This window comes from Grampus griseus, assembly GCF_964374135.1.
Source record: "Grampus griseus genome assembly, chromosome: 3".
NCBI lineage: Eukaryota > Metazoa > Chordata > Mammalia > Artiodactyla > Delphinidae > Grampus > Grampus griseus.
The window spans coordinates 91,082,698-91,154,786 of NC_139019.1; the positions used below are offsets into that span (position 1 = coordinate 91,082,698).

Sequence of the window (72,089 nt, forward strand, 5' to 3'; positions counted from 1 at the left end):
CCAAGTCAGAATTGCTAGGTAACACTTATTTTTCTTCAATCAGAAAAATGTTAACAAATCTGACCTTTTAACTATGATTAATATGTGAAGAAAACACTGCCTCAGGGAATACAAAGACAATAGATGTCAATCAAAACAAAATCTCTGAGTGGGCAGAGGGAGGTCCACTGGTACAAAAATAAAGATAAAAAGCCAAGAGATGTCATCAGAGTAAGAAAAATAACTCGGCAAAAAGTCTAATTTTTTAACTAACTTTGCTCCTTACTGTTCAAGTTAACTGTTGGAAGCAAACAAAAAAAAAAGGTGAGGGAATACGTAATGAAATGTTTTTAATTTTTTAAATGTACATATGCAGTCAGACCTGAACTTTTCTAAAGACTACCACAATGTATTAAGTTTTATAGAAAAATTTAATCCTGTGGAAGGATGCTATTCACTTAGATTTGAGGAGTTTTTTGATATTAACATACAAATTACTAAAGACTTAAAAGACAAAATACCAACCCAATAAAATTTTGTTATACATCTTCATCATCTGTACTTACTAATTGATATGTAATAGAAAAATAAGGATATCCATGTTCAAAGCAGCAAGCAGTGACCACCATTCCTTTACAGCACAGGAAACTCACCTTTATATATAACCATGAAAAAGCAACTTAATTTTCAAACATCTTCATTCAAATTTCACCCATGCTAAAAGAGCTCTATTAGGTTCTCACACTTCCCCAAATGCTCATGTCTCAGGAGAGCATCACGGTTTGTAATCCTAAAACCATTCATTTGCTATTTCTGAACAAAAATTTTGAAAGCATGTAAACCATACCCCTATCTTCTGGATTACAATGGTTAAGTACAAAAACAATTCATTGAACATCTTACAAATCACTACAGTTACACATAAAAGCACCTAAGAAATTTTAAAAAATAAAAGATTCACAGTGCACTGAACCTTGGAACATATAAGGCTGGAACATAAGAACACTGAAAAAGTGGATTCGAAAGACCTGTTCTCTCAAAGACATAAAACATAATGAAGCCAACCCAACACTTTTCTCATCTAGCTTCTTAAAACGCAGCACACAGAAGTCAAGTACTGCATATTCAGCACTCTCCTTTATCACTTGATTTCTTCAAACCGTGCTAAAATTTCTCAATCGAGAAAGCTAGTTCTATGCTAAGCATGGCCTTTCTCAAGGTAACCTGAACACTGAGAAACTTAATACACAGGTTTGAGGGAATAAGTATAGCAGAAGTACATAAAACATGTACATCCAACTTACACATTTTCTGCATAGTTAAGTCACATCACACACATAAACTTTAAATCGCATCTTTTAACATTTTTTTAAATCTCAAACTGTCAAGAAAGCTAAAAGCCTCAAGTTACCGAAGTTCCATTCCAACAAGACCCTTATTTTGTTCCACCCACAGTGCATTAAATGAAGCAGCACAACAGCAATAATATTTAACCATAGTTAAACTACCATTATCGAAAAGAGATCATCTGTTGGTTCCTGAAAAGGCTCAACACCATTGGAGGCCATACTTCTGGTAACTAATCTCTTCTGCTTTAGTATCGAGAGCTGAAAGTTCCAACTTGAGGCACCAGAAAGACTGACCAAAGCACTCACTTAAAAAGGGAAAACCCCTACAAAAATCACTAAAAATTAAAGTTTCCAGATGGCAGTAAATGAGTGAAAATGATTTACCTGCCAGGCAAACAGTTTGCACTGTTTCTGTTCATAATTTAACAGAAATCTGGAATGCTGGGACCAACTAAAAATATGGCTCAAGGAGACCCAAGCAAAGCAGCTGTATTTTTGGAAAGAACAGTTAAGAGCTTCCTAATGCAATCATATAATGCATTTTTAAAAGGTCACAGAAGGATTCACAAATTTGTCACATTAAAAGACGCAGGATTGTGAGTAACCTAATTCTAAACACACTGCTATAACTGAATTATCCTGCTTAGCACCAGGAGGGTGACACTTGTATTAATAAATAGAATTTCTCCTTTAAAATCAAGCCATTGAAAAGCTAAAGCAAATTAATACCAAGTGAACTCCTTGCAATAGCACTTCTTTTGAAAGTCCCACCAGGTTAAATAGAACCCCTATTAAATAGGCTATCTATACAGAATAAAGATTTCTACAATAAAATTTACAAGCAGAGATATATTTTGTGGATACCACATGTAAAAAAGATTTTTAAAACCCACATGACAGAAGCACACGCACGCATATGCTCACACTCTCCCCGCAACCCCCAAAGAAACACCTTCAATGAGGTTAGAAGCAGCCCAAACACTAAAGCCCCTTAAAGCCCTGGTGATTGTCCTCAATTATATAGCTAAAATCCTTCTTTAAATGGGCACTGCCATCCTTATTTGGATTTAAGAATCCTAAAGGAGCAAAATACATTCCTAGGAGTGAATTATACACGTTACTTCCGTGTTCTGATCCTCCCCTAGTGAAATGCTTTATCTGTACTTGGGTACACTGCATACCCTTCCCTTTGGCTCCATCATCTAGGGGCTTCATGCTAATAAAAGTGTGTCAGTCTCTGCTACTACTGCAAATTGGAACCTAATATAACATCAGTTTCCAGAGATCAACACTGAGATGCAATGTAAAACCTAATAATGTCAGTATTCCATACATATTTACACAACTTAATACAGAATAAAGTTTCACAAGAACAAAATCATCATATGATACTAAGGGGCTGGCAGCAGGATGGTGCAGATGTGACCAAAGCAGTTTCGGGGTCCCAGCCCCCGTGCTCTCTCCCCACTACCCTCTCTCTCTCCGCGGTCTCCCAGGTTCACTGACTGCACACAGCACAATTCAAAATTAGAGCATCAACTCCCCGCCCAACCAACTCAGTCCCTCTCCAGGCTGAGGACTTTGTCCTTTAATGAAGTGCTGAGAGTTCATTTTGAACATGAACATTGTATAGCAGATGCTGACTCTAAATAAAACCTTAACAAAACTCCTAGCAGAGGAGGATTAGAAAACCTAAGTGGTTAGAAGCAGAGATAGGCACAAAATGCCACCAAAGCAGATGACCTGCAATCTTGACTTCTGTGACATTTCAGCTCTTGTATTCATTTAATAATTGTGTATTTTAAGTTTCTTTTAAAATTTTCAATATAAGGAAACTAGTAGTTATCAATACAATCACTGTAATGGGTTGATGGAGCATTCCCATTAACTTAGCTGTTAGTGATGACTCAAACACTATTTTCTTGACCAGAATACAAAATAAAAACCATAATCACACAGAAAAAAATGCCCTCATAAAAAGCAACTTAAATTCATTAGCCAAACACTGAAAAGGTACGTATGTATAAAAAGTTATAACTGCATTTACAGTGCAAACTCATGTTTCTTTCTACTCTCTCTTCTGCACATAGAACATCTCTTCAGAAACATCATTGCCTCCCTGCATTTCTTTAAAACACCTGAGAAAGGTAAGGCTCAAAGAGACACCCACTCAAATGCAACAAGTCTCTGATCTTGGAACTTCCACAACACATTTGTTGCTATCAAAGGTCCAAGATTTTCATTATAGCATTATGGTCAAACTTGAAACTCAAAAAGGCTCTGGATGAAAAGGGGAACTTGCAACGTCCATTACATGCCACAGACTGGCCCTCGGCATGTTCTAGCAACTGGTCTTCACCGGAGCAAGGTAAGTCATATACAGCATCTGCTTAAAAAACAAAATAAATAAGCTCAGTAACAGTAAGAAATCAAATCTTGCCCTTCACCTTTTGTTATAAAGGAATCCATGTGCAGTATATATTCATCTCCCCACACTCTAAATCTAACCTAAGTAGAACCACCAAGATATCTTCCTTTCCCTAAACTGGTACTCAAGTGAATTTCTAATCTATTATTGCTTATTCCAAACAAACATTCAAAATCTTAATCTCAGCCTTTATTTTAAGACCCTTAATATTCACCTGCTTTCAAAAATGGGCATACCTAGGGACTTCCCTGGTGGTGCAGTGGTTAAGAATCCGCCTGCCAATGCAGGGGATACGGGTTCGAGCCCTGGTCCAGGAAGATCCCCCACATGCCACGGAGCAACTAAGCCTGTGCGCCACAACTACTGAGCCTGCAAGCCACAACTACTGAGCCCATGTGCCACAACTACTGAAGCCAGCACACCTAGAGCTCGTGCTCCACAACAAGAGAAGCCACTGCAATGAGAAACACGTACACTGCAATGAAGAGTAGCCCCTGCTCACCACAACTAGAGAAAGCCCGTGTGCAGCAACGAAGACTCAACACAGCCAAAAATAAATTAATTTTAAAACTGGGCATACCTTTGTTTACCACCTATATTTGTATTTTGTGCCAACATAAGGGGAGCTTCTTGATAGAGATCAAAATGTAAACATTATAAAGATTATAATTACAATGTAAGATCTGTAAAGATTCCAATTCTAGAAAAATAAAGCTGGAGGTTATTAAATATTCAGTGAGTATGTCAACCTAAAGAAAAATCCAAATTTTCAAAATCATAGTACAACAGAACTCCAACTTATCAGGGCTTTTTTTTTCCCCTTAAAGTAGAACAGGGACCTGACCAGGAAAGTAGGTTTGGAATAGACACCAAAAAGTTGAGGCAGAAATAAAGTCTGATACGAGGTTTCCCAGGATAAGAACACTTTTATACTTCCTTCTCAAGACAACTCAAAATTTTATATATCTGAATCATGCCTAACTAAGTTGGATATACATTATACTGTGCCTTCTTTAATGTTCCTAAACATATGGCTTTTTAAAGATTTTGTGAAATAATTGATTTCTGAAGTTACATTACTTCAACTATCAGCCTATCATGCCCACACCACCTAAGGTGGCCAGAAAAGTCCAACTAAGAGGAATTCTACCACCATAACTTAATGATAGTTCCAACTTCTTACACTTAATTTTCCAAAACAGGGTTAAAGGATCTCTCTCTCTGTTTTTTTCCTGGACGTGCCGCAGGCACGTGTGATCTTAGTTCCCTAACCAGGGATCGAACCCACGTTCCCTGCATTGGAAGCACGGAGTCTTAACCACTGGACCACCAGGGAAGTCCCCAAAGCATCTCTTTTAATATAGCTTCTATCTTGCTTAAATCATAAACAGTAATGCAAGAAAATATAATTATAATGCTTTTCAATTCTTAAGAGTTTTCTATATGAAAGCCTTAAATCTAGATGGTAAATAAATGCTTACCTACTGCACAGAGAATTTCATACCATTCAAAACAGGACCGAAGAAAAAAATAGCCTAATGCACTTCCAAATGACATCTATTAAATCAGTATTTACAAAGAGCTTTCTACATTCCTCAACATTACTTTCCAAATCAGATCACACACCTACTCTTCATAACTGAGGGTGGAGAAGTTCCAAATGGCATTTTAATAAAAGCTATCCTTAGTACCATCTTAACAAGTTGATCATTACCTCAAGTAAGGGGGAAATGTTTCCCTTCTGAAGTTAGCACTCCCCTTACATATATGTGAGAATGAGGTTTCTCCTCACCATTTTGTTACTTGGGTCTACTCCCTGTCTAACCCTTAAGCAATTATTTATTTATTTACAATATTCATGCACAGCACCAAGGCTTCACATTCGCAAAAGAAATAGCACAGTGAAAGGGCAAATAATTTAAATAAATTTATTTTAGCCAGTTTCATATTTAGAGAACTTGACCATATATATGAACTCTCTACAGACCATGTGCAACTCTTTCAGCTTATCTATCACAGTTCGTCATGCACCACTAAAATCAAGGTTACTTCAAAACCAAACCAAATCCCAACCAGCAGAAATTTTAAAAAGAAAATGACTTGCCTGTTTCAAAAGTATCCTGAAGCTTTCGTGGATGAAGTTTTTTTTCACATTTCTATTAAAAAACACAAACACACAACATACCATCTCCAGTTATTTCAATTATAAATAAGGAGATATAGTATCAAATTTCTCAGGAAGAGAATTAAACCATATAATCACCATGCCCACCTTGCATTGGTATTTTTAATTTTATTTTTATTTTTTTAAGCCTAAAACTGTTTTTAGCTCTTGAATACACATACAATATGGAAACACCAGAAAACAAGAAAATTATTCATTAAATTTCTCAACCCAGAGATAATTACTATTAACACTCCCGTACATCTTTCCAGCTTTTTTTCTATGAAGATATGTGTGAATGTATTTTCATATAATTATGTAACAAACAGAATTATTCTATACATAGTATTCTATAACCCATTTTTTAACATCTTTATTGGAGTATAATTGCTTTACAATGGTGTGTTAGTTTCTGCTTTATAACAAAGTGAATCAGCTATACATATACATATATCCCCATATCTCCCCCCTCTTGCGTCTCCTTCCCACCCTCCCTATCCCACCCATCTAGGTGGACACAAAGCACCGAGCTGATCTCCCTGTGCTATGCGGCTGTTTCCCACTAGCTCTCTATTTTACATTTGGTAGTGTATATATGTCCATGCCACTCTCACTTCATCTCAGCTTACCCTTCCCACTCCCCGTGTCCTCAAGTCCATTCTCTACATCTGCGTCTTTATTCCTGTCCTGTTCCTAGGTTCTTCAGAACCACATTTTTTTAAGATTCCATATATATGTGTTAGCATACAGTATTTGTTTTTCTCTTTGACTTACTTCACTCTGTATAACAGACTCTAGGTCCACCCACCTCATTACAAATAACTCAATTTCGTTTCTTTTTATGGCTGAGTAATATTCCATTGTATATATGTGCCACATCTTCTTTATCCATTCATCTGTTGATGGACACTTAGGTTGCTTCCATGTCCTGGCTATTGTAAACAGAACTACAATGAACATTTTGGTACATGACTCTTTTTGAATTATTGTTTTCTCAGGGTTTATGCCCAGTAGTGGGATTGCTGGGTCATATGGTAGTTCTATTTTTAGTTTTTTAAGGAACCTCCATACTGTTCTCCATAGTGGCTGTATCAATTTACATTCCCACCAACAATGCAAGAGGGTTCCCTTTTCTCCACACCCTCTCCAGCATTTATTGTTTGTAGATTTTTTGATGATGGCCATTCTGACCGGTGTGAGATGATATCTCATTGTAGTTTTTTGCCTTTGCCCTGCAGGATTTTTTTTTTTTTAACATATTATTAGAGTATAATTGCTTTACAATGGTGTTATTAGTTTTGGCTTTATAACAAAGTGAATCAGCTATACATATGATTAGTGATGCTGAGCATCCTTTCATGTGTTTGTTGGCAATCTGTATATCTTCTTTGGAGAAATATCTGTTTAGGTCTTCTGCCTATTTTTGGATTGGATTGTTTGTTTTTTTTAATATTGAGCCACATCAGCTGCTTGTAAATTTTGGAGATTAATCCTTTGTCAGCTGCTTCATTTGCAAATATTTTCTCCCATTCTGAGGGTTGTCTTTTTGTTTTGTTTATGTTTTCCTTTGCTGTGCAAAAGCTTTTAAGTTTCATTAGGTCCCATTTGTTTATTTTTGTTTTTATTTCCATTTCTCTAGGAGGTGGGTCAAAAAGGATATAACCCACTTTTTAAATGTATATACTATGAACATATTCCTTTTTCAATAAATACAAATCTACACCATCACTTTTAATGACTACATGGTAGTCTATGGCATAGATCTACGATATTGCATTTAGTATTACCTTCTTGGATATTTAGATTATTTCCATGTTTTCATAACTAAGAGCAATGGAGTGAATATTCTTTAAATTTCTCTTCTAGGGAAACAAGGTAAGAACTTTTTCAGGCTTTCAATATAGCCAAACTACTCTCTAGGAGGCTGTACCAATTAGCAATTCTTAAGGGTTCTCAATATTCTCAACAATACATAAGTGGCTATCTTTTCATCTTTGCCAATCTAATGAGGAAAAGTGGCATCCTGTTTTATTTTACTTTCTTTGATTACACATTTATACATTTATCAGTCACTTTTAGTTCTTCCCTTATAAGCTGTTCATATACTTGTTCTCCATCATTAACTTTATTTTAAGAACTTATAAAAAATTTATTCAAGTTCTTTTAGACAAATATGAGAGTCATTTGTGAAGTTCCCCCCAAAAAATCAAGGATTTTGATTGGTATTGAATTAAATCTATGTATTAATTTGAGGAGAATTAACATTTGTATAGTACTATCATTTTAATCTGTGCAGCTTTTGTTAGGGACAGATGTTGAATGAGATTAAAAGCCTTCTGACCATCTATTAAGACTCTTCTTTGTTCTTGTCACTATTTCTACCAGAGTGGAGTACAATAATAGTAAAGGGCAAGTAGTCTAACAGTAAACTGATCTTTAACATGTGCTTGCTAGTGGAATCAATACACCCCAAGTTAAATCAACAGCACCTAGGGAATTCAAGAAAAATACTTTTGTTAAAAACTTGAAATTACTATTATCACCCACTGTTAAAGAAAGAAAAATAGGTGAAGATACAATAAGAAAATTCAACATAGAAATACCAGGACTGGGACTTCCCTGGTGGTGCAGTGGTTAAGAATCTGCCTGCCAATACAGAGGACACAGGTTCGATCCCTGGTCTGGGAAGATCCCACATGCCACGGAGCAACTAAGCCCGTGCGCCACAACTACTGAGGCCACAAGCCACAACTACTGAAGCCCGCACACCTAGAGCCCACGCTCTGCAACAAAGAAGCCACCACAATGAGCAGCCCGCACACCACAACAAACAGTAGCCCCCGCTCACTGCAACTAGAGGAAGCCTGCGTGCAGCAATGAAGACCCAACACAGCCAAAAATAAATTAATTAATTTTAAAAAATAATAAAAATAAAATAAATACATCTTTTAAAAAAAGGAAAGAAATACTGGGACTTACAGAAAAGATAAGCAAGGAGACTTACCAGTTTATGAATTATCTTCTGGAACACAGACTAAAAGAATGGAAGTAAATGCCTTAAAATGCTCACACGTATTTGTCTTTCAGCCTAGTCTAATGACTATGACACTGGCTATGAGTATTGTGTTTTATTTATTTTCGTTTTCTAAATTCTATCAACTTGAAGAAAACAAAAACACTGTGATGTTATTCCAAACTTTTAACTTCATTAAAATAATACAGACTCTATTTAGAAAAATATAGAGAGAATACTTAGGACTTGTCTAGAAAGCAGGGTTGACTACACACTGTTTCCAAAGTATTAAAATAAATCTAAATACCCACATATAGATAACCAACAAGAACCTACAGTATAGCACAGGGAACTCTACTCAATACTCTGTAATGACCTATATATGGGAACAGAATCTGAAAAAGAGCGGATATATGTATAACTGATTCACTTTGCTGTACAGCAGAAACTAACACAACATTGTAAATCAACTATACTCCAATAAAAATTAATTTGAAAAATAATAAATAGATAAATAAATACCCACATAAAAAGTAAAGATCAGTTGCACATTTGAATCAATGTGATAAACCTATAATTGAGAGTAGGCAGAGATTTTTTTAGTGGGTGAATAGTGCGCACACAGCAGGTTCATAAAAATCCTGTCAATATATCAATTCAACGTGCCTCGCCAATGCCCTTGCCCCATCTTAAAAAGCGTGAACTGCCTTCTTAGCATGAGAGCTGTTAACTCTTACCATCAAGGGATTCTGCTGCTTGCCTGGCTGGCTGTGGACCCCATTTGTTCTTTTCTTTTGATTAGGTGACTCTTGATACTGTTTTCTGCCATTTCCCCTCATACTTTGACTCTGTTTTTCCAATAAGAAGAAATAAAATGTAAACCTATAGCATAATGAAATAGGATAAAACAATATACCCCTATGAATGTATTTAGCTGGTTGAATCAGAGTTCAGCAAAGCACCCCCACCCAAAACCTTCCTTAAACACTGGAGAACCACTATCAATATATTTTCTTATAGAAGATAGTGCTTCACAAAGCAAGAGTCCTCAAAAGATATGAAACAGCAAATATAATGGTCCCTAGGAATCTTTCCACACCTCTTGCCTTATGCCATTTCTGCTCACAGACTGTGTTTACAAGCATGAGGAGTAAAAGAATAATGGGAGCAAGGAGAGGAACAACTTTGAAAACCTTATGTGACTGGCAAAGAAAACCTCTCTGTGAGGGAACACTTAGGCCCATTGACTACAGTCCTTAAAGCTGGAAACAGGCAGCCGATGTGATCACTGTTACCCTAAAATCTGCTTTAAATTATTAATAAACAAATAGGGATTTTTTAAATTAATAATCTCTTTTTATACAAAATAATAAAGACAACTGGTTTTTAAAATTTGGGCCATTATCCCTAAATTTTGACCTAAAACCTAAACATGCAGTAGTTGACATCTTGCTATTATACTGCTTTAACGAGTTAATTTTCTTAGAAAATAACTCTAAGTTTAACTTAAAACACAAAGTTTTTAAACATTAATTTGGCCTTAGAGGTCTTAAAAAGACAGCTATTTAAGAGGACTAGCTAAAACAGTGAGCAGAATAATTTTATTATTATTATAAAATGTATAAAAATACATTTATGTACATTCTATCTACCTACAGAAAAAATTAAGCAGTTCCTAAAATAGCTTGAAAACAACAAGCTAATTTAAAGAAAGAAAGGTAGGGAAATACAGCAGTCATGTTACCACAGACTTTTAATTCAATTTCATCCCATTCTTCTCGGTATTTACCTTTTATTGCGGTACCATATACATAAAATTTAGCACTTGAACCACTTTTAAATGTACAACTCAGTGGCAGTGTATAGTCACAATGTTGTGCAACCACCACCAGTATCCATCTCCAAAACTTTTTCATCATCTAAACAGAACTTTGTACCTATTAAATAATTCCATATTCCCTCCTGTCCCTCAGCCCTGGTAACCTCAAGTTAATTTCTGTCTATAAATTTGTCTATACTAGGCACCTCATGTAAGTGGAGTCATACAATATTTGTCCTTTTGTGTATGGCTTATTTCACTTAGCATGTGTTTAAGGTTCATCCATGTTGTAGCACGTACGTATCATAATTTCATTCCTTTTTTTTTTTTTAAATATTTATTTATTCATTTGGCTGCACTGGGTCTTAGCTGCAGCATGAGGGATCCAGTTCCCTGACCAGGGATCCAACCCGGGCCCCCTGCATTGGGAGCGTGGAGTCTTAACCACTGGAACACCAGGGAAGTCCCTTTCATTCCTTTTTAAGGCCAAATAATATTCCTCTATATGTTTATTTTGTTTATCCATTAATCTGCTGACAGACACATGGGTTGACACATGGGTTGTTTCCACCTTTTGGCTATCATGAATAATGCTACTGTGAACACTGGGATATAAGTTACCTGTTTAAGTCCCTGCTTTCAATTCTTTTGAGTATGAGCCTAGGAATGGAATTGCTGGGTCATATGGTAATTCTATGTTTAACTATTTGACGAACCATCCAAACTGTTTTCCACGGCAGCTGCACCATTTTACATTCCCACCTGCAATGGACACGGGTTCCAATTTCCCTACATTCTTGTCAGCACTTATTATTCTCAATTTTTTAATTACATTTTTATTACTTCGTACCTAGTGGGTATTAATAGTATCTCCTGTGGTTTTGATTTGCATTCTACTAATGATTGTGAGCATCGTTTCATGTGCTTATTGGCCATTTGTATATATTCTTTAAAGAAATGTCTATTCAAGGTGTCTACCCATTTTTTTAATTGGGTTGTTTTGTTTGTAATTGAATTGTAGGAGTTCTCCATATATCCTGGATATTAATCCATTAGATATATGATTTGCAAATTCTCCCATTCCATGGGCTGTCTCTTCTCTTTTGATAGTGATCTCTGATGCACAAAAGTTTTTAATTTTGATGAAACCAGTATATTTTTAAAAGAATGAAAATAAAAAGAGTGGTACCCAAATAGATGGCTAAAGTAATAAAGGCAGATACTACCATGGATTAGTAAGGATGTGGAACAAATGGAACTCTCATATATTTTGCTGGGGATATAAATTACCCGAGAATATTGAGTATATACTCAAGAACATAGGCATACCCACTGCTCCAACATTTCTACCCAATTCTATATACCCAAAAGAACTGTGTATGTTCCTCAAAAGACATGTACAGAAATATTCATAGCAGTATGGTTTGTAAAAGCCCCAAAGTGGAAACAACAAACATGTCCACTAAGAGTAGAATGGATAAATAAACTGTAATATAATCATACACCAGAATACAACACAGTAATGAACCTTTCACTGGTAGCATATTTACCAAAATCAGATGTTAATTCATATTACTTACTACACTGGATTAATACCAAAGCTGTAAAGGTTAAGGAGTCTCATCCCTACTTCAAATCACAAGTCAGAAACACAGGAGCCTTGGATTAACAATTCAGAACTCTACAACTGTTAATCTGTAATTCCTCAACTCAGATACATTCCAAAGTCAAATGAGCTAAAGTTATGAAAATCTTTAAATGTGTATCACTCACCTTTGCTTTTAAAAGGTCAGACATTTCAGAATGATTATTATTATATGGTTTTTGTTGCAGTGGTTGCCTGTGCTTTACCCACTGGTCACCGGGAGAACCTTCAGGAAATAATTGCTGACTGTGGCGGAATTTGGTTCGACTACACCAAGATTTAAAAAATAAAAATCAGATCAGAAAATTTTCACTTATAGTCTTTCTAACACCTGTTAGTTTATCTTACAGACTACAAATTTTACTTTATTTACTGTCTATCTCTGCCCACTGGAGTATAAGTTCCATGAGGGCAGGGGATTCTTGTTGACTCTGCCTATCACTTTACCCCCAGCACCCAGAGGAGTGCCTAGCATTCCATATTTCTTGAATGAATTAATACTCTGTTATTTTTAATCCCAAAGTTTCCTAAATTTATTGATACCACTTCCTCCCTATAAATGATTGTACTTTTAAAAATCTGGGGAGTTCCCTGGCGGTCCAGTGGTTAGGACTCTGCGCTTCCCGTGCAGGGGGCACGGGTTCGATCCCTGGTTGGGGAACTAAGATCCCGCAAGCTGTGATGCATGCCCCCCCACCCCGCAAAAAGAAACACAACTGAAGAAAATAATTCTTTCATAAATTTAGTAATAAATTCAATAAATCAATCTAGTCGAAACAAACAAATGTCAGTGGATCTTCCTTCTTAACAGGACAGACAACTCAATTCTCAATTCTTTACTAGGATGCTTAAGTATGGAATTTGATCTGGCACAGGTCAGTTACGGACCCCGGCCATGCTGGAAGAGGATCTGAAAAATTAAGCTACATTGTGCAGCAAAAAATTCAGGAGCTCAAAAACGATGGAGAAGCAAATTAAATAAAGATCCAGTCTCAAATACTTATGCAAAAGAAACCAACTGTAACAGTAGTTTGTAGTAAAGATAAGAAATCGTATTCTGTAGTACCACATACATGTGTAATACAGTCCAGAGCCACTGATCCCAAGATCCATATTATAGTAAGATTGTTTTTGAATATTTCAGAATCTGTCCCCTTTCCCATTTAAAAACTGTAATTAAATTGCAGACTCTCTACTCTTTCTTTAGACAAAACTCAGATATTTCCTCCAACACCTCAATAGATGTTATTCTATATGCTAAAAACAGACACCACCCTGCCTAAGCAACCTGAAATTTGGTTAAAGAAGTTATTTATTGTCTCATTCCATTCTCTAGGACCACAAACCCTAACACTGGCTGAAATATGTGGGAATCTTATCACACACTATGGTGGACAGATTCTCCCAAATATGAACAGTGACACAATTTCTTTTCAAACAGTGTCACTATTTCATGACTTTTTAGTAGTGATTGGATTTTTTTTAATCTTGACTACATTCCTGTCTACTTTACTCTTTTTCCTTTTTACTGCTTCCCTTATGTTTAGTAGTATATAATTTGGTGATTATAATCATAGATTCTGAAAGGCAGAAATGACCTTTCAAGGCATTTAGTCTAATCTCCTATCCTCATAAAATTCAACTAAAATGGAATATTCCCTATGTGTTTAAAAAATATTGACTGCAGATGTGTTACTCCTATTGTTTACTTTTTAAAGCTCTGGGATAAAAACAGAACACCTAAATTAGAGAAAGTATAAAAAGCAACTCTCTCTGAACCTAACAAAGGCAAAGTTCTAGCAAGCTGATTACAAATACATATACTTATTTAAGAAAATTACTTACTCAGCCTACTCTATAATTGTGATTTGGATACAATTACATTCCAACCAAGAAAATGCTCTTTGCGGTTCATGTCCATGTAATAGTCACTCTTTATAATATACAGTCTAGGCTAGGGAAAGAAAAGAAGCAAGCCCAAGCCTTCACAGTGCTATCTTTCTGAACAAATTATACATACACCAGCATCCCTCATCTCCTCTACACAAAAACAAACTTCAATCTATTCCCCCCATTCAACCATCTTCAGAAACTCAATTATTTCTAAAGTAAAGATATGAGAACAGGGAAGTAACAGTATAAATATACATACAGAGGATTTTTGTCTTTTCCTCATAGTCTATCTATCCATCTAAAAAGTTGATAAGCTCTTATGTATACCATTTTAAAATATGCCTGAAGCTCCTTTCCAAATTCCACTAACCTCTCATCAAAAACCCTTAAAATTTTTTTCAATTATTTGTGAGACCAGTAACAAAATAGTACCTACAAAAAGGAAGCCAACACCTCTACAAACTTTATAAGCAAAATGTCACTGCATTAAAAACTATCAAAAAGTCAGAATCCTACGCATATATTTCTTTACCTCAATTTTTCCACAGTGGGTTTAGCTGGTGTACTACCAGCTGAGGAAAATCCATTGTCGCTATCTGAGGAATCGCCAAATCTTCGAGAAAGCCAGTCCCTTAATGGTCTATGGAAACATTAAGAATTCAATTTTAAAACTTGGCTATGTAAAGAAACTCACTATCAGAATTTATGAAGTTTTGTATTTAAAGAAATACGAACATACCTGATAAAAGGAATGGCCATAAAAAATTTGTTTGGTGCCAAACCAAGTTTGGATTTTGGGGTCATATCATTTCTATGACAGGGCAATTTCTCAATGGAGAACCACTCAATGTTCTGAAACACAAGAAAATAATTCATTTTGTTAGTTACTTATTATCAAGGAGTTTCTAAAAGCAATTTCCTACATCATTTAATTGGGATACTGTCCAGCAATCTGAAAATACTTTTCAATTACATACCCGAATTTCTCTTCTGGTTTTCGGGTTAAATTTGGTATCTTTTGGAATTCCTGGAATGATGTACAAACGAGCAAGCTGGTCATTGATTCGAAGTTCAATGTAATCATCCTTACAAATATAATCTTTAATATCAAAACCAGTTTCTTCAAAGACCTGGAAATAACAAATTTGGATGATGATTTTCAAGTTTTGCTGTTAGACCTTCAGTTCATTAAAATTTGTTTATATCAAAGACAAAAATTTGGGACTTCCCTGGTGGAGCAGTGGTTAAGAATCTGCCTGCCAATGCAGGGGACACGGGTTCGAGCCCTGGTCCGGGAAGATTCCCACAAGCTACGGAGCAACTAAGCCCGTATGCCACAACTACTGAGCCCACATGCCACAATTAACCAAGCCGGCGCGCCTGGAGCCCGAGCTCTGCAACAAAGAGACGCCACCCCAATGAGAAGCCGGCGCACCGCAACGAAGAGTGGCCCCCACTCGCCACAACTAGAGACAAGCCCACACGCAGCAACGAAGACCCAACGCAGCCATACATACATTCATTCATTCATTTAAAAACCACTAAGGAAAAAGTCAGAATATTTCAGGGTCTAGTTCTAGCTGTGCCTCTGTTGAACTCTTCACTATGGAAAAACCTCCTTGCATACCTGAGCCTAAGTTTCTTCACCTATTCAGTGAAGGGCAACGTGGGAAATTGTGACTTACAATAATATATATTTGGTCACTGTCCCCCTTTCTGGTACAAGATCTCCTAAAACCCTTGGAATGTCTTAAGTGACGAAAGCAAGAGTGTCTTTTGTTATGTTAATTAGGTGACTTAAGAAGCCCCTGTAAGGATTGAGTAAGGACTGAAGCTGGTTGCCAGGTGATTAAGAGGGCTGGAACTTTCAGCCCCTCCTCCCCCACACCTCCAGGGATTGAGCTCAATCGCTAATGGCCAATGATTTAATCAATCATGACTATGAAATGAAGCCCCCCCCCTAAAAACCCAAAAGGAGAGTTTCTGGTTTGGTGAACACATGAAGATTTGGGCATAGCAGTGCTCTAGAAGAGAGCATGAAAGCTCCTTGCCCTTTCCCTATACCTTGCCCTATGTATTTATGTCTTCCATTTGGCTATTTCTGAGTTATATCCTTTTATTACAATAAACTGATAATCTAGTAAGAAAAACTGAATTCTGAATTCTGCGAATCACTCTAGCAAATTAATCAAACCCAAGGAGGAGCTCAGAAGCACAAATGACAACCTGGACTTGCGATTGGCATCTGAAGCAAAGGAGGGTCTTATGGGACTGAGCCCTTAACATGTGGAATGGGATGCTATCTCCAGGTAGATAGCGTCAGAATTGAGTTGAATTGTAGGACACCCAGCTGACGTCCAAAACTTGCTTGCTGGTGTAGGGAAACACCCCCTACACACACACACACACACACACACACACACACACACACACACACACACACACACACACACACACACACACACACACACACACACACACACACACACACACACACACACACACACACACACACAATGTAATTGGGTCCAGAACCCTTAAGATGTTAGAATACATCAGTGGTTCCCACTCTGTGGGAAGTCACTGGGAACTCCATATGGATTTTATTCACCGCAACCACAAATCTATATGTATACCAAGCTACAGAATGAAAAGTGTCTTACACCAGCGGCCCGTTTCGTGGAAGACAATTTTTCCACGGACCGGGGTTGCAGGGCTGGGTGGGCGCCGCTCACCTCCTGCCGTGCAGCCTGGTTCCTAACAGGCTGCTGACTGGTACCATTCCGTGGCCCAGGGGTTGGGAGCCCCCGTCTTTCACAAAGAAAACCATTTCTCAAACATGAAAACGGAATGTGATTAATACTAATATTTAAGTGGGCAGATTCCAAGAGTATAGCTACAACCACATTTGCACGTGTGTGTGTGGGGAGGTGTTGTAAATGCACTAAAAATGAGAACTAGTGAAGTGGATTAATGGTTCTAAAACTGCCTTTCCTCACCGTGCCTCAAAAGGACTGCAGGAGCGTAAATCTCAGGAATAAAATGTCACATTTAACCCTCACCTTTTCCTTCAGCCAGAGGAGCCATTCTTAATTTGATTAAAATCCCGGGCTTCTGCTTAAAATTTAAAAAGCACTGGTATCTTCTAGCCTTAAAGTTCTCCTTCAGATAACATTTGTGTTCTGTGACCAAGTCCTTCCCCACTTCACCCCCAAATGAAAAGGCTTTGGAGCTTTAGTGTCTAGTAACCAGTGTGCATCTTTTACACTGGAGTTCGTTCCTCCTCTTGCCTCTAGTTTCAGCACCTTCTAACCAATCAGTGGGACAGAACATGCACAGGCCTGAATCTCTTACAAGGTATGGGTGTGAAGGAGATATTTCTATCCATTTTTTTTTTGTCTCTTCCCTCCTTCTCTTGCCAGTACATCTGACAAGAGAAAGGTACATCTTTCTACCTTCCTCAACAAGGGCACATCTATACTTGTCTCAAACATGTGTAGACTGTAACTCCCAATTTAAGCTCCTCTACGACACCTAACTCATTTCTGTATACTACCTTTCCCTAATTTCAAGATACTAGGTGAATATACTTACTTGAAAACTGCTCTATGGTATATAGAAAAAACAGACATTATTTGTATTTCCTACTTCTAGAAATGACAGAGTGGGAACAGAAATACAGATATGCTACCAAAAAAAAAAAAAGTTTTCTTGTCCTAAACCAAAACTATACACCTTTTCCAAAATAAAATTCTTTTACCAATTGTGGATTTATTTCACAACTCATGTATGCTATCTGGAGTGAAAGTCCAGATACTTTGGTTTTCCTTTTCTTTGCAACTAAGGTCTACCCTACTCTACTGCTTCAGACATAGCTTAAAAAAAATTGTTTTAATTGTAAATCAATCAGGATGGATATTAGATTTATAACTGTAACAATTAGGACTGGTTTACCTGAAAGTTTACACATCAGTGACATAAAATTGTTTCTCTTCAGAGTTTCCATTAAGAAGGTCAAAAGGGAAGACATAAACCAGAAGACATTCACAATACACTCAAATCCAGACTATATTAAAAAGTCCTATATATCCACAGGACAAGTAAACCAACTTTTTAAAAAAATGGGTAACATGTAAGTGGGTACTTAATAAAAGAGCACATTCAAATGGCCAATAAGAATATGACAATGTGGTCAACATCATTAGACTTCAGAGATACATAAATTAGAAGCACAATGACAATTACATTCCCATGAGAATGACTAAAAATTTTTTAAATTGATATAATTAACATTATATTAACTTCAGATATACAACATAATTAACTTTTTGTATATATTGAGGAATGACCATAAAATTTTTCCCAGTTTTACTGATATAATTGATATATACCATTGCTTAACTTTAAGGTGTACAGCTTAACGGTTTGACTTGTAATGAGAACTCACTGTAATGATAACTCTTAGGATCTACTCTCTGAGCAACTTACATACGTATCATACAGCAGTGTTAACTACAGTCATCATGTTGTTCACTGCATCCCTAGTACTTATTTATCTTCTAACTCAGTTTGTGCCTTTTGACCAGCTTCCTACAATTCTCCTCTACACGCACACACCCTCTGATAACCACAAAACTGATCTCTCCCTCTATGAGTTTTGTTTTTTCAAATTCCACATGTAAGTGAGACCATACAGTACCTGTCTTTGTCTGACTTATTTCATTTTGCATAATGCTCTCAATGTCCATCCATAGCGCAAATGGCAGGATTCTTTTTTTTTTTAACAGCTGAAATATATTCCATTGTGAATATAACATACCACATATTCTTTAACCATTCATCGATGAACACTTAGGTTGTTTCCATGTCTTGGCTGTTGTAAAAAATGCTATGAACATAAGAATGCAGATACCTTTTCAAGTTAGCATTTTCATTTCCTTTGGATATATTCCCACTAGTGGAATTGCTGGATCATATGGTAGTTGTAATTTAATTTTTTGAGGATCCTCCATACAGCTTTGCATAGTGGCTGTACCAGTTTACAATCTCAGTAACAGTGAACAAGGGATCCCTTTTCTCCACATTCATCTGTCTTTTTAAGGTGGCCATTCTAACAGGCATAAGAGATATATCATTGTGGTTTTGATTTCTATTTGCCTAATAACCTAGTGATGTTGAGCATCTTTTCACATACCTCTATCTTCCATTCCATTAGCCATTCCTCTATCTTCTTTGGAAAAATGTATATTCAGGTCTTTTGCCCATTTTTTAATTGAATTATTTGTTGAGTTGTATGAGTTCTTTATACATTTTAGCTATTAACCCCTTATCAAATATATGGTTTTCGAGTATTTTCTCCCATTCCATAGGCTGTCATTCTACTTTGTTGACTGTTTCTCTTGCTGTACAGAAGCTTTTGGGTTGATGTAGTCGCACTTGCTTATTTTGGTGCTTATGCTTTTGGTGTCATAGCCAAAAAATCATTGCCAAGACCCATGTCAAGGAGTTTTTATCCTGTTTTCTTCTAGGAGTTTTATAGTTTCAGGTCTTACATTTAAATTTAAGTATTTAATCCATTTCAAGTTAACTTCTGTGAGTGGTATAAGTCAGGGATCTAGTTTCATTCTTTTACATGAGAATATCCAATTTCTCCAGCACAATTTACTGAAGAGACTTCTTTTCTCCATTCAGTTTTCTTGGCTCCCTCTTCAAATATTAGCTGACCATATACGTGTGGGTTTATTTCTGGGATCTCAGTTCTATTCCATTGATCTATATATTTGTCTGTTTTTATACCAGTGCCATACTGTTTTACTTACTATAGCTTTATAGTATAGCTTGAAATCAGGCAGTGTGATGCCTTCCACTTTGTTCTTCTTTCTCAGGATTGCTTTGGCTATTCAGAGTCTTTGGTGGTTACATATACATTTTAGAATTTCTTTTCTAATTCTGTAAAAATAATGTCATTGAAATCTTGAAAGGGATCACACTGAATCTAGACATGGTTTTTGGCAGTAATGACATTAAACAATATTAATTCTCGCACTCCATGAACATGGGATAAAAATTTTTAAATTGGTAATTCTATGTGTAGGTCAGGACAACTAGAACTCTCATATGCGGGTGGTGGGAATGTAAATCGGTTCAACCACCTGGAAAACCATTGGCAGTAGATATGCAACTTCCCTATGACTCAATAATTCCACTCCTAGAGAAATGAAGGCTTATTTTCCTCAAAGGACATGTATAAGAATATTTACAGCAGTTTTATTCTGAATAGCCAAAAACTGGATACAATCCAATGCATAAGAGAATGGACAAACTGTGGTATATTTGTACACTGGAATATAACAAAGAGCAATTAAAAAGGACCAACTGCTAATATACACAACAACATAGATGAATCTCACAGGCATTATACTGAGCCAAAGACATAAAACACAAAGAATAACTATTGCAAAATCCTAATTATATGAAGCTCAAGACCAGGCAAAACTAATCAATGGTGATAGAAGTCAAGATAGTGGTTCCCTTCAGGAAATGTGGGGGAAAGAAGGCATTGACTAAGAAGGGGCAGGAAAGAATCTTCTGAGGTGCTGAAAATATTCTTTGACCTAGGTGGTGGTTTCACAGGTATATACATATATAAAAATGAATAACCTGTTAAGATTAGTGTATTTTATGTTCTTATCCTCCAACAAAAAAGTTTTAAAATAACTTTATATAGTTCTTAATTCTATTTTTACAGTTATTCCCTTTAACTACCTTCTTTGAATAATACCTTATAATCAGAAATTAGTATACATTCCAGTCACGTATGTCTGTATAATAATTAGAAACTATGCTAAAGGTAAACTGTATATTCTAAGTTCCTTGTGAGCAGAGCCTGTTACCAAACAGAATCTAACTGAATACATGCTTACTAAAACAAGTATTGGAGGACCGAGGGGCTGTTTCAGATTAGAGACTGAAAACATAACAATTAAATGCAAATACAGTACATGAGCCTGGATAGGATCGTGGAGGGAGAAGGGGGTGGAAACTGCAGAAAAGGACCATAATGGATCAACTAGTAAATATGAATATGAATTGTCCGTTAGATAACAGAACCTATCAATGTCCCACTCCTGAATTTGATAATTACACTGTGCGTATATAAGAGAACTTCCCACTTCTTAAAATTTACATGCGTAAATAATTAGGGGTTAAGGGGCATTTTGTCTGCAATTTACTCCTAAAGTATTTAGCAATAATAATAAAAACCATTCACCCATATGTATCAAAAGTAATAAAGCAAATATGGCAAAATATTAACAGGTGAATCTATTCTTTATATTATTCTTACTATTTTTCTCTATACTTGAAATTCTCTCAATAGTAACACAATTTTAAAGAGTAACATGTAATTAATGTTTAGGTTTTTCTAGTGCATTCATTCAAATATATCCTGTGTGCTTAGTAAGTGGTAGGTACTGTCCTAGGCACTGACTTCAGAAATGAATAAAGCAAGCGCTGCTCTTTAAAGAGCTCCATCTAAAAAAGAAATGATAACTGCAATATGATATACGTGCCAAAAGGTAGGTGGGTTCTATGGGAGTACAGAATCAGGGTGCCTAACTCAGCCTTGGTTAAAGGTAAGGTGTGATTGTGAGTTGGGGTGGTCACCTCTGGAAGGCTGTCATGGGCAGCATCCTATTCTGCTGGATACACTTGAGCTAGGACTTGAAAGATGAACAGAAGTTTGCCAGATAGAAAGAAAAAGACATTCCATTCACATAGCTGGGAATGGCTACAGCTGAAGAATTATATGAGAGGAAATGGTACAACATGAGGCCATCAGCCTAGTTTAACAAAGGCAGCTTGAAACCCTGTACAACCAAACTTAGAATAAACATAATATAGTGACAGACCTCAATTCTAAAAGTGATAAAGACTGATTTACCTCTAAAATTAGGTATTCATGGGCTTCCCTGGTGGTGCAGTGGTTGAGAGTCCGCCTGCCAATGCACGGGACACGGGTTCGTGCCCCGTTCCGGGAAGATCCCACATGCCGCAGAGCGGCTGGGCCCGTGAGCCATGACCGCTGAGCCTTGTGCGTCCGGAGCCTGTGCTCCGCAACGGGAGAGGCCACAGCAGTGAGAGGCCCGCGTACCGCAAAAAAATAAATAAATAAATAAATAAAATAATAATAATAAAATTAGGTATTCATTCTCAACAAATATTTACCAGGAAAAAATTTTAATAGCTCACTTACATGTATAGACAACAAATATAAGAATTTTAATACCATACCTTCTGTGTATCAAATCCATTCCTGTATTATAATACAGACTTAATGTTCCTGGCACATGGAATAGGACTAATGTCTCAAATGATATCAGATAAAAATCTCTACATAAGAGTAAAGAAATGTGCTACCCAAAGAACACCAGCATAGACAATGAAATCCTCTGCGTAAAATCTATGTCCTATAAGCCTACAAGAGGTAGAATAAACCAATAATTCCTCTGTACAAATTCTATTAAGATTAAATCACATAAATGCATATTAAAGCTTTATTAGAATAAAATATGTTGTTCTGACAAATAATAAGCAACAATATGAAATCTTGAAACCACAAGTGAACTGCCAAGTATTCCTTGTTTTCTCAAAAACAGTTGGTGTTTCACTGCAACTAACAACAAAAATATACTAAGGTTATCCTAATATAGCCTTTCAATAATATCTAGAAAACATTTTTCATATCCCTGTCCTAAATCTACTTCACTGAATACAAGTGATCAGAAATAGGGACTTCCCTGGTGGCGCAGTGGTTGAGAATCCACATGCCAATGCAGGGGACACGGGTTCGAGCCCTGGTCTGGGAAGATCCCACATGCTGCGGAGCAACTAGGCCCGTGAGCCACAACTACTGAGCCTGCGCGTCTGGAGCCTGCGCTCCGCAACAAGAGAGGCCGCGATAGTGAGAGGCCCGCGCACTGCGATGAAGAGTGGCCCCCGCTTGCCACAACTAGAGAAAGCCCTCGCACAGAAACGAAGACCCAATACAGCAAAAATAAATAAGTAAATAAATAACTCCTACCCTCAACATCTTCAAAAAAAAAAACATAAACTCCTATAAATGGAATAAAAATCTGGTTTTTAACTAAGACACTGGTGGTTCCTCCCCTCCCTCAAACAGTGTTGCTTTTATTATACTGCAGTACCACCAAGTGGCAGAAGGATACACTGCAACTCTAGCACTGCTAGTTGAATACTTCATCACTCAAAAATGGCAACTACTATGGATTGAACCCTCCAAAATTCTTACGTTGAAGACCTAACCCCCAATATGACTGTATTTGGAGATAGGGCCTCTGAGGAGGTGTTACAGGTTAAATGAGGTCATATGGGTGGGGCTCTAATCCAACAGGGCTAGTGCCCTTATGAAAAACAGGAGATGCTAGCACACTAGCTCTCGGGGCACTCACACAGGCACCTGGCAAAGGTCACATGAGCATGCAGAGAAAAGGCAGCCAACTGCAAGCCAGGATCAGAGTCCTCACCAAGAAGTCAATCAGCAGGCAGCTTGATCTTAGACTTCCCAACCTCCAGAGAAGTAGAAAATAAATTTCTATTGTTTAAGCCACCCAGTCTGTGGTATTTTGTTATGGCAGCCTGAGTGGACTAATACAGCAATGCTCCACCTTAGTCCCAAAACTTTTCTCTTTACGAAAAAAGTATTCACTTAAAAATCAGGAATAAAAGTCAAAAGACTTGACTTTAAAACTTCTAGCCTCAAAATTTACAGAAATTAAAGTTAAATCTTCTTTGACAAGTTCTTTTATCAGCTAAAAGAGACTATTATTTAGATCAGAAAAGTTAGAAGTTAGGATTAATTCTTATTATCAAAGGGAACATTTTTTTCCCTGAAATTAAAGGACTGTGGTTCCTAAGTATGCTTGTGCTTTCCTCAGAGCAAGACAAAAACTCTAAAACAGGGGGAAAAAATTCATATTGATCCAACAGAAAGGTAAATGTTATTAGGAAATAGATAGATGTACTTAAAAATCACAAATTCCTTCTGTTTTCATCTGTTTAGAAATTCTCACCCATTTATAAATATTCCTTAACTGCCTATATAGCAGTCAAGAACATCAACTCCAGAACCCAAATACCTAAATATCTCTGTTTTGCTGCTTACTGTAAGACCGTGAGCATGTTACTAAACTGCTGTTTCAGTTACCCCCACCTGTAAAATGGAGATAACAATTTCCCATAATGGTTGTATCTTTCCCCACAGGATTCTCTTTAGATCCTACAATCCACACTCCATTCTCCCACTTCCCATCGCCCCAAGAATAAATTTTATTTACTTTCTTACAAATTACAATGATGCACAGTCATTACTGAAATCAGCATCACATAGATAGGACAACTTTTTATCTTAGTATCCCAGAGCAGAGAACAAACAAGATAAACCAAAGTGAAAACTGTCTCAGTTCACAGGTTAACTTACTTTTTTACCCTGAATATCCTATTTCTGCATCATCCTGACTCTTTATAATACAGTGCATAAAACTCATCAGAGGGAGGTTTCCAGCACTCCTGGGTCTAGGGTCATTCTTCAGTTTTTCCAAGGTTAGGTATTTGATTCCTCCAAGAAGATCCAATTCCAGAGACAGCTCATTTCACACAATTTAGCCTAAATTTCTGTTATTCCAGTTATTATCTTTTCTAGACTTGGACAACTATCTCACTACTGTAGGACTAGTCTAACTCCACGTTTAAGATCTACAGATCAATTCCTCTAAGTAGGATGCTATGGTTCCCATTTTGTCCTTCCTTATAAGCAAGATGACTACAAAAATTGAAGGTATAAAAAGGGAAGACTTTACAATTACTGTACATCTCCTGCCATATACAGAAAAGAAAGGAAAAGCTCTTAGAGGATGTGGCAATTTCTCACCTGCTTCCTAAATAGCTTTCGATTTTAAAAGGTGGGCATAAACCTTCACCTACTTGTACAGAAAAAGCTTTGTCTATACGCTGTTGCAAATACTTGCTTAGATAAGTTGTTCCATACTCAATTTAAAATGCAGCATTTTCAATCATTTTTAAAATCTTACTCCAGGGCTTCCCTGGTGGCGCAGTGGTTGAGAGTCCGCCTGCCGATGCAGGGGACGCAGGTTCGTACCCCGGTCCGGGAGGATCCCACATGCCGCGAAGCAGCTGGGCCCATGAGCCATGGCCACTGAGCCTGCGTGTCCGGAGCCTGTGCTCCACAACGGGAGAGGCCACAACAGTGAGAGGCCCGCGTACCACAAAAAAACACAAAAAACAACAACAACAAATCTTACTCCAAAGAAAATAACTACTAATAGTTTTTCTACAGCAAATAACCACTAGTGGTTTATAAGAATTTTAACTATTATCCCTCACTAATAATTATACCCAAACTTAAATGAGGCAGTGAACACTGCCACAGGAAAACAATGAGTCAAAAAATAAATAAGGCAAGAGACCCAAATAAAATATGTCAAAAATACATACTGCCATCTCAAAATTCAATCACCACCAGCTTAGATTCTAAAGATATCACTTCTAGTTATGAAGATCTTGTTTCTAGCTATATCTGGGACTTCCCTGGTGCTGCAGTGGTAAAGAATACGCCTTCCAATGCAGGGTACACGGGTTCAATCCCTGGTTGGGGAACTAAGATCCCACATGCCGCAGGGAAACTAAGCCTGCGTGCCACAACCACTGAGCCCAGGCACCTCAACTAGAGAGCCCACACGCCCTGGAGCCCACACACCACAACTAGAGAAGAGAAAACCTGCACGCCATAACTAGAGAGAAGCCAGCACACAACAAAAAAAAAGATCACACATGCCTCAATGAAGATCCTACGTGCCGCAACTAAGACCCAACGCAGGCAAAAAAATAATTTAAAAACATTTTATGTCTTACAGAGACTTGCCCAAAGTCTCTAGGCTATTGAACAACATATACTAAAACTATACTAGAACAAAAACCTTTCAACTTCTAGGCCAGTTCTCTTTCCATTTTATCATACTTCCTCATAGCTCAACTTCTCAAATGTCAAGGACAAGGTGTAATGTTATAAATGATTAGGAACTAATAAATAAGAATACAGTATACAATATATCACAAGGTACTATACAGTTAAGGCCAAGCGAATGATAAAGACAGCAATTGCTATTAAAGTTCAGATTACTGTGGGCTACAGCTGACTGGTTACATTTTAAAATAAACAGAATTTAGGGACTTCCCTGGTGGCGCAGCGGTTAAGACTCCGTGCTCTCCATGCAGGGGGCCTGGGTTCTATCCCTGGTCAGGGAACTAGATCCCACATGCATGCCGCAACTGAGAGTTCGCATGCCACAACCAAGGAGCCCAAGTGACACAACTAAGGAGCTGGCAAGCCACAACTAAGGAGCCTGCCAGCCACAACTAAGACCCGGCACAACCAAATAAATAAATTAATTTTTTAAAAAAAAAACAATTTAAAGAAGAATGAACTTCCTTATTTTACAAATAAAGAAACTCAGGCCCTGTATATAGAGCTAGTTGGTGGCAGTCCTTTAGGGAAAAAGAGTAATTTGAGCTGGGTCTAGAAAGATACCTAGATAAGATTTGAATAGGCAGGAAGAAGACAGAACTTTCCAGGTAGGGAAATCACATATGCAAAAGCCTAGAGGCTGAAACAAATCAATCAAATTCAGAGACCAAAGAATTCATTCTTTTGACTAAGAATAAAGAAAAATAAATTTAGGAATGGCTAAGTTTTGTGTTGGGGGTAGGGGAGGGAGTTTCAATACTTAATTAAACTTGATCCTACAGGCAGTGGGAGGAAGCTAGAGTGGGTTTTGAGCAACAAACATAAATTTCTTAGAAAAGCCCAAATTATGCATTTGTCTGGAAGCCAAGAATATAAACATAAAACAAAGGTTATAATAGCCAAAATATTTAACCAATAACAAATCCAATTCTAAAAGGAAAGGTGGAGAAGATACCTAAAAAAAAAGTTAAATAATAGAATAAAAAATGAACAATGAAAGAAAATGGAAACAAATGAGAGAAGAATAAATGATAGATGTGGACAAATGAATCAACAGTTACATTATAAAAGATGTTACTTCATGCAGTCAAGTTCTGGAAAGAGGATTAAATGATCCAAACAAGTTAGTCTCCATGGCTAAAAAAACACACTCAAAGCATAACCACCAAATGTTACTGTTTCAAACTGCAATAACTCACCTCTCTAGCAGCACAATCATGAGGAGCTTCTTCTTTATTTACTTTTCCTTTTGGAAATCCCCAGCCTGATTTTGCTAGGTACCCCTGAACCAGTAATACCTACAAAACAATCAGAGGTAAAAATAAAACTTGCCCTCCTTTCCCATGTTCCTTTCTAAAAGCCAAAAGTGCTTTTCTCCTTACTTCAGGTAACTGTTATCACCAATAATTTTATTTGGTTGACTATCTTTCAGGAAGCTAAATATACTATTACTTTTCCTGTAAAGAAAGGTATTCTGTCCATTTTAAAGTATTTCTTCAAAAATCAAATGATTCCTTTGCAATAAGTCATGCTGCAACAAGTATAAATTATTAAGACCCAGAATGCAGATGAAATATACAAAATCTGGCCTTTTATCACTAAAAATCTAAGTATACTTTTCAAACCTCAGTTCAGAACATTATAAAAACAACATATTAGGATGAAAACAGCTGATCACCATTTCACTAAAAATCTTTTATTACTCTCACTCACATTTTCAAGTGTCTCATCAAGAATAATTGCACCATATGTTGGCACTCCCATTTTATATTCTTTCCATTCATCCAAAATTTTTTCCACATCTTCACCTTGAGGCAGCAAAAATGGACAATGACTGAAGAGTATACATTGTGTTAAGGAAGCTACTTTCTCCCTTAATACAGCTTAAGCACTTATACACATAAAGAGATCTATTTAAATCAACTGTGTATTTTACATGAAATTACTCGTATCTTCACCTCACTTAAGTTTATCCTTCTTGCTTTTGTCGTTTCACATTTGTTTTCTCTTGAACAAGCCATTGCTAACTTCTGCATTTAGCCTAGACACAAATCAAGTAAATTGTGAATACTCAAATACTCTAGCTCCCTAAGTTAACACAAATAAATTCAGGACCATGTGAACACTTCGAATAATTCTTGTTAAGTGGGTCGAATTCATCATATTAAGAGTCAACAGATACTGAAACTGACATCAAGAAATATAAGCACAGTACACATATACTGGTAAGAGCTAGGAACCATCAGAATAAGTGAAAGTGGGAATTCCCTGGTGGTCCAGTGGTTAGGACTCCGCACTTCCTGTGCAGGGAGCAGAGGATCAACCCCTGGTCGGGAACTAAGATCCCACAAGCCTCAAGGCCAAAAAAATAAATAAATAAATAAAAAGAGTAAGTGGAAGTGGCTAACTCTGGGAAGCAGAACTAGGGATGACATATTACACTGCCGAATTTCTTTACCATGTACATATATTGCTTCCATAATTTAAAACATTTTTAAGATGAAGATTTATTAAGGATTATAGAGAAAGGTAAATATGGGTTTTAAGGAAAGTATGGCCTGTTTCAAAAGAAACTGGGTATGCCTCCCCAAAACTGGGCTGAGTAAAGTAAGTTTTTTTTTAAAGTAAATAAAACCTAAACCTGTAAAGTATATGCTCAGGCTTCCAATACTCCACGCTACCAAATGCCTCATCACTACAGCACTGTTTATTATGAAAACTGTGGGGAAAATTATAATTTATGATAGCGTTTCTCAAACGGAGGACATTCTCAAGGGTCTTCAAGTCCTCTATGAAAACTTACATATTCTGTCTTTTCATTTTTATGTTAATGTAAAGGCATGTAATATGAGCATACTTTCAATCATTTGGATGATCTCATCCATCAAGTACTACACTACTTGATTTTAGAGACCATATTGGCACTAGTACTTTAACTGCTGTGGGCTACTAAAAGCAGAAAAAAAGTAATACGCAAATAGTGTATTAGGGTCAAATGATATTCCATTGTAACACAGAAAGGAAGGTGTCATAACACATAAAGAAAGGTTCTGGGAAAACTTGTAGTACAGGCACATCAAAACACCCTTAAAGACAGCATTATATTCACATTGTGACTAGTAGTTTGGTTTAAACAAACACATCACATTAAATTCACTTTATGAAAACAAATTTTATGAGTTTTACAGCTTTGTGTTTAAAATTTTGCTTTGGTTTTATAGTTGCAGTAAGAACTAAGGTTCTCAAAGAGCTCAAAAAAGTCAACCATCTATAACAACACTGTAATTAAAAGACAGGCAGTAGATTAATCTCAATATAAACACTCCTTGCCTTTATTTAGGGAGGCGGGAAAAAAGAATAAATTATGGATATAATACTAACTATTCCATGAAGCCCTATGGTTCTACAAGAGCTTGCTAGAATTCTGGAAGCTATTTCTCAATAAAAGTCTGGCTTGAGATGTTCAGTAAAATCCCTTATGTGTTTTAAAGTCACCACAGATTTTTTTGAATCTAGTTATAAATTTAAAATAAATGGATATTTTTTCCATTAAAAATTTAACCATAGTGAAAAAAACATATGAATATACCCCAGGAATATAGGTAACTTCCAATAATTCAAAGAGGAAGACACTTATCTAGTTTTTTTTCTTTCTCTTCCTTCTCCCTACAATGTTCCTCATAACTTCAAGGTGCATCAACGTCTCTCTAATGAAGTGTTATCTCATTTTTCTACCCATTAAACAACTTCTTTAAAAAGAATAACAAAAACAAAGGTTTAGCAAAAGAAATTAAATCAACTGACATAACCTTGGAAATTATCTATACTCTTCATTTACCTACTTTTTTTCCTATCCCCAAATCACCATAAAATGAGTGAGTTGATAAACCAACCAACTACAGTTCAAGATACACTTGGAATTAATGTTGAAAAGTACTTGCTCAAGTCCACACAATTAGCAAATAACAGAACCCAATCCAAAATGACATCAATTTCCCCAATGACAACTCTTCAATCCTCTTCCATATTCAGGAGTACATAAAGTAATTCAAACAAGGGAGTGGAAAGTTTTTGAATACCATTTTTATTTAATTAGACAATGTATTTAATTTAAAAAACCCTATGACATGCTCTGAGTAATGTTAATTATCTTTCTAATTTTTACTAAAAGCACTACTTGGCTACTATTTTGCGTCTTGAATCTGGGTTACTGGGCCCTACACAATAGTTCTAAGAGAAAGAAGATCACATTGATTACATGAAGAATGTAAGAAATTTTAAGCACATATATCTACTTGTATTACATATATCCTCTTTCTTTTTTAACAATTCAGTGATTTTTTTATATACTCTTTTTATTCTAACATTTTTGCAAAAACATGAAAAATCTGCTCTAACGATAGACAATCATTTAGATGATAATCTCCATCCTTCCATTATCATAGACGATATCGATCTCCCCAAGAACAACTCATCTCACGCTCCAGGCTCAGTTCCTTGTATTCCTTGTACTTTACATCCATGCCCACTTCTGGGACCAATTCCCACAGGAACATTCTGGACCTTGCCATCAATAGAACTATTATAGTACTTTGATTAGAATAAAACATTGTGACCACAATTTTCTACGGCAGTCTTCTAATTACTCACAATATACTGTTATTCTACATCTATTTTTGACTGTCTTCCTTTCTCCATATTAGCACCCTCCTGCTTTTAATTCCTTCCCTAAACAATATGGTCCATCACTTTAATCAATGTCTTAGCAAGATCCAAAATTTCTTTGCCCCACTATTCTGAATACAGCTCCCTAGTAAAACCTCAACCCAGCGTCAAGTCCAGGACAGCCATTCTGTACCCACTGCTGAGTGCTTACTGAAGAAAAATCACAAGACCATGCAAAATTAACAAAAGAGAAAACAGAGGCACAGAAAAGCCCCACTATTTGCCCAAGGTTGCACAGCTGGTAAATGGCAAAGGTGGGATGGCAACCCAAGTAATCTGGCTCCAGAGCTCATACTATTAACTTTTATTCTACATAGTCTCACCACTTCAATATCCCACAGGTACCACAAACCAACATGTCCATAACTGAGCCCATCATTCCCCACAAAATTTCTCCTCCATTATTTTTCTACAAATGGAATGGCACACCCATCCACTCAATTGTTCAAATCAGAAACCTGGATACCATCCTCGATTCCTTCTTCCACCTTTCCTCAAACATCCAAGTTAAGACAAATTTTACTCCTAAATACCACTGAAATTTAATCTTTTCTATTCACTTCTATCACAGGTTTCCATTTCTCAATCATAAATTAATGAAATAGCATCTTAACTAGGTTTCCAACCTCATGTTCCTCCAATTCACTGCCTACACTATTTCAGAGCTTCTTTCAAAACACCCCTAGAGAAATAAAGCAAATATGGCAAAAAGCTAACAATGGGTGAATACATAAAAAGGGTATAATGGCAGTTGATTGTAATATACTTAAGTTAAAATTACTGTAAGTTAAAATTTTTTCCCAAAAGTAAAGTTGTTTTTTTTTTAAATCTCCTATATTCTTTTATTACTCTTATGGATAAAGTCCAAACAAACATGGCCTACAAGACCCTTCCTCCAAAGAAAACTTTTATCTAATTCCAAATCTGGGTTGGATTAGTCTCTTCGCTATTCCTACTGAACCCTATGCTACCTTATCAAAACCTAACAGACTGCAATGTAATCATGTCCCTTTCTGTCTGTAATCTTCTTGAAGACAGCAACCAAATCTACCTTGTTCACTGCACAACGCCTGGCACAGAGGAAGCACTCAATTATTGAATGAAGTCTACCACACTAGCAATAAAATTTTTTTCCTCCATATAAATGAATTAAAAGAAACTTAACTAGAACAGAGGCTTTTTTTTTTAATAACAAGGAAAGTTTTTAAAACTCATGTGCATACACACACAAAATCTTACCCAGAACCCCGAAGTATGTATAGTTGCTCTGGTAGAACCCTAAGTCTATGAAAACAGACCAAAACCGCAGAAGACAACTTTCCTGTTTTAATCATGTTTATAGCTCCTTAAAAGCAAAGTCTTCTATGATTTCTTCATAAAACCTGCTACCGAGACTTTAACAAAGACAGTGCTCAGTGGTACTTCTATTCCCCTTTGATTTTTTCATTTACTTCTCCATATTTAATCTATCAAACAGCTTGAGCATTTCTGCCACTGAAATTTGTCTCTTCTGTCTTTTCTTTGTAGTCCCTCTACTATGGTTCAGGACCTTACTACTCCATATCTCAAGTATTTAACAGTCCTTGTGGTTCAACCTGTCCTGCCAAATAAGTTTTTTTGAATACCATTTTCAAATGGTCTGAGTAATATTCTTAACTTAGCCTTGCTCAAAAACTTTCAATGGTTAACAGTAATGCAGAATAAACAGAGTTTCATCCATTTTCTACAGAGCCCTAAGGGGTTCCTTATTTCATACAGCTCAAGAAAAAGCATAGGGAGCTGAGTATGAGGGTTATTTTAGGTCACCTATCCCTACTCCAACTCTACTCCAACTAGCATAGTACAGTGAACTTGCGGGTACAATTGCATCTGAGCACATGATTTATGGTTAAAAACAATGACCTAGAGAATAAAAATCAAAGCAGTTTGGCTCAGGATTTAAAACCCCACAAATTCCCCCTATACAACTTCCATCCATACCCCCTCTTGTATCCCTGTAAGAAACTCAATGCAAAATAATTTACTTCCCAAAATATCTCTTATCCTTTCCAACTCTCCAATTTTGCTCAGTCCCTTTTCTTTACCTGCAACATATTCCCCACTCCAGCCTGTTTAGAAAATTCTATATTCCCTTAAAAATATAGCTTTGCCTAAAATCTTTCCACCTTTTGCCAAATTCTAAAAACACTTAGTATAAGAAACATTAGCAATTCATCAATTTTTTTTGCCTTGTGACATAGCTTCTTTTATAATCTTAAATATTCATGTCAATCTTATAATTAATAAATGATGAAAAGTTTCTATTTTATTTGTAAATAGGGAGGAACAAAAGCTTCTCTAAAGGCAAGGACTTCTTTGAATTTGTCGCAGACCCAAAAACTGCTTTGAAAACAGCAAGTACTCAATAATTATTTAAGAATTTCTATCCCAGAAAGGTAGTAATCTGAATAAAGATCATCCAGTTAAGTGCAAAAGCAAGAGAAATGTAAAAAACAGATCAGTTCTAGAAATAGGCTAGCTACATATGGAAAAAAAAGAAAATCAAATTTAATTCTAATGATCACTGCACATTTTAGGGGGTCCTCCACATAAAAATAAGAATACAGTTGGCCCCCCAGTATCCAGATGTAGGACCCGCAGATACCGAGGGCTGACCATACTTTGCCATTTTACAGTCTAAGGAACTTGAGCATCCATGGATTTTCGTATCCTGCGGGAAGGGGGGTGGTCCTGGAACCATCCCCATAAACCAAGGTACAACTGTACTATCAAACTGTGCCTACCATAATCAGGCACAAACCATATATATATGTTTTACATTTTTGACAATTTTTAGAAATCAAGTATGTTTTATCTAAAAGGTTATAAATCTCAACGACAAGCAAAAGAAAATTTGTGCTAAAATACCTTATTAATAAGAATGAAAGACATTCATTATAGTAATAAAAAGGATATCAGCTTTAGCAAAGTCTCTTATCCCACACTGAGGTAATCCTGGTGTGTTCTGCATGTAGAAATCCAAGTAAAACCAATGGGCAAGTTCAATCTGAAAACACACTCGGATAGCATTGTCTCTTTCCTCGCTGGGAATATGCAAAATAAATCGGCTGTCAAAAACAAAAAACATACAAAAATTACATTTACAAACCATAACAATTTATTTTAACCTTTTTAATTGCTTCACTCCTGACCCACCAACATAGAAAAGGGACCCAGAGCAGTACTGATCAAGGAAGCAAAACTGGCAGGAAATTACTACAGGGAAGATGAGTCTTTAAAAAAAATAATAAATAAGAGATATCACATATATCTCATTCATAATAGAATTTTTTTAAGAGGCCATCTACCCTCTGTTCACAAGTACAGAGATAAACTTAAGAGCTCTCTAACAATAAATTAAAGGTGAGCAAGAAAACAAACTTCACTAGGATTCCCTCCCATGCCTGGTAACATTTTCAAAGAATATATGCAAATATATTCATATACTCAAATAGAAAAGATGTTAGCTGCTTAATCTTCATATTTAAAGTATTACAAAAAAAATTAAAGAAATCATTAATAGACCAGATTTCCCAAAAAGCTCATCTGAAGAACCTGAGTTCAAAATAACTTTCAAATACACTCACTTTTAAAAAAACCTAAATTGTCTTTTCCAAGTACATTCAGAGGGAGGAAGGGACATTTATTTTAATACGTAGTATAAGTGTGCACTATATTAAATACACATATGTATATATATGATTAAGATAATTAACCCCTTTTTTATGCAACAAGTCAAAATTTATGTGATCTACAGGACTCATTAAGCAACCATTAAAGCTTCTTCCACGCTTAGCATTTTTGTAATCTTTTTTTCTAGCGACCTTTAGAGATAGACTGAACTACATAAAAGAAATCCACTGGTTTTTAGAGTCATTTTCTAAAATTAAAAATAGCATCACCCAGTCTGATCACTTACACTATTCACTAGCTGTGGTGCTAAATGTTCTTTGTTGTTTTCAAGTTTCAAATCAAACCTCAAAAAAAAAATGCTTTTAAATTATAAAAATAATGTAGCATTCCAATAGGGGATTGAATAAGTAAATGTTAAGACAAATGTATGTACAATAATCTACAATTCAATATAGAAAAACAATGGGGAAAGGAGCTTAAAACTGCATCTACACTAAAACCAAGACATGTAACACGCAACATTAATGGCATAATGTAAGATATAAAAATCTGAGCTCTTCCATACGGCATTCAAGATCCAGTGCCTGCTCACCTGCACAGCCTCTATCACTCTGTAAGGTTCTTTATACCCAGTGATACCTAATTCTTAGTAATGTCCTAAATTGCCATCCACATACTATATCTATTCCCTTCTCTTGTCCATCTAGCAAACTTATAACTCACCCCTCATGACTTAACACTGTATCTCCTATATAGGTATATCAGACTCCTCTGAACAGATTTATAAACTCTTTCAACTCCTCCATTATAGTAATTATCTAATTTTTACTATTACTGTCTATAAACTCTTCCAAATTACTTCACTGAGATCTTTGTATACTTTTATTCCCATAGTCTAGCAAATTGTCTCATATACTTACAGTGACATACTGATAGTTACAATTTATCTTTGAAAGGTAAGATGGAGTAAGCACACTCCACTCTGTCCCTCCCATAAAACGTATAAAACCTGGACAAAATACATGGAGCAGCTGTTTGAGGACTATGAAAAGTAAACAGCAGCAGAAAGATTGGGGAAGATGACAAATATTCAAATTTACCATTTTTCACCCTCCAATATCCCCTAGCTGGATTGGGGGTTAGAAGTGACCTCCAAAAGCCCTCAAGGATCAAGAAAGTAATCTGTTAACACTCAGAGACAGTAGAGGAAATTTCTCCTCTCTTTTCTCCATTCTCTCATGCCCCAGAGCCCAACCAATGCCACACTGGTTAGACTTGGCAGCAACAGTGGCTGTAACAGGGATCCACAGAGACTAAAACTTTGATGGACGGGAACCTTCCTCTCCGATAGCAAGAGGTGGGAGGTCCCAAGAGATTAGGGCCAACATCCATTGCTTATTTTACTTCTAACCTCCAGCTGCTTGGTCCCAGGCATGAGCAGAGTCACAAGAAATGTGTGGTAGAGCATCTTTCCATTTTTGCCATTTTTCAATATTCAATTTCCTCAAAAAGGGGAGCCAAGAAGTACCAGGGGGATAGCAGAAAAGGAGCAGCTCAGGAAAATGGTCCCACGAAATTGTTTATGAACTCTGAGGCTCAACCCCAAACTGCACAAACTTGGATTAGAATACAAACAGCATACCACACACTTTGTGAGCTGAACGACGTATGAGACAGACCACTGCCCAAGTCTCAGACTAGCCAGTAGATGATACACAAAGACAAAAAGCACTGCAAAAACTAGCCTTCTTTTATCTGATTTTATTTAACTTACACCAAGTCTCAAAAAAAACACCTGTCTGCTATATCTTATTTTCTCAGTTTGGGACATTTTCTATTGATTTCCATTATGGAAGTTGAAGAATTAACTCCAGTCCTCCCACTCTCATTCTACACACCATTCTCATCTCTACATCTTCCGAACAAAATGATATCTTAGTTTGGTTAGTGTGTTAACTACAGCACTACTGACACCTGGAACTGATAATTGTATGTTGAGAGGAGCTGTCCTGTGTGCTGTAGGTGTTTAGCACCATCCGTAGCCTCTGCTTATTAGATGTCAATAGCACTCTCCAGTAAAGCTGTGACAACCAAAAAGATCTCCAGCCACTGCCAAAGTTCCCTGAGGGGAGCAAAATCACTCGCAGTTGATAACCGCCGGGTTAGATCAAAAATTCAGTCTTGAGCTTCCCTGGTGGCGCAGTGGTTGAGAATCCGCCTGCCGATGCAGGGGACACGGGTTCGTGCCCCGGTCCGGGAGGATCCCACATGCCGCGGAGCGGCTGGGCCCGTGAGCCATGGCTGCTGTGCCTGCGCGTCCGGAGCCTGTGCTCCGCAACGGGAGAGGCCACAGCAGTGAGAGGCCCGCGTACCGCAAAAAAAAGAAAAAGAAAAAGAAAAATTCAGTCTTTACATTACTATGACTCTGCAAACTTAATTCAAGACTAAGCCATGTGACAAGCTACGATTGTTTTCCCTTTAAAGCACAACCTTTTGTTCTCCCACTAATTAATAAATGTCTTATTGTCTTTGCTTTGTTTTCTCTATACTTGTCACTAACTCAATCTTCCACTAGTTTCCTAAATTTTTTTTCTCAAGATGTTAATTCAGACACATCCATTTCATCTTGAAGACTATCCCTGAGCCTTCTGATCTGTTCCAGTCTGGAGTGGTTGTCACTTCACATAACACACATCTGTCATTCTATGCTATCCTTTCACTAGCATCCTATAGTTCCCAACGCCTCCATCCTGTATTTTTTTTTATAAATTTATTTTATTTATTTATTTTTGGCTACACTGGGTCTTCGTTGCTGTGCGCAGGCTTTCTCTAGTTGCAGCAAGCAGGGGCTACTCTTTGTTGCGGTGTGCTGTCTTCTCATTGCGGTGGCTTCTCTTGCGTGCAGAGCACGGGCTCTAGGTGCGCAGGCTTCAGTAGTTGTGGCACGCTGACTCAGTAGTTGTGGCACACGGGCTTAGTTGCTCCACGGCATGAGAGTTCTTCCCCGGACCAGGGCTCGATCCTGTGTCCCCTGCATTGGCAGGTGGATTCTTAACCACTGTGCCACCAGGGAAGCCCCATCCTGTATTTAGATCTATTTCTTATATCCTGTCTTCCTCCTAATTAATGTACTTCCTATTTTTACGAAGTACATCTTCCCATGCCTTCTGGAAAAAGGATGCAGGGGAGATTAATATTAAGACATGGTGAATTTGAGAATATTTTTATCCTCACTCTTGACACTTTGGCTAGGTAAAGAATTCCAGGTTGGAAATCATTTTCCTTCAGAATCCTGAAGACAGTGCCCACTCCTGCCAGCCTATAATTTTGATGTGAAGACTGAAGCCACTCAGATTCCTTTGCCCAACCTGTTTTTTCAGACTGGAAGCTTCCAGGTTCTTCCTTCTATCCTCAATGTTCTGAAATTTCCCAGTTGTCTATTATTCATCCACTGATTCACCCATTCAATGGACTTTACCTATTTAGAAACTCATCTCCTTCAGTACTAAAGGACCTCATGGACTGATCCTTTGATTCTTCACTTTTCTCTGATATTTCCTATCTCTAATTTCTCAAGCCCCCTTACTTTCGGGAAACAGTCTCTTGCAAGCCATCTATTGAGGTTTTTGTTTCTACTCTCACATTTAAAATTCCAAAGGCTATTTTTGTTTAAACTATGCTTTCACAGATAATTCTGTTATTCCATGACTGTAAAAACCTATCTAAGGAGATCAATGTAGTTTTGAGGGGGTTTTTTGTTTTAAAGTTTTCTTCTATCTACATAGTTTTATTCTTTTCAGTTGCTTTTTTGTTGTTGTTAGTTTTATGCTCTACTTTTTGTGTTAAGAGGCCTATTTCAGATGTTCGTATTTAATGTGATAGACCACAAAGCTAATTAGGAAGGTTGTCAAACTATGAGGCACCACTTAAGGTGATCAGGCTGAGCCATTTAATCAAGGAACCTCCAATGTCAGTATCTTTAGGTGTTTCCTCGTGGGCTAGTCTGATCATCTAGACAAGAACCTTCCAATCTCCTATCTGGAGGATAAAGCCCAGGCTGCCACATTCTGGGAGCTGAGCAGGGGAAGAAGGATGGTTTTCAATATGTATACAGGATGCATAAACTCACTTCTGCCACTTTTCAACATTCTCTAATTCTGAAGTAGGCTGACTACTACAGTAGTCTTTCACTCTATCAGGTCTGCGAAGTCATATGCCACTTTCCCTTCTGCTGTACGGTTTCCAAGTTTTGTTGCTCATCTCTTCACCCAATCTTCCTTTCCTTGTGGGTTATGCATTTAAAATTGTCAAACTTTACTCTTTTTGTGGAGTAGATGTTTGTGTTCAGTCTACTATCTTTAACTAGAAATTTGCATTTCAGACTTCCCTGGTGGTGCAGTGGTTAAGAATCCACCTGCCAATGCAGGGGACACGGGTTCGAGCCCTGGTCCAGGAAGATCCCACATGCCGTGGAGCAACTAAGCCCATGCACTACAACTACTGAGCCTGCGCTCTAGAGCCCGTGAGCCACAACTACTGAGCCTGAGTGACACAACTACTGAAGCCCACGTGCCTAGAGCCTGTGCTCCACAACAAGAGAAGCCACTGAAATGAGAAGCCCGCGCACTGCAACGAAGAGTAGCCCCCACTGGCCGCAACTAGAGAAAGCCCATGTGCAGCAACTAACACCCAACCCAGCCAAAAATAAATTAAATAAATAAATAAATATTTTTTTAAATTTGCATTTCAACAAATTTCTAGAGGATACTAACCACAATCTAAAATGGGGTAAGAAAATGCCTAAGACAGAGAAATCCAATCCCATTCCCATCCCAATCCAGAAAAGCCCCAAATGAAGAAAGCTAAGCTGGAAGATGAGAATAAGAAATAAAACTTTTAGAAAAGGGTAACAGAGAGGTCTATTTATGTAATAGGAGAACATCCACTCTTCTTTCATTCCTCTGACAGTCAGGAGTTTCTCCTACAAAAGCTGGGGGAAGGAGGAACAACAGCCAAGGCCCTTTTCTAACTTTAGCAGACAGGTTTGAGTGTTGGCACCCCAAAGCAAAACTCCTACACATTGGTATTCAAGGGTCTCCCAGAATAAAAGTCAGCTCCCTATCTATTCTCATAAAGAAGCCTATCAACAAGTAAGTCCCTCTACAGCCTCATCTTAAATATGAAACAGCAACCAAAAATCACCCAATGTCTAAGGAAAATCTAAATGACAAAGAAAAAATTAAACACATTAAAAAACTGGTTGTGAAGAAAAGACAGTGTTGAGGATATCTCCTGGAACCTTGGTACTGAAAGTGTGGACCCTGGACCACCTGGAAACATAACTGTGAGAAGAAAAAGAGACATTTCAGTCATATACGGACTCAGAAAGTTTACTCTCTAATGACCCCCTCAAAGGAAATTACTTTAGAATGTACACCAGCAAAACAAGAATGAAAGCCAAGAAAGCATAAAACAGGATTCAAGAAAGAAGAGATACAACCTGGGAGAGCTGGGAAAGGGAATTCTTGTGTGCCAGTTGTTTGGCAAGATTAAGAAGCAACCAGTCCAGATTAGACTAAGAGAGTGGAGATCTCCAAGACGGCATTCTCCAGGAAAAGAGAATTCTGTAGAACGATAGATACTAGTATGACTGAGGGTAAGACCAAGGATATAATAAAGGAGCAGGGGCTTCCCTGGTGGTGCAGTGGTTAAGAATCCACCTGCCAATGCAGGGGACACGGGTTCGAGCCCTGGTCCAGGGAATATCCCACATGCCACAGAGCAACTAAACCCGTGTGCCACAACTACTGAGCCTGCACTCTAGAGCCCGTGAGCCACAACTACTGAGCCTGCGCACCTAGAGCCCATGCTCTGCAACAAGAAAATCCACCGCAATGAGAAGACCGCGCACCACAACAAACAGTAGCCCCGCTCGCCGCAACTAGAGAAAGCGCGCACACAGCAACAAAGACCCAACACAGCCAAAAATAAAAAAATAAATTAAAAACTTTAAAAAATAAAAAAACAATCTTTAAAAAAATAAATAAAAAATAAAGGAGCAGATGGGGGGTGATGGTGGACGGCAGCAAGAAACTTTGGGCATGTTGGGGGAGAAGGGTAAATATACAAGAGAATCACAGTCCAAACATGAAGCAAAAAAGCCAAAATTAGAACAAAAGGGGAAAAAATTATTTCAAGAATAGCTAGAAGGAATCAGGGAATAATGAACAAAGCATATGCTTCCTTCTCCAAAAGAAAAAATTAAACTATTATTTTGAGCAATTTGTAGAATGTAAGAAAAGAGAATTCATTAGGACATTCATTCTCTTTCAAGATTCTTACAAAAGGGATCTTGACTATGGCCAGATGGAAAACAAACAAAATCCTAACCATTGTATACTTGTCTCTACTGTGAAAAATATTTACAAAGTAATACTGTATAACAAATGCCATTATTATTATTCAGCTTTTGCAATCAACCAGCAGCAAAATGTATAAGATTTCATAAGGTTACAAAATGTAACGTAAATACTATCAATCTTAATTTCTATTTTAAGTTCACCTGGATAGAAACTGAGGGCATGGGTAAGAAACGGAAGAAATGATGGGACACTAAGTGCCTCACCTTATCAAATACAGACTCAAGAGACACTGAAGTCCGTAAAACAGAAATACAACTTTAAGTATATTAAAGTCACGAAGGTAACCGATGGAACGATTTAAAATAGTGATATAACTGTATTGGAAGTAGGACAAGGGCAACAGTAAGTGTAAACTAAACCATCACTTAATAATCTACCAAGATACACTAAATCCTCAATCTAAAGTTGATAGCAACTGGTGCAAGTATACTTTAAAATATTGAAATATCCACCAGAAGAACTGAACACAAAACAGGTAAAAGTCTGGAGAGCAGAACTGGGATAAAAGGGGTAGGGCAAGAGACTGTTGCTTTTCATTTGATAAATTCATCTGTACTGCTTGATTTTTTTTTAAACCTTACAGATGAGTACATTTTTTAATACTGAAAGGCTAACTTCTTTAAGAAACTTTGTAAGAAATAGGAAATTTTGATACAGGAAAATTAAACTTCAATGCTTTCATTCTGTGAATGTTTTTGATCTGTTTTAAAGATTTAAAAGTGTTTGTATATACATACATATGTATATTTTAATAGCTAAAATAAAATGCTTTCCACAATATTTTGTTATGGGAAAAGTTTCTCCACCTAACAAAAATGTCACCTTTCCAATGTACCCACAGATAGACAAAGCATTAGCACAAGGACTACAATTAATACAAAAATGTTTCCAGTGAACTGAACACTAAGATAGCAAGCTGAAGATAAACACAAATTATTTAATTAACCTATACGATCACCAAAATAGCAGCAACATTAGTTGCTAGAAAATACCTTTCTCCTTTTAACACTGGAGTGGCTTTACAATTTAATTCTAACGGGGCTTATAAAAAACTCCAAACACTTCTTTAAGAGAAATAACTTACCAAACTGCAGTTTTCAGTTTTTACTTTAAAAACATGCTTTCCAAATCTTTAATAAGATTATTTAAATGGTACTGGAAAACTATGTATTTTACTTTTAATGTCAAAAATCATGGCGCACCAAAGGCAAATATCACCATAAAATGGTGCTGATTTACTTTTTTACATACACATACATGTTTTATTATAAAGTAGTTTTGGTTCACTAAAGCATTTTAGACCAGAGTCTTCCTTTCCTCTCCTCCAATTCCATTTCACCCAGAAGTCACCAGTTTTATCAGTTTGGTGTATATATTACTTTCAGACTTCTCCTGTGCACGCACACAAACATACATATACAAAACATTTTAAAATTTGTTTTAACAAAGGGCATAAAATGACTAGTTATTACCCTCAGTAGTATATTGTGTACATTTTCAAGACACAAACATTTTCCTTCAGTTTACTGTTTGCTAACTGCCTGAGGAATTTCTAATGGCTGCACAGTATTCCTGTAAATGAAATGTCCCATATTTAACCACCTGAAAAATAACATTTCATGTCTTAGGTTATAAGCTGTCTCATGGTTATAAAGTCACATCTTGAAAATTTAAGTCTCTTGCTCTAATGTTTCACATAAAAATCACTCTCAAATTTTACATTCCTCCAAAACATATTAATATATGGTCAATAACTGACATAGACAAGATTAGCAGGACTATGTAATTTATCAAAAATCAAAATAACACAAAGCAAAAAAACCCTTACAGGTACTGATCATAAGTAAAACTGGAGAAAATATAAAGGGAGTAAAAACAAGAGTCAAGAACAAACTTATAAATCAGCAGGTACTTAGAAAAGAAGTATAGGACTTCCCCGGTGGCGCAGTGGTTAAGAACCCATCTGCCAATACAGGGGACACGGGTTCAAGCCCTGATCCAGGAAGATCACACATGCCACGGAGCAACTAAGCCCACGCACCGCAACTACTGAGCCTGTGCTCTAGAGCCCGCAAGCCACAACTACTGAAGCCCATGCTCCGCAACAAGAGAAGCCTGCACACTGCAATGAAGAGTAGCCCCCGCTCACCGCAACTAGAGAAAGCCTGGGCGCAGAAACAAAGACCCAGCACAGCCATACATACATACATAAATTTTTTTTTAATCTTTAAATTAATCAACAAAGATATTATAAATATTAACTTGAAAATGGTATTACTTTTAAAACCTCAAGTTTTAAGAAATGGTTATTTGGTTTTAAAACGGAGCAGGAGCCTTCCTGGGAAAAGACATTCCCACCCTCTATCAGTCACCTCTTATTCAGAGAAAAGTTTTAGCCTCCTAGACTAAATTTGGTTCAGAAAAGCAAGAAAATGCAGAAACAAAGGAAAGCAGTCTAGCATGACAAAGTAATAATGGCTTAGCCATAAAACAAAGTCAAGGACCTTTAGTTCCTCCTCAAGGCCTATAGATAATATCCTGAGCCATATCCCACAGTTGTTTTGCAGAAACTAAAACCCCCAGCAGCTGGAAGAAGTCAACTGCATATGCTAACCACCAGCAAGCAGACCTCAGACCCTTGAAACCAGGTTGATAATTTGAGATTCCTAAAATGCCACCCTGTTACCTCACCACCAACCTATCAGAAGGATGTCCACGAGCTGATTACTCACCCTGGACCCTTTCCCTCATCTTGCCTTTAAAAACCCTTCCCTGAAAGCCATTGGGGAGTTTGTCTTTTGAGCATGAACTGTCCATTCTTCCTTGCATGGCCCAGCAATAAATGCAGTACTTCCCTTCAACCACAAACAGTGGCAGTATAGGCTTTTCTGCACCTCAGGGGAGCAGACCCAAGTTTGGTTTGGTAACAGTTTCACTGTTAGTTTAACAAGTAGCTAGCCCTAATTTTTAAAAACATCATTCTTACAGAGCCAAAACACAGTAATTACAAAAAATTTTCTTAAAGGAAAAAAAGAAATTTTTCTCTATTCCAAAAAATTTGTATAAAATAGTTTAAATACACTAACTAGAAAAACAAGTAAGAATCTTTATTTAACACAACAGATGTTTAACATGAAGTCTACAAAACACAACACCATTATTTTTAAGTACGATTACACACATAAAATCAACCACCTTCATAATGGTGATCTGACTTCTTTAAATAATGTAATCCTCCATAATATACAAAATAAACCCAATACTAATGGGACAATTAGTTTAGATGCCTGAAAAAGTATAAGATTACCCATCTTTTCTAAATCACCTTATCCCTATTAATTCATACATAAACTATTGCTCACCTTTCCAAATATTACTCATATTTAATTTTTCTAACGATAAAATGTACATCCTCTAAAAAATCTTGGAAACATGAATAAGAAAATAAAAATCATAATCCCACATCTGGTATATGTTCTTCCACTCATTTACCTAAGACAGACATCAAACCTCTTTAAGAAAAATGATCATAGAAAATGAGGGCCTTTTAAGTGGTTCATTCGAGTCTATCATATTCCAAAAGTTATAATCATACCATCACTAAAGAAATACAGTGACGTTAATTCTCAGTGGTTGCAGAATTAGTCTATCTACTTATCTACATGTACTTTTTTTGTGTGAGGATATAACATTAGACTTGACTTTCTATTTCATCCACCTGCGTAGGAAAAAAAGCAGACATTAAAAAGGCCCAGATCTTAAATCTTGATTTTCTAAATTAAGATGAATGTGACCTTGTGTAAATTACAACCTGAGTCTGTCAGATGAAAATGGAAAAAACTGCACCTACCAAATAGGGTGGTTTCGAGGATTAAATGATACATGTGAAGAGAGTAGCCAGTGCCTGCCTGGCACTCAGTAATAACTCCACAAGTATTAGTTCTTCCTTTGCCATTAAAAGAGGCGTGAATGCGACACAACTACTAAAAGTCAGACTTTTAGACATAAATACGTGAAATGTGTTTGTTTTAATCAGAGCTTTCACTCATTTGTAATTAAAATTACTTCACAACCCACTTACACCGACGACAACTCAGGGTATTACTGCACCAAAATGAGTTCCGTTTCTTGAAGTAAAATTTTAAGGCCATTTTACACTTGCTTGGCTATTTGAAATCATAGCCAACAAGAGAGAAGAACTCAGAAAATTTCTCTTGTAAAAGTACTCCATGAGTTAAAACCCAGCGGTTGAGAATTTCCTTTAAGAAGGATAATTAAGAGATTGGAGGGGGTGGGGGGAAGGAACTCCAGACTTATTTTCCCACTTCCAATGATAAGTTTGAGAATAAACAAAAGAATAATTCTTTACAGCAATTTACAGAGAACGCCACGGACCCATAAGAATACTCCGGGGGAATGGTAAATTTGAAAATTGCTCCCTGCAATTTTCCGAGAACCTGGGATTGTCCGAGAACCTGGGATTCTAAGACTTAAAAACCTTGGGGTCTTTCAACAGAATTGGGGAAATGAGATGGAGGGAGGAGGGGGTAAAACGGTCTGTGAAAGCCAGAGAGCCAGAAAAAGCAATGGGAGGGGGGAGGGGCTGCCCCCAAAATGCCAAAGATCCAGGCTTTGGCGAAGCGGCTTCGCTTGCGGGGAAATCAAAGTAGTTGGGGAACTAAGAAAATGAGGAAATTCCAGCGCTGCGCGAGGAGGAATGGAGGGGGGCGTGAGAAACAGGGAAGCTGCGGCGGAAGAAGAGGGGTGGTGTCGTCCGAGATAAGGGTCGAGGGGGAAAGGGAGCAGCGGCGGGACCGGAAAGCTCGGACAAGGATGTGAGCCGGAGGAGGAGACGCGGAGGCGTCCGGGGTCGCCGAAACTTAGAGAAAGAGTAGGGGACGACAAGGGGCCGGAGCAGCGCGGGGCGCCCCAGTACCTGCAGAGATCGTCCAGGACGCTGCAGGGAATCTCCACCCGTTTAGTCTCCATGATGAGGACCCACAGCAGGAGCAGTGCATCCCGGCTCCGCGCGGCCGGGGACCGAGGGTACGGCACGGAGAGCAGGCGGCGGCGGTAACGGAAACGGCGGCGGCGGCGGCGGCTCCGACGAAAACGAGAGGGGGAAGGGGCGGGACCCGCTCACTTCCGCCCGGCTCCCTCAGCCTGGGACCCCGAGGCTGGGCCGCGGAGCGGGGGCGGAGCTCCTGGAGCCACGCCCCTGCTCTGCTTGAAAGGGCCAATGGGAAGCTGGAGAACCGGCAGCCTGAGCAAGCTAAGCCAATGAGACGTTTGTTTATTGGTCCGTCGGCTCCAATCCGTCTTCAAGCTATTCAGTTGCTACTCAGAAAACCAACTTCCCGCCGCCTTGGACTGGGCCTTGAGGTAGATAGACGCATGCGCACTATGCCTCCTTCGCACTAGTAGGAAGTCTGGAGGGCTCGGGTCTTCCCACTAGATCCCAAGACCAATATCCAGGACTTCGACGTGGTCTGCACCGCCGCTCCGTGACCGAGCAGGCGCTCCGACCTCTGCGCTGCAGAGCCTGTGGGCGCTTTCAGCACGAGTGTGCATGCGTGGTTTCTGTCACCAGATATCCCGCGCACACATTCACCGCCGCCCCCAGCAACTCCAGGCCAAGGGCTGTGTCTCCTTTCGCTACAAACCCCCAAGAGAGTTGTCATTTTTGTGGTGGCTCACCTCGTTCACTCTGCGGGCACCCAACCCTGACTGTGAAGACAAGGGACTTTACCCCAGTATTTGACACCCTGTAAGATCTCAGAAAATATGAATTGATTGAACCTGAACTCTGGAATCTGCATTCCATCTGCTGCACGCTCACACCACTCCAGCTGGCTAGTCCTCATTCATTCCACATCTTGCTTATTGGAGTCCAATCCATTTGGGATCCTTGGAGACACTCTGGATGCGTCCATTTATCAACTTGCTCCTTTTGTATCAGACCCACAGGCCCACACACACCTGCTCAGTCTTGAGTTTAGTCTGTTCTGCCATTTAATCTCCCATCTTTTAATTTCTGTTAAAATGCCCACTGCCTTTACATCAGGTTCGCATTATTCTCCCTAGTCTAAGAGCTGCCTAACCAGTACCTCCTCCACCTCCATTCTTAGACTGTACACCTGCCCAGGTTTTGTTTTAATTTGTCCAGATATGAACAGGTTACTATCTTTTCAGCTTCTGATAGCCCACCTACATCAGCTTCTGATGTATGTTCAAGCCCAAACTTGGTATAGGAGCCCTGTTACCATCTATTTTACTCTATTTTCCATCTTTGTTCTTTTTGCTTTTTATCGGAAGATTCCTCAAGTTTATTTTCCAGCCATCTATAGTTTTTACTTTTCTAGAATTTTCTTTCATTCTTCAAATGGCTCTTCGTCATGGTGTCATAGCCTTGCTTCATAGATCCTGTATTTCTATGAGGGTATTAATACGTTTCAAAAGTTTTCTTCTTCCTGAATAGTCTTTTATTCCTCTCAGTTGCTTTTTCCTATTAATTTGGCTTCCACCTATCATATTAGATGTTTTCTGGTGGTCCTCAACTATTCACTCATACTTAAGAGTATGGAACTAAAAAACTGGAGTCAAGTGCTGTAAAAGCTGATTGGAAGCTCCCAGCATGTGGGTGGGACTTGTTTCCTGAGAGCTTCACTGTACGATGGTCTGGCTGGGCTGCTGGTTGGGAACACATGGCATCGGTATCTGTAGGGGATTCTTTCCAGCTGGTCAAATTCCCCGTAGAGAAAATCCTTTCAGGCCAAACTGGAAATATTCTAGGAGTCAAGTAGGGAAGCACAGGCTGGAGTATTCTGTTTGTTCTATTCAGTCCTCCCTGCCACAGTACAAGTCTAGTTTGGGTTACCTAAGAAACAGGCCCTGCGACAAGGATTTGAGTGCAAGTAATTGATTTGAGATGTGATCCTGGGAGAGACTGGTGGCAGAGCAGGGAAGTGAGTCAAGGAAAGGAAGAAAGCCAATGAAAGGATTATTATCAACAAAGTTAGCACTGAGGGTTAACTGGAGCTGGAGAACTTTGAAGACCAGTATGAAACACACCTCAGAGTTATCCTACTCAAGGGGTGAGAAAGATGGAGTATTTATATACTAATTTCCATCAACTATTGGTTGAGGGCTGCCCTTGGGGTCAGCATCCCAGCCTGAAACATGGGCAGCAAGGCAGGCTCTGCTGACCAGAAAAAACCCTCAGGCAAAGCCCTCATCAGGTGGAAAAGATAATTACGTGATGACCAGATGCTGGCTGTTGGATGTTGTTGCGCTGCACCAGGGCAAGCCTGCAAGCCTTGTAGCTGCCCAGCCTCGAGACCAAAGAAAGAGCCCAGAGACACCAACATCAGTGGTATATTGGACAGGAGGATCTTACACAAAGGGTCCTGGGGTGCCCCTACCATGGGCAGCAGATGGCAGGCAGGACATGGCAGGGAGAAGGAGGCTACCATCTATAGGGGGAATTCACATCAGGTGGGCTCATCAGTTACCAGTGACTAATTAAGGCCTATGGTTAAGAGGATTGGACAGTCATGTGAGTGAAGCAGGGACTGGTCAAGCAGGGATGTACAGAAAGCAAGAGAACAGCCATCTTGAATGGCCTGACCATGCGGATGTCCAGGCAGCTTGGTGTAATAGATTGGTGGATGATGGTAAAGCCCCTTCAGTAACTCTGTCTTGCTTGGTGTGCACTCTATCTAGCCTACTGTAACAAGGAGGACCCCATGAGGCCTTCCTGGGACAGACCCCGCCCCTGCTCCACCATGTCCTCCACCTGCCTCTTGTCTGGAGAAAAACTTTAGCCAAATAATAAATTTAATCAGAGAAGTGAGAAAATGTGAAAGCAAAGGAAAACAACAAGACAAAATAATAATAATTTAGCCATTAAACAAAAGCAAGGACCTTTAGTTCCTACTCAAGGGCTACAGATAATATTCTGAGCCATATCCTTTGAGCTGTTTTGTAGATACTGAAAACCCTCATCAGGTGGAAAAAGTTAACTATGTGATGACCAGACTATAGCAATGACATAAGCTTCTCTAGCTTACACAAGTCTGAGAACTGACCTCAAAGAACTGGGAACAAACCAACCCTGGAACTGAAGATTAACTGTACTTAAAACAATCAAGATGACACTGATCAGACCACTGCATGACCAATTTCAATGTGACTGTCGGAGCTGACTGTGCTCTTCTGCACTAAGCCCCCTCTCTCCGCCTATACACCCCTGAAACTCCCTTTAAAAACCCTTACCCCCTGATCGGCAGTTGGGAATTGGCTTTTGGACACGAGTCCAAACCTTTTCCCCAGGTTGCCAGCCTCCTAAATAAAGCAGTTTTTCCTTTCCTACCAACACTTGTCTCTCAAATACTGGCTTTTGAGCAGCGAGCAGACAAACCTGAGTTCAGTAACACTAACTGAACTTTTTTCTGTGTCTGAGGGACACCTTGGTGGTTATTTTTCTTAGTTGTCCACTTGTAGCTCAAGTCTGGTTTTTAGAGTACTCTAAATGGTGGCAGTGAAACAATGGTGGAAGGCAAAGTAGTGTTTACCCCCAAGGGTCCAATGGCATAAAAACAATCAGGCTACCAGCCCCACTGAAGAACCTAGAGGAAGTTTTCCTGCTCTCTTATTTCTTTATAGTCTCCCAGCTCAGGGACAGCTACACAACTCCTTCTTTGGCTTTTAGGGGCCAGGAAGTCCCCAAACTCTCTCACAGTGCTAAGTCAATCTCCTCCACAAAGAATTCCAGTGATGTCTGAGGGCAAGCATCTTCCAAGTTACTTTCCTGCCCATTCCCCATCTCACCCCTGCTTCCTTTCACACACATTTCTAGGAGCTGGGCTAGTGCACAGTGGAGCAGCCCTTATAGCAGCCCTCTGAGCCGTGACTTCTAAAGAACCCAAGGCCTCATTCAAACCCAACTGTCCACAGGCCCCAGCAGCCTGTGGCTTGAGAGAAGAAAATAAATTGGAGTTTGGAGTTGAGGGAAAGGAAGATGCTAGCGTTCTTAACTTATAATATGATATGATTTTTAAATAATTGGGTTGATCAAAACCTTTACAGTTTTAAAATATGCTATCTCATTTAGTGTTTATAACTACATGGGATGGACAGATAGAGATTAATGAAGCTTATAAAGATTAAGTGACTTACAAAGATTAAATCATTAAACCACTGTATGCAATGGAGACAGAGCTAGAATTCAGGTCTTTTGAACTCATCAGCAGGAATTCTGCTTCAAGGAGAACGACACAATAATAATTATTAATATCTGTACAGCATATTATAGTATAAAATTATCTTCAAATACAATAATCCTCACAACAAAATGAGTTGTTGTAGAATTCTAAAAAAATACTTAACATGCTTACTGGCTTCTCCCAAGTCAGCTGAGCTCCTGACAGCTCTGGCTCCAATTTCTACAGGTCTCTTAGCTTTGCCCTACTCCACATGTTAGCTTTAACCTCAGGACACTGGTGAGATGACCCTGGTAGTTCCTGATCTGATGACATTCAATAAAGAGAGGAGAGAACGGAGAGCCGTCAGGTATCAGAGTAGCCAATTAAACCAGCAAGCCAAAAATGAAAGAGTTAAGCCTTTAATCACTTACTGTGACAGTGTGAGAAAGAGGTTAAAACCAGACAAAGCATGACTCCCTCCTTTCCATTTTCTCCTTGGAACAGAGCACTTGTCAAGGTCAGATGGATTAGCTCAGATCCATCAGTTTTGGGTGGTGGTTTCACTGAACAAAAGGCTCCAGCTGTTTTATGGACCCTGGGGAAAGGGTTAGGAGTGAAAAAGCACTTCTCCTTCCCAGATAAGGAAGTCTCAGCAGAGGCACCTGAAGAAGACCTCTGCCCAAGCCCTAGATAAGGAGACCTAGGATTGAAGGCCCTGGGGCTAGGAATGCAAATAGCGAAGCACAGGAGTCTGGGAGGCCTGAGTCCTTGACTGCAACCCCCCTCAGAGATCGCAGTCCACTAGCTGTGCGCCAAGGCTGTGTAGAGAAGGCAGATATTCCCCATGAGGCCTGCCAGGCAAAGCTTTTGTAATTGCCCAGGGTTAGGCCTGAAAATCACACATCGGTCTTTAACCATGAGACAGACTCATCAAGAACTGCTGGAATTAAGTGGACTCTGAAGCCTGTCCTACCTCTGAACCTACATGAACCCATACATTTTTTTTAATAAATTCATTTAGTTTATTTAAATTTGGCTGTGTTGGGTCTTCATTGCGGCACACAGGCTTTCTCTAGTTGCGGCGAGCGGGGGCTACTCTTCGTTGCGGTGCGCAGGCTTCTCATTGTGGTGGCTTCTCTTGTTGCGGAGCACAGGCTCTAGGCATGTGGGCTTCAGTAGTTGTGGCAAGCAGGCTCAGTAGTTGTGGCTCACGGGCTCTAGAGTGCAGCCTCAGTAGTTGTGGCGCACGGACTTAATTGCTCCACGGCATGTGGGATCTTCCCGGACCAGGGCTCGAACCCGTGTCGCCTGCATTGGCAGGCAGATTCCTAACCACTGCACCATCAGGGAAGCCCAATACGTTTCTTTTTATTTCAGCCCAAGCTTTCTGTTACGTGGGCCCAAATCATTCCAACTGATATGTTTCACTAGCCACCCAGGGGCTCAGACCAGAAACCTAAGAGTGAATCTTGATTCCTGTCTTTCTCACACATTACCATTTCCAGTCCGTCAGTGAGTCCTGTCCAATCTACCTCTTAAACCTATCTTAAAAACCCATCCCCTTTATATGTATTGGTATAACTGGATCACTTTACTGTACACCTGAAACTAACACAACATTGTAAATCAACTATATTTCGATCAAAAATAAAAATAAACAAATAAATAAAGCCCATTCCTTTTTCTCCAACCTCAGCCTTCCCCACCTCAGTCCAAGCCACCTCATCGCTCACTTGGACAACTTCAATAGACTCTCCTGTCTTCTGCTCTTGCCCTATTTTAATCCATCCTCCATGTAGCAGCAGGAGTGATCATCTTAAAACACAAATTTGATCACATCGCTCTCCTGCTTGGAAATCTTCATGATCCTTGGAGTCAAATCCAATATGCATGCTGTGACCCAAGAGACTATATGATGGGGCACCAGACTATCACTCTTGTTTCTTCCTATGTCCCATCTGCATCTCTCTCTCACTACACCCTAACCACACTAGCCTTCTTCCGATTCATCAAAAACTCCAAACTCTTGGGAATTCCCTGGCCGTCCACTGGTTAGGACGCCACACTTTCACTGAAAAGGGCATGGGTTCAATCCCTGGTCGGGGAGATAAGATCCAGCAAGCCACACGGCCAAAAAAAAAAGGAAGAAAAGGCCGTCTAACTCTTTCTGCATACCATTCCCTCTACCTGGAATGCTGCCCACCCACTTCTATAATTCCCTCCTTTTCATCCTTTATGTACAGCTTAAACATCACCTCTTCAGAAATCCTTCCCTGCCCACTGTGTCTAAATAGTCTCTACTGTTATTATCAATCCCATTCCTTTGTTTTCTTCATACTATGCTTCCTCAGTGTGAATTTTTTTCAATCTATTTTTCCCTCTCCCCCACTATACCATAAGTTACAAGAAAGCAGGGATCTTTTCTATGTTATTCACTGAGTCCCCAGTGCTTAGAATATCTTTGTCATATGGTAGGCACTCTATAAACGTTTGCTAATTAAGAATAGGCAAATGAGTAAGTTATCACCAAATATGTGCTGAGATTACTGAGGAAGAAGTGACAAGATGCAAAATCTTAACATCAATAAGTGTGAAGTTCTTCAAAAAAAAAGTGCATCTCTGCTTAGAAATCTGTTGGAAAAGATGAACTCATTCTAGCTCAGATGGGTTTTTGTTTTTTTATTTTATTTATTTAATATTTTTGGCTGCTTTGGGTCTTCGTTGCTACGCACAGGCTTTCTCTAGTTGCGGTGAGCGGGGGCTACTCTTCATTGTGGTGCGCGGGCTTCTCATTGCAGTGGCCTCTCTTGTTGCGGAGCACGGGTTCTAGACACACGGGCTTCAGTAGTTGTGGCTCGCAGGCTCAGTAGTTGTGGCGCACGGGCCGCGGCATGTGGGATCTTCCCGGACCAGGGCTTGAACCTGTGTTCCCTGCATTTGCAGGCGGATTCTTAACCACTGTGCCACCAGGGAAGTCCTGGTTTTTGTTACTTTCACCAAAAAGTTCTAATTAATGCAGAGTTCACTTTCTCTTTCTCTATGTATGTGTGTATATATAGATATATATACATATATATTATATCATATATATTATATAAATATATTATGTAAATATATAAAATATAATATACAATAATATAATAAATATATAATACATACCTATGTATGTTAAACATAAATATATGTATAAATATATTATGTATATAAAACAACTCTAGACTCTAGAACTCTAGAATATCTTCCTTTACTTTTGCCCTCCCCTTCCTGCTCCTCTGTCATGTCTAACTCCCATGCTCTGATAAGTTTGCCCAGAATTGGAGGAAGCAGTTGAAAGGGGGAAAATGAAGTTGCCAGACGCAAATAAAAAAGCTCTACTACAGTGGTAAACAACCTTTTTTTGCATGAGGGACAGCTCAGGAAAAAAGAAACTTGTTTCAGAATTTTTCTTTTTTAGAAATAATTTCTTAATTTTTAAAAATCAGAAATATAATCTCTATAACAATTCTTAAGAATTTTCTTGTTTAATTCCCTGTCACTGATGAAGGGGTTTTGGGTTTTTTTTTTTACTAAAATTTCGGAAAGTAAATTACTAACAGGCACTAATTACTATGTCAATTCTTTGAATAAATTTTGTTGTTGAGTAAGCATGCTGGAGGTTGTTTTGTTTTTCTTTCTCTAACTGACCTTGTAAGCATCTTAATTGGGAAAAGCTGTTTATCTCATCTCATATAGAATTCTTTAAAAGAAGAAATTTTGTTGAAACAACAGCATACAAATCCTAAGCATTTCTCCAATCACTCATTACTAAAATAATCAGCTTAATTGGGCCCCATCACCCATTGGTCGACATGGAGCTTATTGTCCACAGTTGGTCTGTTACTCTCCAGACAGAGGCCCCATCTGTGACAGGCCTGGGTGGCCCCAACTGTTCCCAGAGTACACAAGGACACCAGAATCCAAAACAACAAAAGTCTGTTTTATCTCTACCAGCAGAGGGTGTCCATTCCTTTTTCCCATTTTTAAAGTTGACATCATACAGCCGCCTTATGTTTTTAGCACAAGAGCAGGACTTGAAAACTGAGCCTTTTGCCATACGTAGGACTCCCCTTCTAATGACTTCAGGTGAGTATATCATTATCTGCTTAAATGATTCAGATCTCCGAAAAAACCCTTTCCCACATAAGGAAAACTCTCCCTGAAAGTTGGCTTTCTCTTTTCTATTCTATAGTCACTGCAGCACTGCCAAATGGTGATATAATCTCACTCTCTACATTCGTTTTATATTATATTGCTGCTTTGACAAATTACCAAACTTGGTGGCTTAAACAGTACAAATTTATTACCTTATAGTTCTGTAGGTTAGAAGGCCAACAAAGATCCCACTGAGCTACAATCAGGATGTTGGCAAGGCTGTGTTCCCTACTGGCAGCTCTAAAAGCAGAAGAAGTTTCCTTGCCTTTTCCAGCCTCTAGAGACCACCTGCTTTCTTTGGCTCATGCTTCCCTTCCTCCCCTCCCAAGCCAGTAATGTTTGGTCGATTCCTTCTTGCATCACATTACTCTGACCTTCTGGCATAGTCTCATTTCCCTGTGACTCACTCCTTCTGCTTCCTGCTCCATTTTTAAGGACCCCCATGATTGCATTGGGCCCAACTGGATAATTCAGGACAACCTCCCTATCTTAAAGCCAGCTGATTAGTAACTTTAATTCCCCCTTTTCCATTAACATAACATAGTCACAGATCCCAGGGACTGGGATGGACATTTTGGGGGGCATTATTCTGCTTGTCACACTGTATAGGTATCCTTGCTTTACAGCTTTTCTCTATGCCTACCCACCTCCACTTCCAGGAATCATTGCCAAATATTTTTTTTTGGCCCTTCGGCATGTGGGATCTTAGTTCCCTGACCAGGGTTCAAACCCGCGCCCCCTGCAGTGGAAGCACCGAGTATTAACCACTGGGCCGCCAGGGAAGTCCCCACTGACAAATTTTTATGGTGCCTGAAAATAGCTAGTTTTAGTAAATTAAAATTATGCAGTTTTAGCTCCTTTGTTCATTGTGCATGGGATCACCCAGTTTAAAACCAGCCCTTATTTAAGGGTAAAATAATGCCTGGGATTTGCTTTAAAATAATCCACCAGGGGAAAAAGTTGCAAGGCAAATAGATAAGGTAAGGCAAATAGATAGGCAAATAGATAAGGTAAGTAGATAAGGTAAGTAATTGTTGAAGTTGGGTGATAAGTACATGGAGTTTAATTATATTCTTTTCTTTTGTATATATTTTCAAAAGTTCGTAATTTAAAAATTGAGACTTTCTTGGGACTTCCCTGGCAGTCTGGTGGTTAAGGCTCCGTGTTTCCATTGCAGGGGGTCTGGGTTTGATCCCTGGTCAGGGGAACTAAGATCCCTCATGCCACATGGCACAGCCGGAAAAAAAAAAAAAATCTAGACTTTCTTACTGAGAATTCAATTGACTTCTCTTCTTGCTTTTTTTTTTTTTTTTTTTACTGTTTGAGAGGGAAAAAAATAATAGTCAAAACTGCATACTAAATATGTCCTTATTAAATGCACTAATTTGGAAATGCAACTGACTTAAAAAAAAACTTTTTGGAGATATAATTTACAATGAGATGCTGCTGACTTTTATAAAATTAAACTTTATTTGAGAAAATTGGAGATTCATATCTAGCTGTAAGAAGAGAGCTCTGATATACCCTTTACCCAGTTTCCCACAGTGGTAACATCTTACAAAACTATAGCAGGATATCACAACCAGGAGAGTGACATGGACAGTCAAGACACACATTTTCATCACCATTAGGATCCTTCATGATGCCCTTTTATAGCCAGCATTTTCTGTGTAGGTGACATGTATTTATTGTACATTCCAAATGAGGACTCTTCTTATCAATTTTACATGCCTTCCTCTCAGCTTTGCTTAGGAACTTATTGGCAGTTGCTTGAAATCACCAAAACCTATTTTTCAGAGCTGTCAAACACACTGACTGATATAATCCTAAAACTGAACTGATCAAATTTTAGGAACCAAAGATAGACTAGCAAAATATGAGCTCAAATAAGGGATTGAGAGCAGTGCACAGAACAGTGGAGAGGCATCCTGGGACTCCAGCATCAAAGCAGCATGGCAGGGAGGCAGGGCAGTCAGTGTAACCACCTGGGTGGCCCAGTCATCAAACACGTGACTGACACTGCTACTGCCAGCTGCCTCTTCCAACATCCAGGCTCCTCGCTCCTTTCAGCTAAAGGGCTCACGTAGGAATGCACGTTGGTGCAGCCACTATGGAAAACAGTATGGAGGTTCCTCAAAAAGCTAAAAATACAGTGGCCATGTGATCCAGCAATCCCACTCCTGGGCATATATCCAGACAAAACTATAATTCAAAAAGATACATGCACCCCTATATTCATAGCAGCGCTAGTCGCCATAGCCAAGACAGGGGGACAACCTAAGTGTCCATCAGCAGATGAATGGATAAAGAGGATGTGGTATATATACACAATGGAATACTACTCAGCCATAAAAAAGAACGAAATAATGCCATTTGCAGCAACATGGATGGACCTAGAGATTATCATACTAAGTGAAGTAAGTCAACAAGAGAAAGACAAATACCATATGATATCACTTATATGTGGAATCTAAAATACAACATAAATGAACTTATCTACAAAACAGAAACAGACTCACAAAGAGAACTGAATCACTTTGCTGTACAGCAGAAATTAACACAATACTGTGAATCAACTATACTTCAATTTAAAAAATTAAATTAAATAAATAAAGGGCTCACTTAAAAGCCTACATCTCCTGGCCCCTCTCACAGCTCTATGTGAGTACATGGAGCAACTGCATTTGGCCAAGAAGATGTATGCGTAGGGTGGTCTAGGACTTCAGGAAAGTCTCTAAAAGCAAGCTTTTCTTTACTCCTTCCTGTGGCCAACAACTGACCCTCTGGTCAGAGAAGTAAAATAGAAGATGCTGTGGACTCTGATGACCTTGGAGCCACCAAACCAGGCCTGGAGTACCTTTCTGTAGATTTCCTTTATTGAGAGAAAGAGAGACAGGCAGAGAGAGAGAGAGGTAAACTTCTGTCTTGTGTAAGCCATGATATTGGGCTTTTTTCTCTTACATGCAGATGGTGATCCAAGCTGACATAAGCAATCTTCCCCTTATCTAGAGGCAATCTTCCCCTTATTTGAGGCTTGAAACTGCTCTTATGATTTGGGAAAAAAACACTTCAGTAGGCTTTTTGATCCTATAACATTAAAGGCCTGAAATGATTACAGACTGAAGAGTTTGAGACAGTGGGAGGTAACCAGCTCTGTGGAATGATGCAAAATTTTCTCTTCCTTTGAGTAGAGTTGAGGCCCTGAAGAAAGAGGGTTACTATATTGGAGGAAGGGATAATGAGCAGAAAGGAAGGATTTCTTATCTTTTTAGAAGAAAACAAAAGGGCATAGTTGAGGGCCTGACCCTGGGTAGAGTTTAAGTTCAGGATACCCACATCTATCATCTATTCTCTCAAAGACACTCTTGCCACCAGGGGCCTAAGGAGAGCCAGTGGGGCAGCCTTCTGTAGAGATGGATCTGGGAGCCAGGATATCAGCATACATTAATTTTAAGGTAGATTTTTTTTTTTCCCTGCACGGTAATTCTCTTTGCTGATGTCCAAATGTAGTGAGCATCTGTCTTTCCTTTCCTTTCCTTTCTGCATCCATTTTCCCTCTGGTAACATGAAGCTATGTTTCCTTCAGGAGCAACTCCTCCCCCACCCACACCCTTGTGTTTTGGGAGGGTTTGATTCCTCACCCCCAACCCCTTCACCCTAGCCCCCAATCTCCAAGAGCATTTGTCACAGTGATTAGTTAAGGGATAAGCTAGGAATACAAGTCATGCTCAATAAACCCAATACCAGGACATTTGGGGGGCTTAGTGGAAAAGGAATGTCTTCTTTCTGCTCTTCTTGCTAAAGTGCTCAGAACATAAGCTTGGAGATTCTGTGCCTTCTCTGCTACCACTCAGGAGAGCCTGCCTGAGAATGAAGCCAAGACAGATGAAACAGGGGCACGAGATGAAAAGAAACCATTTCTGATCACATTGTTTGCACCCTGGAATCCAACTGAGTTTTGAACTACATGTATCCCCTGCATTTTTCGTGACCTTAGCCAACACATTCTCTTTTACTGATGGTGGTGTTGTTGCTCTTTAAAACAAGTTTGAGTTGAGTGTCTGTCTCTTGCAACCCTGAGTCCTGACTGACACACTAAGTCTGGTCTTCCTGTGTTTTGGGGAATCAAGGAAGAAGTGTGTGCCTACATTTGGAGTGTATGTTTATTAAGGGAGCAAAACATCAAGAGAAAAAAGTTGTGAGAGCAAGAGAAGATTGGCAGGAATGGAGCAGCAGGCCAAAAGCAAGAGGGCGACCTTGGGAATGGAGATGAAAGCTTAAACCCTGTTTGACACTCAACAAGAATGACCTCCGAAACCTGGAGACCTTGGGAACACTCCGATTATACTAATAAAGTCAGTATATCATAAATGAAATATGGTATCTGCAAAAACCGTCTCATATGTCCAAGTGGGAAGAGCTGAATCAGATGGTTGGCTAATATTATTCACATCTTCAAAAAACAGCGAGCCAACAAGGTGTAGAGAGGAAAGCCTGAAAGAGATCTGAGATGCAGAGTTTGGCACTGCCTCTCCAAGTCCCACAGACTGGAGACACACTGAGCAGCCAACTTGAGCCTCTGCTTGGCACTTCTTCCACATAATGGCTCTGATAGGACCTTTAACCTTTAAAAATTACTCAACTTAGGTGCCATTTCAATTCAACACTCTTCAAGCAACTTTAAGATTACAATTTCACGTCCATGTAGCCTTCCATCAGCACTGTCAAGGCTGATGCAAGGCCATGGAAAGGAGAGGAGGCAGGTTCAGATTAAAACCATTTGAGAGCATGCAACATCAAACGGCACCAGAAGGCCAAGTCCAAAGACCAGGTCTGGAGGGTCCTAAACAGAATCAGAGTTTGGGAAAGGGGTGTGAAATTGGAAGGTGGTGTTGGGTGAGGGGGCTACACTTTCTGAGACAGAGACAGAGTAATAAAAGATCAGGTTGGAAATGAACAAAGAGATTTGGTAATGGTTCTAATCAAACTAGAGGGTCTGCATCTGGCCTTTGTTGGCTTGGGCTCTGAGATGTGGGGCTGGTTAAAGGACAGGGCCCACAACACTTGGTCCTAATTTTTGCATGGTAGAAGGCTCCCTGCCCACTAGGGGCCAAATCCACATTTTCAGTAGTGTTGGAAATACCATTTTAGAAACTTAGTCCTTTGTTCTTATGCTTTTTCCCCTCTTTTGCATTTGGACAAATGCAAATGTCCATGAAGAGCATTAATACATTAAACTTCATCACTCGTATAGACATCCTTATTGAGAATTTTCTTTTCTTTTTTTTTTTTTTTTTTTTGCGGTGCGCGGGCCTCTCACTGTTGCGGCCTCTCCCGTTGCGGAGCACAGGCTCCGGACGTGCAGGCTCAGTGGCCATGGCTCACGGGCCCAGCCGCTCCGCAGCATGTGGGATCTTCCCGGACCGGGGCATGAACCTGTGTCCCCTGCATCGGCAGGTGGACTCTCAACCACTGCGCCACCAGGGAAGCCCGAGAATTTTCTTTTTTTAAGCAAAAATTAAGTGCCTTCTGTTTTACTTCTTAAAAGCGTTTCATTGTTTTTACTAGTAATCGACTTTCTAAAAGTTAATTTTCCTAACTTTGAATATGAAAAATTCATGCAAATCGATGAAGGACTCACTCTGAGAATAAATAATGCATGCAATTTTTATGCTAAAAAGTCCAAGCCGTGATGTCATTAATATACAAAAATAGATTGTTAATTTCTGTACACCTGCCCATACATATTATTATTTTCATGACAGTGGGGTATGTGAACCATAAATTTATATTTTCCAGAATTACATGTTTTAAAGATGATCCACATCTAGCTTTTGAGTGCCACTTCTTCAGAGGTATTTGTTTGAGAAAGAATTGAAAATAATGACCAGCTGGCAGACCGCCAGGTTTCAAAAGGATTGGTTTGGCCTTGTATCAGTACTTACATTAAAGTCTGTTTATTTAATTTTCTACAGAAGAGAATTTGCATTACTAAAGTTGGCATGTACAGCATGCGTCCCTAATTTAGGTAAAACACCCATTCTGCCAGAAATCCATAATTAGAAAACAAGCATAAAAGCTATACAAAAGCATATGTTAGTTTTTCCAGATTTAAAGTTTTATGTCCAAAGCATCAGCCCACTTGATACAGGTGTTACGTGTATCATGAATTATTGAATGAATTATTGCTCACTTCCTCTGCCCTGCTTTTGTTCCTAGTCTGGCTTACCTCCTCTCTCTTCCCTTCTCCCCAGTAATCCGTTTCCCCTACCCTGAGCAAGTTAACAATCTCTGCATGTCCTTGCATGCCTTCTCCCTACTCTTTTTTTTCTTTTTTCTTTTTGGCCACGCTGCGTGGCATGTGAGATCTTAGTCCCTGACCAGGGATCGAACCCATGCCCCTGCAGTGGAAGCACAGATTCTTAACCACTGGAGTGCCAGGGAATTCCCTCCCTACTTTTTAACTTAGACAAACATATATACATGGGGATTTCCTCCTCATTGTCTTACAAAATAAAGGAGGGTTATAAAATTTTTAAAATTTTCTTTCTTAGTAAAAATATGTGGAAATCTCTCCAGTCAATTGATAGAGAACTCACTCATTCTTTTAAGTATATATTTTGTGTTGCTTTATATTCTATGATGTGGCTATACCACAATTTAGTCAATCATTTCCCCACTGATGGGCATACACTTTGTTTTCGATCTTTTGTCCCCACAAAAAAAAAGTTCTGCAATAAAAGTCCTTTATGCAAGTCCTTAAGTACTGGTGCCTCTATTTCTAAGGACTAGCAGGAGTGAGATTGCTGGGGCAAGGGTGTGCATATTTTAAATTTTAATAGGTACTGCCAGATTGCCTTCCCAATGCACAGTATTGAATTCACAGTTCCAAATGTAACGTATGAGTGTGCCCTCCCCTGCACTCACTTCTACTTCCACCAGTCATAGGCACTGTTATTCTTTTTAATTATTGCATATTGGTAAAAAGTGTTGGCATGCTCCCTGACTTCAGACTATACTACAAAGCTACAGTAACCTAAACAGTGTGGTACCAGCACAAAAACAGAAACATAGATCAATGGAACAGGATAGAAAGCCCAGAAGTTAACCCCCACACTATGGTCAATTAATCTACAACAAAGCAGGCAATAATATACAATGGAGAAAACACAGTCTCTTCAATAAGTGGTGCTGGGAAAACTGGACATCTACATGTAAAATAATGAAATTAGAACATTCTCTAACAGCATATATAAAAATAAATTTTAAAAAGATTAAAGACCTAAATGTAAGACTGGATACTATAAAATTCCTAGAAGGAAACACAGATAGAACACTCTTTGACATAAATCACAGCAATATATTTTTGGATCCATCTCCTAGAGTAATGGAAATAAAAACAAAAATAAAAAAATGGGACCTAATTAAACTTAAAAGCTTTTTCACAGCAAATGAAATGATAAACAAAATGAAAAGACAACCTATGGACTGAGAGAAAATATTTTCAAATGATGCTACCAACAAGAGATTAATTTCCAAAATGTACAAACAGCTCATACAGCTTAATATCAAAAAACAAACAACCCGATTAAAAAATGGGCAGAAAACCTAAATAGATGTTTCTCCAAAAAAGACATACAGCTGGCCAACAGGCACATGAAAAGATGCTCAACATTGCTAATTATTAGAGAAATGCAAATCAAAACTACAATGAGGTAGCACCTCACACCAGTCAGAATGGCCAATTTTTTTTTTCTGGCCACACCACACAGATGTGGGATCTTAGTTCCCCCACCAGGTATTGAACCCATGCCCCCTGCATTGGGAGCACAGAGTCTTAACCACTGGACTGCCAGGGAAGTCCCCAGAATGGCCATTATTTAAAAAGTCCACAAATAATAAATGCTGGAGAGAGCGTGGAGAAAAAGGAACCCTCCTACACTGTTGGTGGGAATGTATATTGGTACAGCCAGTATGGAGAACAGTATGGAGGTTCCTCAAAAAACTAAAAATAGAGTTACCATATGATCTTACAGTCCCACTCCTGGGCATATATCTGGAGAAAACTCTAATTCGAAAAGATACAGGCACCCCAATGTTCATAGCAGCACTATTTACAATAGCCTGGTCATGGAAGCAATCAAAATGTCCATCAACAGATGAATGCATAAAGAAGATGTGGTATATATATACAATGTAATATGTATATATATATATATATACACAATGGAATAGTACTCATAAAAAAGAATGAAATATTGCCATTTGCAGCAACATGGATGGACCCATAGATTATCATATCTAGTGAAGTAAGTCAGAGAAATACAAATATCATATGATATCATTTATATGTGGAATCTAAAAAAATGATACAACCTTGTTGAGATCTATTGAAAGTCAGCTCTCGACACAAGGCTTTGTAAAAAAAAAAAAAAAAGAGAGAAGAATGAAAAAAAAGAAAAAACTGATATACAAAGGAATTTATTTACAAAACAGAAATAGACTCAGACATAGAAAACAAACCTATGGTTACTAAAGGGGAAAAGACTGGGGAGGAATAAATTTGGAATTTGGGATTAACAGATACAGACTACTATATATGGAATAGATAAACGACAAGGACCTTCTGTATAGCACAGGGAACTATATTCAATATCTTGTAATAGCCTATAATGGAAAAGAATCTGAAAAAGAATAAATAAATAAATATTTATTTATTATTTGAATGTTTTGAATCACTTTGCTGTATACCTGAAACTAACACAACATTGTAAATTAACTATACTTCAATTTAAAAAATAGAAAAAAGTGATAGTTGTGTTTTTAATATTCATTTTTATTAATTTTATCTTGAATGCACACACGGCAGTTAGGGATCAGAGTCAGATTTCTTAATACCTCACAATAAATAGCATACTGGTCCCCTTGCACCAGTTCTGATTCACTTGTTGTCTGTATCATGGGGAAGTTATGTGATGTGCTCTCTGAATCCTTGTGGATCCATACAGAATTTTCTTTCACTTCAATAGATGAATGCTATCTGAGCTGGGTAAAGATTCTTGGGTAGGGATTTTTGTTTTTTCCTGTCAGTATTCTGTAGATTCTATTTCATTCTCTCTAGCTTCAGATTTTTAATGGGAAATCTGATGCCAGACTGATAGTTTTCCTTTTAAAGTAACTTTTTCTTTCTATCCAACAGATTCTAAGATTAGTACTGCTGATTCTTGAAGTTCAGGAATTTTACTAGAACATACCTGTGTGTAAATATATGTTTGGTTTTTTTGTCATTATTATGTTTTAATCAATCTGACTGGAACTCAGGAAGGCCTTCCAATCTTCAAATTGTTCTTTAGCTCATATAAAATTTCTTCCTTTTTGGTTCAGTTATTGCCTCTTCTCCATTTTTTCCTTTTTCTCCTTCTGGTAATACTATTTACATGTTGCATCTCTAGTATCTGTCTTCCATATCTTTATTTTTCACCATTTCTACTGCTTTTCTTCTTCTGCGTTTTGAAATATTTCTTCCCTTTCCAGACCACTAATTCAGGTTTCAACATTACCATCCCTTATTTAAATTTATCTGCTAAATTTTAAAATTAGAAAATTATCCTTAATATTTCTAGAAATTCTCTTTCATGCTATAATTGAATCACATTAAATTCTCTGGCTTTTTGGCTGTGGTTCAGGTTGTCATTTTTCTCCTGCAGTAATTTCTATTTTGCTAGGAGTCATCTGGTGTATTAGTTATCTATTGCTGCAAGACAAATTACCCCAAAACTTTGTATCTGAAAACAACAGTAAACATTTATCTTCTCTGGAGAATCCAAATGGAATCAAAGTACTCCAAGAAAAGTAAAAGTCATTTCCAGGTTTTTGAGCACAAGCCACCTGTCCTCCTTGCTTGGCCCCTCAATAAACTTCTCTCTGCTCCAAAAAATTTTTAAAAAGAAAGAAAAAGAAAGAAAGAGTAAAAGTCTTCCTTCTACCCCAGAACTTCACTTCCATCTATGCATTCATCTACCCAGAGATAACTATATTTTATAGTTTTAAAATATTTCTAAGCATATACAAGCAGATACACATATGTGTAAAGATATATTTTTGGCTTTTTGCTTTGAAATAATTTCAGACTTACAGAAAAATTACAAAATGGCACAGAAAACACATACCCTTCACCCAGACTCCTCAAAGATGAGTATTTTGCCACATTTGTTTTCTTATCCTCTCGCTCTATACTTTTTTTCTGAACAATTTGAAATTGGGTTGCAAATATGATGCCCCTTTACCACTTTATGAATGCATCACTATGTGTTTCCTGAAAACATGGACATTTTCCTTTATAACCATAGTATAATTATAAAGATCAAGAAATGTACATCAATGGGAAAACAGAATGGAGGTTCCTCAAAAAACTAAAAGTAGAGTTGCCATATCATCCAGCAATCCCACTCCTGGGCATATATCTGGACAAAACTCTAATTCAAAAAGATACATGCACCCCTGGGACTTCCCTAGTGCTCCAGTGGGTAAGACTCCATGCTCCCAATGCAAGGGGATGGGGTTAGATCCCTGTTTGGGGAACAAGATCCCATATGCATGCCACAACTAAGAGTTCGCATGCTGCAACTAAGAAGTGCACATGCCACAACTAAAAGACCCCATGTGCCACAAGGAAGATCCCGCGTGCTGCAACTAAGACCCAGTACAGCCTGAATAAATAAATATAAATAACAAAAACAAAAAACCCCAAAATAAAAAGATACATAAACCCCTATGTTCATAGCAGCACTATTCACAATAGCCAAAACATGGAAACAACCTAAACATTTATCGACAGATGAATGGATAAAGTAGATGTGGTACATATATATATATGATGGAATACTACTCAGCCATAAAAAAGAATGAAATAATGCCATTTTCGGCAGCATGGATGGACCTAGATATTATCATACTAAGTGAAGTCAGACAGAGAAAGACAAATACCATATGATATCACTTATATGTGGAATCTAAAATATGACACAAATGAACCTATCTTTGAAACAGAAACAGAATCACGGACATAGAGAACAGACTTGTGGTTGACAAGGGGGAGGGATAGATTGGGAGTTGGGGGTTAGCAGATGCAAACTATTATACATAGAATGGATAAACAACAAGTTTCTACTGTATAGCGCAGGGAACTATATTCAATATCCTGTGATAAACCATAATGGAAAAGAATATAACAAAAAATGTGTGTGTGTATATATATATATATAAAAAACTGAATCACTTTGTTGTACAACAGAAATTAACACAACATTGTAAATCATCTACATTTCAATAAAAAAAGAAATGGGCATCAATGTAATATTGTTATCTAATCTACGGATCTTATTCAAGTGTTACTAATTACCCCACTAAGGTCTTTTATAGCAAAAGAAGAAGCATTTTTCTCTGGTCCAGGATCCAATACAAGGTCATATACTGCATTTAGTTGTCATGCCTCTTTAGTCTCCCTTAATCTGGAAGAGTTCCTCAGTCTGTCTTTTCCTATAGATATGTTTTCATAAAATCACAAGATAGAATAATTCTATATAAATCTATGTCCCTTGTCTCTTGTACTTAGTCTATCTTGGACATTTTCCATTTCGGTACATTTTTATCTGTCTCATATGTTTTATTAGCTGCTCAGTAGACAGAATCAGTCAGGATAATCTAGGTTATGCTATGATAACAAACAACACCAGAATCTCAGTGGCTTAACACAACAAAAGCTGATTTTCTGTTCATGTGAAGTTTGCTGTCCTTGCTGTGAAGGCTCAGTCTGGCTGCTTCTGTCTTGTGACTCTCCCTCCCAATGTGTGTTTCTACAAATGCTGCATCAGAAGAGAGCATGGAGAATCTACCATGGGCTCTTAAAATTCTTCTCAAATCTCAGGGGCCAAAGCAAATCACACCAGCATGCTCAACTGCAAAGGGACAGGGAAATGTATTCCTTCCATGGACTCAGAAAGAGAAGGGATTAAGAAATGTTGGTGAACACTAGTAATGTCTACCACACATATCATTGAATGGGTATACCATAATTTATTTAAATAGTCCCTTATGGGGCTTCCCTGGTGGCGCAGTGGTTGAGAGTCCGCCTGCCGATGCAGGGGACGCGGGTTTGTGCCCCGGTCCGGGAAGATCCCACATGCCGCGGAGCGGCTGGGCCCGTGAGCCATGGCCGCTGAGCCTGTGCATCCGGAGCCTGTGCTCTGCAACGGGAGAGGCCACAGCAGTGAGAGGCCCGCGTACAGAAAAAATAAAACACAAAAGTTAAATAGTCCCTTATGATGGACATTTAGATTACTTCTGGGTTTTTTTTTTTTTTTTTAGAGATCTTTCTACTTTTATTTTTGCACACTTGTGTGAGTATATCTACAACACAAATTCCAAGAAGTGGATTTGCAAAAGTAAAAGGAATGTGCGTCTAAAGTTTTGACAGATCAAGGCTGCCATTTTGAGCTATGTGCCACGTGAGTGAACAGAAGAAGACAGAAAACAACGAAGGAGACAGAAACAGGAAAATCAAGGAAAGAAAGAGATGGGAGAGACAGAGAGAGTAGATTTCAAAGCCTGACTTTCCAATTCACAGGCCCTTTGAATGCAAGTATTCATGTCTATTAAACCTCAGCATGTGTTCAATAAGCACTTGTTTTCACTTTTGCATGTTTACGTGGGTTTCTGCTCCTTGCCTTAAGTTATACCAGACTTCAAGGGGAACAGAAAGAGGCCTAGTATGATCCTTACTCTCATGTCAGCTTTCAACCTAGTACACAGTGGGGGCAGGAAAAGACGTGAGCACTGAGTTATCCAACCAGAAGGTTCCCCACTGGACCAGTGTTTATGAGTAGAGCTGCTTTTAAATCCAGTGCCAGTGGTTATGGAATGAATTTTCCTCAGGTCTGGAAAAAGAGCACAGTCCAAGAAAAGCCTTGCTTTTCCATCTCTACACCAGAGGACATTTTTCTCATTTTTAAAAGCCCAGCTCAGATGTCACTTACTTCATGAAGCTTCACCAACTGCTATCAGATCTCATCTGATCTCCAATTTTTCTAAATTCTTATGACACATGACATACAAGTTAGCCTATATTTGGTTTCATATTGTCCTCTGTCTTATATCTGGAATTAGGTTTTAACTTATTTGAGTGTAGGGAAAATATTTTATATTTATTTTAAATTTCCTACAGAACCTTGCAGATAAAACACTCAATAAATGTATAACTGTTGACTGATTAATTCTACCTAAGCCATGCAAACCAGAATTAACATGAGTGTATTTAAAGCCACAAACAAAATGAAGGACAACTCAGCTGAAACCAACATGTGGTTCACATTTGCCAGGATTCCCAAGGAATAAAGATTATTGCCTTGTTGATATAACTGCAGCAATTTTGAAAACCTAGTGTGTGCACCTTCTAATGACTACAGACTATTTTCTTAGACTTGTATTATAAACTTGCCTTAAGTAAGCTTACACACATTCTATAAGCAGATTTACAAAATCTGGTACTCACTCCATAAGTAATCACTCTAAAGAGAGATTTATTTTAAAGTATTGAAAGTCTCTTTCTCCCTTTCTTGGAAAATCATTCTATAAATGTCATTGTATATCATTCCTGTGAATGTTTTAATATTTTTGCCATATTAGTATATATCCATAAATAATATGTACTATTGCTGTCATGTACATTTTAAGTTGTTTTTTTTTTTTTTTTTTTTTTTTTTTTTTTGCGGTACGCGGACCTCTCACTGTTGTGGCCTCTCCCGTTGCGGAGCACAGGCTCCGGACGCGCAGGCTCAGCGGCCATGGCTCACGGGCCCAGCCGCTCCGCGGCATGTGGGATCTTCCCAGACCGGGGCACGAACCCGTGTCCCCTGCATCGGCAGGTGGACTCTCAACCACTGCGCCACCAGGGAAGCCCCATTTTAAGTTTTAAGTGTAATCATACTCTACTTATTATTCTGCAACCTCCCTTTTTTCTCTTTATAATATGTATTTACAATTTACCTCATGTTAATATAACTGCAGATAACTTATTTTAACTGTCTAGAATTTTATTTTAGTAAACCCATTTTCTTCTTGATGCATATCCAAACTACCTCCAGGGACTTCCCTGGTGTTCCAGTGGTTGGGACTTCACCTTCCAATGCAGGGGGTGCAGGTTCGAGCCGTCAGGGAGCTAAGATCCCACATGCCTCGCGGCCGAAAAACCAAAACATAAAACAGAAGCAATATTATAACAAATTCAATAAAGACTTTAAAAATGGTCCACATCAAAAAAAAAAATCTTTAAATAAACTACTTCCAGTTTTTCCCAGGTTCAAAAATAGGCTGCAAGGAAAGTTCTTGTTCATATCAACTTACACAGATACAGAAGGAGTTTCTCTGTGGTATTTGCCTACAAGTAGATTTCTGGGTATTGATATCTTCAACTTTGAGAAAGAAACCATCAACAAAATGTAAAGACAACCTACCGAATGGGAGAAGATAGTTGCACATGATATGACCAATAAGGAGTTAATAACCAAAATATATAAACAGCTCATACAACTCAGTATCAGAAAAACAAACAACCCAATTAAAAAATGGGCAGGGCTTCCCTGGTGGCGCAGTGGTTGAGAATCTGCCTGCCGATGCAGGGGACACAGGTTCGAGCCCTGGTCTGGGAGGATCCCACATGCCGCGGAGCAACTAGGCCCGTGAGCCACAACTACTGATCCTGCGCATCTGGAGCCTGTGCTCCACAACAAGAGAGGCCGCGACAGTGAGAGGCCCGCGCACTGCGATGAAGAGTGGCCCCCGCTCACCGCAACTGGAGAAATCCCTCGCACGGAAGCGAAGACCAAACACAGCCAAAAATAAATAAATAAATAAATTTTAAAAAATGGGCAGAAGAACTGAATAGACATTTTTCCAAAGAAGATATACAGATGGCCAACAGGCACATGAAAGGATGCTTATCATTGCTAATCATTATAGAAATGCAAATCAAAACCACGAGATATCGCTTCACACCTGTCAGAATGACTACCATCAAAAAAAACACAGGGACTTCCCTAGTGGTCCAGTGGTTAAGAATCCACCTGCCAATGCAGGGGACACGGGTTCAAGCCCTGGTCCGGGAAGATCCCACGTGCTGCGGAGCAACTAAGGCCATGTGCCACAACTACTGAGCCTGTGCTCTAGAGCCCCCGAGCCACAACTACTGAGCCTGCATGCCTAGAGCCCGTGCTCCGCAACAAGAGGAGGCACCACAGTGAGAAGCCCCCGCTGGCTGCAACTAGAGAAACGCTGGGCACAGCAACGAAGACCCAACACAACCAAAAATTAAAAAGAAAAACACACACACGCACACACACACACACACAAATAACAAACATTGACAAGGGTGTAGAGAAAAGGGAATCCCAGTACACTGTTGGTGGGAATGTAAACTGGTAACCGCCACTGTGGAAAACAGTACAGCGGTTTCTCGAAAAACTAAAACTACCATAAGATCCAGGAATTCCACTCCTGGATGTATATGCGAAGAAAACAAAAACACTAATTCAAAAAGGTAAATGCACCCTAACATTCATAGTAGCATGATTTACAATCGCCAAGATATGGAAGCAACCCAAGTGTCCATCAATGGATGAATGGATAAAGAAATATTTTACATACATACATATATATATATATATATATATAAATGGAATACTACTCAGCCACAAAAAGGAATGGAATTTTGCCATTTGCAACAACATTGATAGACCTGGGGGGTATTATGTTTAGTGAAATAACTCACATGAAGAAAGAAAAATACTGTATGTTATCATTTATTTGTGGAATCTAAACATAAAACAAATAAATGAATATAACAAGAAGAAAAAGACTTAGATACAGAGAACAAACAAGTGGTTACCAATGGGGAGAGGGCAGCAGGGAGTGGCAACATAGAGACAGAAGTAGGGGATTAAGAGATACAAACTACTTTGTATAAAATAAGCTACAAGGATATATTGTGCAGCACAGAGAATACAGCCAATATTTTCATAATAACTTTAAATGGAGTATAATCTATAAAAAATTTTGAATCACTATGTTTTATACCTGAAGCTAATATAATATTGTAAATAAACTATACATCAATAAAAATTAATTAATTAATTTCTGTGCTCACTATTTTTTCTTGCATCTAATTTCTGCTCCCTGGGTTTACTGTTCTTCTTATTGAAATACATCTTTTACTAGGTCTCTCACTGTAGGTCTATGGTTAGTACATTCTTTTCCTTTTGTATATTTATTTTCTGTATTTCATATCTAAAAATGTATTTTCATCCAACACTTAATGCTGCCTTTCCTATACAAAGTAAACAAATAGTAGTGGAGAAGTTTCTCATTATGGAAGTATTTCACCAACTAAAAAAAAGAAAGAATGATTAAATTTGAATATCACCATTTTGCAACTCCTAATGAATTAGTAGATCAGTGGCTCTCAATATTACACAGAGAGAGACAATCAGCTGTTACATGTCTCCTCCATGCCACCTACAATGGAGTCTGTCACAAAATTGTACTTAAATCTGATCAAGTTCATAATCTCATTCCCAATTTGTAGAAAATACAGAAGACAGAGGAATGGGGAATACAATTAACAAAATCCAATTGTGGGAAACTGTACAAGCAAATCAAACAACCCAGTTTCTTACAGAACTAAGTTGTAAAGAAGAAGGTGGGGCAAAGGAAGAATAGAATGTACTTAGAGAATTGGAAGAGACTTAAAAGGTGTACATTTTTTAAACTATAGGGTTTAGAGATGTATCTTGGTTGACAGACTATAAAGAAAGTAAGGAAATGACCATACAAGTCAAGATATGGTTACTTTTGGGCAAAAGGGAAAGGTTTGGGATTGATACAGGGTAAATGAAGGACCTCTGGGGTGGCTGGCGCATGGACCCAATCAGGGTACAGCAGAAAACAAGACAAAGTCCTGGGTCTCAGGGAGATTGCCTTCTATAGGCAGACATATACCAATACATGCATAATATTACAATGACAGTGATAAGTGCTATAAAGAAATATAAAGGATGATTGATCCAAAACCGCTAAACAAGCAACAACTGAGTTTCACTCCTAGCATAAAATATATAGAAAATGTAATTATTTGATGAAGTCAGTAAGTAACACAATTTTTCTCAGTATCTTATGGCAAAACCAAAGACTGATACATAGAGAGATACCCACAAAGGCATAAAGAAACACCTACATCCATGGGGCTAGTAATTTTATGGAGTAAAATCTTTTACTACTGCTACAAATTCACCACTCTATGTAAATACATTTTCTATTTTTAAAATTAATTAATTATTTTTTGGCTGTGTTGGGTCTTCGCTGCTGTGTGCGGGCTTTCTCTAGTTGCGGCGAGCGGGGGCTACTCTTCGTTGAGGTGCGTGGGCTTCTCATTGCAGTGGCTTCTCTTGTTGGGAGCACGGGCTCTAGGCACATGG

At 38.4% G+C, this 72,089-nt stretch overlaps 1 protein-coding gene across 2 annotated transcripts; it reads right to left on the bottom strand.

Moving 5' to 3' along the window:
* Positions 1–2,652: 2,652 nt before the first annotated feature.
* Positions 2,653–46,242, bottom strand: DCP2 (decapping mRNA 2). Of its 2 annotated transcripts, XM_082651368.1 has the most exons (11): positions 46,107–46,242; positions 34,032–34,183; positions 28,065–28,213; positions 27,551–27,649; positions 15,268–15,420; positions 15,030–15,142; positions 14,823–14,930; positions 12,526–12,664; positions 9,671–9,781; positions 5,861–5,912; positions 2,653–3,714 (listed from the first exon to the last, which is right to left on the bottom strand). In XM_082651368.1, the coding sequence occupies exons 1-11, from the start codon at positions 46,157–46,159 to the stop codon at positions 3,551–3,553; spliced, it is 1,293 nt and encodes a 430-aa protein (XP_082507494.1). In that variant the 5' UTR covers positions 46,160–46,242; the 3' UTR covers positions 2,653–3,550. The 2 variants fall into 2 exon arrangements, with proteins under 2 accessions (XP_082507494.1, XP_082507495.1); XM_082651369.1 differs by lacking the exon at positions 9,671–9,781.
* Between the last annotated feature and the right edge of the window lie 25,847 nt (positions 46,243–72,089).

Bases quoted from the DNA above. Each gene is read 5' to 3' on its own strand.
- DCP2 (XM_082651368.1), bottom strand. From the start codon at position 46,159: ATGGAGACTAAACGGGTGGAGATTCCCTGCAGCGTCCTGGACGATCTC. The intron at 15,421-27,550 runs GTGAGTTATTGC...TGTTATTTCCAG, and splicing joins ATGATTGTGCTGCTAGAGAG to GTCTTTGAAGAAACTGGTTT. The intron at 15,143-15,267 runs GTATGTAATTGA...CTTGTGTTTCAG, and splicing joins AAACCAGAAGAGAAATTCGG to AACATTGAGTGGTTCTCCAT.